This window comes from Theropithecus gelada, chromosome 18 (assembly GCF_003255815.1).
Source record: "Theropithecus gelada isolate Dixy chromosome 18, Tgel_1.0, whole genome shotgun sequence".
Classification (NCBI taxonomy): Eukaryota; Metazoa; Chordata; class Mammalia; order Primates; family Cercopithecidae; genus Theropithecus; species Theropithecus gelada.
Window position 1 is genome coordinate 15,544,698 of NC_037686.1, and position 71,023 is coordinate 15,615,720.

Genomic DNA, 71,023 nt, shown 5'->3' on the forward strand with positions numbered 1-71,023 from the left:
CGCGCTCGGTGGATGGCACCCAAAACCCCTGCATTTATCTCTTTGTGATAGTTTAAGCCCCTGCACCTGGAACTGTTTATTTTTTTTGTAACTGCATTTGTAACCAATTAGTTTTTTAACTTTTTGCCAGTTCTGCTTCTGTAAAAATTGCTTCAGCTAAAATCCCCCCTCCCCTATTTAGACCACGGTATGTAAACAGAATTAGCCCGGTCCTCGGGGCTGAGAGAATTTTGGGCGTTAGCTGCCTCTTGGTCGCTGGCTAATAGAGGACTCTTTAATTTGTCTCAAAGTGTGGCATTTCTCTATAACTCGCTTGGTTACAGCAATCACTGTGTCTAAGATAATTTAGACTTCTTTAGTTACAGGATTAAAGTTTACAAAATTATTTAGAGATTGTATAGCCAGCAAATAAAGAACTAATTATTTGTTTTCCCTAAGTAAACTGCTTATCAAACTGTATTATCCAAGCAAACACCGGATATATAGTCTCTACATCAAAGGTAAATGAACTTTTGGAAAAGATAAATACAGCTTAAATCAGATAAATAGCATAAAGCATAAATCAGATAAATAAAGAGTTAGGTTTCCTTGAAGTTACTTTCGGAAACTTGTTTCAGAGCTAAATAGTCCTTACAAAGAAAATTTTCGCCCAGTAGAATTTGCTTGAAATCAATGGTTGGTATTTACCTGAGATTTCTCTGAGCTCTTTCAGCAGAAGAGCAAATTCGATTCAGGCCTTATTATTTCCTAATCATTGCTTAACTTGTTTTCTTTTACAAATTTTGCATACCAAACGGGAACAACCAGAACACTGAGTCATGAAAATTGATATTGACGTTAGCAGTAAAAGAGCTGAAAGATATTGCCAGAGGTATTGATTTTTCCAAAACCGTATTATTCTGTTCCACAGAGACTGAGTTAAAACAAAATCAGCAGATTTTACATTGACAAACCATAGCTGTTAATGTAAGATTGAAGTAAACTTTCTATGCACATGAAAATATGTACTTGTATTATTAATTGAGATGTTTGAGACCAAAGGGGCATTATCTTTAATTAATTAATTAATTAATTAATTATTTTTTTGAGACGGAGTCTCGCTCTGTCACCAGGCTGGAGTACAATGGCACGATCTTGGCTCACTGAAACCTCCATCTCCCGGCTTCAAGCGATTCTCCTGCCTCAGCCTCCCGAGTAGCTGGGACTACAGGCGCCTGCCACCATACCCAGCTAATTTTTTTTGTATTTTTTAGGAGACGGGGTTTCACCATGTTGGCCAGGATGGTCTCGATCTCTCTTTTTTTTTTTTTTTGAGATGGAGTCTCGCTCTGTCGCCCAGGCTGAAGTGCAGTGGAGCGATCTCGGCTCACTGCAAGCTCTGCCTCCTGGGTTCACGCCATTCTCCTGCATCAGCCTCTCGAGTAGCTGGGACTACTGGGGCCCGCCATCAAGCCCAGCTAATTCTTTTGTATTTTTTTAGTAGAGACGAGGTTTCACCGTGTTAGCCAGGATGATCTCGATCTCCTAACCTCGTGATCCACCAGCCTTGGCCTCCCAAAGTGCTGAGATTACAGGCATGAGCCACCGCGCCCCACCCATTAATTTATTTTTTGATAATATATTCATAAATGCTCAATAAAAGTTTATTGAATGAAAAAAGAGGGAAGCTTGGATGAAACAATGACTTGTGGGATTTGCCCCCCACAAATCTTTTTTTAATAATAAATTTTTACGATAGCACACATGCAGAATATCAAAAGATGGCAGAAGCAATAGCATACATTTTGAAACTCCTTAAATCACCCTTAAAAAACAGAGCAAATATAAATATCTCCTGTGAATATAGGTGCAAAAATCCTCAACCAAACACTAGCAGAAGGAATTCAGCAACATGGAAAAGGAATATACAGCTTGGCCAAATGGGACTTATCCCAGGAATGCAACGTTTGTTTAACCTACAATAACCAATTAATACAATACATAATATCTAATAAAGGATAATTTATTATATTGATACCTAGACATAGATAAGGCATTTGACAAAATTCAACACCCCTTCACAATAAAAACATTCAGAAGCTAGAAATAGGAGGGAACTTCCTCAATATCATACAAGGCTTCTATAAAAAACCACATAGTAGCTAACATAGCTAATGATGAAAGAGGGTTTTCCTCCCTAAGATCAGCAGCCAGACTAGAATAACCACCTTGTCACTTCTATTCAACATTGTGTTGGAGGCTCTAGCCAGGACAACAAGGCAAGAAAAAATAAATAAATAAAAGGCATCCAGATTTCAAAAGAAGAAATAAAACTGTCTCTAATACAGAAGACAAAATTTCATGTATAGAAAACCATAAAGAATACACTAAAACACTGTTAGGACTAGTAGATGAATCCAGCAAGTTGTAGAATGCAAGATCAATATACAAAAATCGATTATATTTCTATACACTTGCAATGCACAATCTGAAAATAAAACTAAGGAATCAGTTTTATTTAAAACATCATAAAAAACAATACTTAGGAAAAATTGGCAAAATGAATGCAAAATTTATTATCTGACAACTATTAAATATTTTTGAAGGGCATTAAAGAAGATCAATTGAATTAACTAATACATAAATAAAATTAAACAGAAAAATATCCCATGCTTATGGATTGGAAGACTGGATATTATTAAGATGACAATAATCCCCAAGTTGATCTACAGATTCAATACAGTCCTAATCAGAATTGTAACTGGTTTATCTTTCTCTGCAGAAATTAACTGATCCTAAAATTCATACAGAAATTAAAGAGACCCTTTATAGCTAAAAATCTTGAAAGAGAAGAACAAAGTTAAAGGATTCACAGTTCTTAATTTCAGAGATTATTACAAAGCTACACTCAAGACAGTACGGTACTGGCAAAAGGATACACATATAGACCAATGGAATAGAATTGAAATCCCTCACATTTATGGCCAACTGATTTTTGACAAGACAATCCAATGAACAAAGAACAGCACTTTTAAACAAATGATGCTAGAAGCCGGGCACAGTGCTTCACACCTGTAATCTCAGGACTTTGGGAGGCCAAGGCAGGAGGATCACGTGAGCCTAGGAGTTTGAGACCAGCCTTGGCAACATGGTGAAACCCCGTTTCTACAAAATATAAAAATAAAAAAAGTAGCCAGGTGTGGTGGCGCACACCTCCCAGTTACTCAGGAGGCTGAGGCAAGAGAATTGCTTGAGCCTAGGAGGTCAAGGCTCTTGTGAGCCATGATTGTGTCACTGCACTCCAACCTGGATGACACAGCAAGACTCTGTCTTAAATAAATAAAAATAAATTCCCTTTTGTTTATCCCTTATAGTCAGATCATTATATATCAATTTTAAAAGATGCTATGCAGTAAAGGGAGCAAAACAAAATCTTTGTTATTAAAAATGGCAATGGGTTAGATAGGCTTAAGAACTGCTGAGTCCCAGCTGACCCTAACTGAACCATATCTGTAACATTTCATCTAGTAATCTTATGAAACTACTCAGTAGTCACTAAATATACTATGAGCTTTCCTGCCCCTATGCCTAGTCTTAGGCTATTCTTCCACCCAAACTAGTGTTACAGCTTCTCCCCAACCTTCATGACCTACTTTGGTGCCATGCAGCCTTTCCAGATCTCACTACCCCACAATGAATCCTGAAATCTTTGTGTCTATAGCTGTCATTTGGAAATAAATCATGCACTCTTTGAGACAGAAGTGTTGTATTGTAATTTAATGTTATTGTGTGACTATTGTTCTGTCTCCAAGTGCAATCTCATAGTTCTCAGTTTTTCCCAAGGGACTTTGGGGGCTCCTAGGTAGTTAATAGATAGTTGTCAATTGCCTGAAACAGCTCTTTGCAGAATAGACTTATTTCAATATTAAAAACTAAAGAGCCTTATTTCTATTCTCTTTAGAGACCAAAGAATCTGCTGGTTCATGTGTTTGGGCAGGGCAGATTCTCGAATAGTTTCATTCCTGCTGAGAACCAGTGAGTTTGGCCGGGCACAGAGGCTCACGCCTATAATCCCAGCACTTTGGGAGGCCAAGATGGGTGGACCACGAGGTCAGGAGATTGGGACCATCCTGGCTAATAAAGTGAAACCCCGTCTGTACTAAAAAAAAAATACAAAAAAAAATTAGCTGGGCGTGGTGGTGGGTGCCTGTAGTCCCAGCTACTCGGGAGGCTGAGGCAGGAGAATGGCGTGAACCTGGGAGGCAGAGCTTGCAGTGAGCCGAGATCGTGCCACCACACCCCAGCCTGGGCAACAGAGCAAGACTCCATCTCAAAAAAAAAAAAGAGAGAACCAGTGAGTTCATCAGCAGAGAAGACAGGGAGTAGGAGCTGGAGCCAAAGCCTCTAAACATTGTGCTTACTCTGCCTGACAGCAAAATCGCCATTTCCCCATTGAAGGACTCACTATTAAATCACATAGGACTAAATGCTGTTATTGGTAAACCACATTTTTCCTGTTAGCAACATTTGTAAATGTAGAATTTGTAAGTATTGTGCATGTCCTTCTATCTTCCTTTTTAAGGAGTACATAGTTGGTGGCATCAGGTATGTACCTTAACTGTCAACAAGCAACCATTAAAATTGTTAAACCACAAAACCCATGGGAACCCGTTCCTTAACAAGGGATTAATCAACTTCCCTTGTCCTTACAGCCTGCCCTCCCTATGTCCTTGCCTCATTTAAAACCTGAGTGTCTTCTGGAACTGTTCATTTCCCTCCAGGGCAGGGCAGCATTCCTTACTCTCCACATCGCAGCTCCCAAAATGTTATTCCTGGCCCCTTGGTTGTCAGGTCTCTCAAGTCTCTAAACATTCCATTATCATGACCTCTAAATTTCCTTAACAGCATCATCTACCAATCTCTTGGGTGCAATCTGCATATTGTCTGAAGACTGTGGCACTGGTACATTCTCTTCCACTCTACCTCAAGTCTGCCATCTTGCTGGGTAGTTTTAGGGTCCGCACGTATCACCCGTCCAATACACTGACATTTTTATCCTGATCCGTTAAGCTTCCCAACCTCACCTCACCACCTCTTCATTATGGCTTCCTCTGACCTCAGAATTGCCTGCATCTCCTCTACCTCTAAAATCCTTCAATAGCTCACTATCTCTGTCACTTTTTTAAAAAATTGAGGTGAAATTCACATAACATAAAATTAACATTTTAAAGTGTAAAATTCAGCATTTAGCAGATTCACAATGGTGTGCTACCACCACCTATATCACCCCTAAAGAAAACCCCATTATGCTTACCCTTGAAGCAGTCACTCCCCATTATCTCCTCCCCACTCATTCCCTAGCAACCCCCAATCTGCTTTCTGTCATTATAAATTCACCTATTCTGGATTTTTCATATAAATGAGTTCATAGAATATGTGGCCTTTATGTCTGACTTCTTTCACTCAGCATCATGTTTTTTTCAATGCTCATCCACATTGTAGCACATATCAGTACTTCAGTCCTGTATTAGCTTGCTAGCACTGCCTTAACACAATATCATAGACAGGGTGACTTACATAACAAACATCTATTTTCTCATAGTTCTGGAGGTTGGAAGTTCAAGATCAAGGTACTGGCAGGGTTGGGTTCCTCTGAGGCCTCTCTTCTTGGCCCACAGATGGTTGCCCTCTGGTTGCCTCTTCCCATGATCATCTCTGTGTGTATGAGTATGGTGCTAGGGCTTCTTCCTCTTTTTATAAGGCCACTAATCCTACTAGGTTAGGGCCCCATCCTGATGGCCTTATTTTAACATAATCACCTGTTCAAAGACCTTATCTCCAAGTATGGTTACATTCTGAGGTACTGGGAGTTAGGACTTCAAATATGAATTTTGTGGGGACACAAAATCAACCCATAACTTTTCCTTTCTATGACTGAATAATATTCCATTGCTTGTATATATCATATTTTGCCCATTTATCCACTAATGGACATTTGGTTTGTTTCTACCTTTTGGCTACCATGAATAATGGTTTTGTAAACATTCACATACAAGTATTTGGTTGTCTGTTTTCAGTTCTTTGGGGTATATACCTATGAATAGGATTTCTGGGTTATATGATAATTCTATGTTTAACTTTTCGAGGAACTGCCAAGCTGTTTTCTACAGCAGAGCACCATTTCACATTCCTACAAGCCATGTATCAGGGTTCCCATTTCTCCATATCCACACCAACTTAATTCTTTAGCTCCATGTGTCCTTTCTCCCACTGAATTTCTTTACTCCAGTGCGTCAAAATCTCCTGTCCCTAACTCCCTACATTCCTCCTAACAACCAGCTCCTTTTAAAATTATGCCCAGCTGGATGCGGTGGCTCATGCCTGTAATCCCAGAATTTTGAGAGGCTGAGGTGGGCAGATCACCTGAGGTCAGGAGTTGAAGACAAGCCTGGCCAACATAGTGAAACCTCGCCTCTACTAAAAATAAAAAAATTTGCGGGGCGTGGTGGCACGCGCCTGTAATCCCAGTTACTCAGGAGGCTGAGGCAGATGAATCACATGAACCTGGGAGGCGGAGGTTGCAGTGAGCCGAGATTGCACCATTGCACTCCAGCATGGGCGACAGAGTAAGACTGTCTCTCAAAAACAAACAAACAAACAAACAAACAACAACAAAAAATTACGTCCACAGCCATTATAAACCACATAATTCATTCTGTGTTACATCAGGCTCTCCAGCTTTCAGCTTTCTGATATAGGAATAACAATATCCACCATAATTATTTTAAGAATTGGCCAGGAGTGGTGGCTCATGCCTGTAATCCCAGCACTTTGGAAGACCAAGATAGGAGGATCACCTCAGCCCAGGAGTTCAAGACCAGCCTGAGCAACATAGCGAGACTCCATCTCTACCAAAAATTTAAAAGTCAGCCAGGCATGGTGGCATGTGCCTTTACTTCCAGCTATTCAGGAGGCTGAGGTGGGAGGATCACATAAGCCCATGAATTCCAGGTTGCAGTGAGCTGTCACTCAGCTTGGGTGACAGAGGGAGACCCTATCACGAAAACAAAGCAAAACAAAAAGTAGAACCTAATGAGCTAATGTATTTGAAATGTTTAAACACATAGTAAGCATTTAATAAATGGTAGTTATGATGATGGCTACTAAATTTTTATTTTCAGCCCCTGTTTTTTCTCATAAACTCTATACTGCCTATTGGCCACTTTCAAACAGCATCCATACAGTTTGTTCATTTGCAAATATGTATTGAGTGCCTACTATATGCCAGCCACCATGCGAGGCACTGGTTTACAATAGTGAACACAATTCCTGCTCTCCTGCGAGGGGAAAAAAAAAACAAACAGATAGGCAAATAAATGTGCATTTACAGTTTTTGATAGCTGCTGTGTTCCATAAACAACCTAATTGTGACATGAATAATACAAAATTAATTCTATCATCTTCCCCTCAAACCAGATCTCCAGACACCGCCTTCCACCCAGTCAACCAATCAAAAAACGGAAGTTATCTCAGACTTCTTGACCTCCATTGAGATGCCTGCCTCCCATCCTGCCCTGCCCCCATCTGGCACTGCCAACATCGGCACCAAAACCCAAGAATCAAATCTTGGAAATAAGAGAAATTGGATCAAAGTTGGAATAAAGAAAGAAAAGGTTTCTGAGACTTGAACTTAGACTGATAAAGGTATTAACACATTTAAAGACTGTGTCGGCCGGGCGCGGTGGCTCACGTCTGTAATCCCAGAACTTTGAGAGGCCGAGGCAGGCGGGTCACCTGAAGTCAGGAATTCGAGACCAGCCTGGCCAATGTGGCAAAACCCCGTCTCTTAAAAAAAAAAAAAAAAAAAATTAGCCAGGCGTGGTGGCAGGCACCTGTAATCCCAGCTACTTGGGAGGCTGAGGCCAGAGAATCGCTTGAACTTGGGAGTCGGAGGTTGCAGTGAGCTGAGATTGCACCTCTGCACTCCAACCTGGGCTCTGTGTAAAAAAAAAAAAAAAAAAAAAATTATTAGCTGGGTGTGGTGGCACATGCCTGTAGTCCCAGTTACTCAGGAGGCTGAGGCAGGAGAATTGCTGCTTGAACCTGGGAGGCGGATGTTGCAGTGAGCCGAGATTGTGCCACTGCACTCCAGCCTGGGTGACAGAGCAAGACTCTGTGTCAAAAACAAAACCAAAAAACTCTTGGACCTGGACCTTTCCTGCATTCTCCAACCCATTCTTTCACTTTGTCCCTGTTGAGTCCTGCATCTGACCATGCCAAACCACCTGGTCTTTTCCGAGGTACCCTGAAGACTGCTCCCCTTGTACAGAAGGTCCCACTCCACCTTACAGCCCATCTCACCAATGCCTGGTCATCTTGTGAGGCTGAGATCAAGTGTCATCTACTCTAAGGAACCCTTCCTGACATCTGGGTAGATCTGACCTCTTCCAGCCAGGCGCGGTGGCTCACGCCTGTAATCCCAGCACTTTGGGAGGCCAATGTGGGCAGATCACGAGGTCAGGAGTTCGAAACCAGTCTGTCCAACATGGTGAAACACCGTCTCTACTAAAAATACAACAATTAGCCAGGCTCAGTGGCACGCACCGATAGTCCCAGCTACTCGAAAGGTTGAGGCAGAAGAATCGCTTGAACACAGGAGGCGGAGGTTGCAGTGAGCCTAGATCACGCCACTGCACTCCAGCCTGACAACAGAGCGAGACTCCGTTTCAAAAAGAAAAGAAAAAAGTTAAAAAAAAAAAATCTGACCTCTTTCTCCTTTACATTCAAAACAAAACAAAACAAAGCAAAATTCAGATTCCTAGTTTTATTTTCGACTTCCTGTCCTTTTCTGATATATCCTCCAAATAGTCTCTCACTGGCACATTTTTGTCATACACTGCATCTCAGCTTTTCTTTCCGGTCTGCTCTTTTCCTTTTAATCTTTTTTTTTTTTTTTTTTTTTTTTTGAGACTGAGTCTTGCTGTGTTGCCCAGGTTGGAGTGCAGTGGCATGGTCTCAGCTAACTGCAACCTTCGCCTCCCCGGGTCAAGTGATTCTCCTGCCTCAGCCTTCTGAGTAGCTGGGATTACAAGTGTGTGCCACCACACCCGGCTGATTTTTATATTTTTAGTAGAGACGGGGTTTCACCATGTTGGCTAGGCTGGTCTCAAACTCTTGACCTCGGGTGATCCACCCGCCTTGGCCTCCCAAAGTGCTGGGATTACAGGTATGAGCCACCACGCCCAGGCCTCTCCTATTTTTTCCTAACCAGAATTGAGAAGTCCATTTCTATTAATAGTTACACTCTTTTTTCTTCAACTATCCTCCAATTACAATCCTTTGAACACTAAGAAGGAACACAATTTCCACACACATTCACTTATATAGGCAACATTTGCCAAGCACATGTCTGTACCCTATCATATGGCTATAGTTTGCCTTACTGCAATAGGAGTGTTTGGAGGATTCAGAACATGTTTTCACCTGGAATGGAAAGGAGGCAAAGATTGCATGCTAATGGAAATCATTAAGATCAGTAACCCAGGGCTCTCAAGTATGGACAGAGATACTGACTCGGAACTGAGATTTAGGGAAAAAGAGTTATTCAGTACCTATTTCTAGTATGTTTGAATATACAACATATAGACAGTGTATTGTTTATAGTCAAAATATAATGTACAACTAGTCCAGTTCCCAAACCGATTGTCTGGGTTCACCCCTTATTAGCTTTGCCACTTGTTATCTGTGTGACCTCAACTAAATTACTTTACCTCTCTGTGCCTCAGTTTCAATATCAGTAAAATAGAGATAATGACAGAATTTAGCTCTCAGGGTAATTTTGAGGACTAAAACGTTCATGAAAGATTTGAAGAGTGCATTGATATACTAAGTGAAATGCAATGCTTAGTTATCTTTTATCTGGTCATTTTATTAGAATCTCTCTACAAAATACAGAATCAAAACTTTCATTATGCAGTCTTATTTTTGTTCACTGTTACGTAACACATTTTACACATTTTCCGCATTCTACGCCCCACCCCCCAACAACAACCACCACAAACTCCGACCGTCCTCTCCAGGCCTTTTCCGTCTATAAACCTGCCATTTGCTGTCTCCCAAGTCATCCCAGTTTAGAACTGCTCCAGGAAATAATGAATGAACAGAGAGAGCCTAGTTTGTTTATTTACAATCCACCAGTCTAATCTAGTTTAGATCCAGCGGCAGTCTCGGGGTGCCAAGGAGATGGCAGTGCGGGGACAGGGCAGAGCCTGGGCCAAAGGAAGCCACACCCAGTTCTTGCCATGCCCTGCCCGACATAGGCAACGTGACACCAAGCGACAGCCAGCTGATCCTTGCTTCCCCGAGCCCGGCGGCCAGCGGCCGGAAGTAGCCTGCCCGGGGGCGGGGAAAGGAGCCTTAAGGAGGAGCTAGGGGCGTGTGGCCAATTGCAAGCGACTGTCCCAGCGACGAGGGCGGAAGAGGAGAGATCCAGTTCCGGACGCGGCCGCCGCCGTCGCCGCCATCTGTCACCTCCAGCTCCGGCATCAGCAGCCAGTTGTCCCTGCCCCGCCTGTCTCCTCGGCGGAGCCTGCTTCCCATCTTGCCACCTCTCTGCTCTGTTCTTGTCTCTGCCTTCATCCCCGAATGGATCTGGTAGGAGTGGCATCGCCTGAGCCCGGGCCGGCTGCGGCCTGGGGACCCAGCAAGGTAAGTGGCAGACGAGGCTGGAGTACTTGCCTTGGTCACACTGGCTGGTTCTCTCGGAAGGCTCGGAAAGGGCGGCTTCGTGGGGGACTCGGAAAGTTCTGGGGCGGGACCCCGCCGACCTTGGCAAGGGGGCACTGGCCGCGGGGGTGCCGGGGTGGGGATGGAGGGAGCGGAAAGAGGGGCGGAGGGCGGCTGGATTTCCCAAATGCCACCTTGAGTGGTTAAGGCTCTCTATTTCTTCAGCGTACTCTCTGTGTCGCCGTAGCATGTATTTGAGCAGGACTGGCTTACACACGCTGATACTGGAGGGGAAACAAGCACGATCTTGTTTTTCACGGGCCAAGTGAGTCAGCCGAATACACAGCTAGCCAGACAGAAAGTTGGTTTAGGAAGCTGTTTACTTAATTTGTCAAGTGTGGTTATCCCAGTTCGGAAATTTCTTGTTTTTGAAGTAGTGAAAGATAAAACCCAGGCGCACCCTCCTCCCTCGACGCTAATATTCATGTGCACCCCACGGATTGTAAAGTGGTTGTGAATTTCATGATCTGCCTAAGCTTTGACGTTTAAACTTTTTCATAGAATGGCAAACTAAAGACCTTTACTTCACATTTGCTTTCTGGTTTCTAGGCGGGTCCTTTTCATGATACTTTGATTATATGGATGAAAATACTTTTCTGCCACTTTATGGAGGGTTTGCTTGAGAGCCGAGTGCTTCCATTGGGATTTTTTGTTCCACAAATTAAGGTCGTGAAGGAGTCTAGCTTTTTTAGCTTCATAATTGTTCTTTACATGCTAACACAGAATATTTGTTCCCATTTAAAAGGTCACCTGTGAAACTTACTAGATCTTCAGGCTAGGTCTTAACAGGAAAAGGGTCAATAATTAGCTATTAAATAAACGAAAGTTAATTTTATAAAAGTTCTCATACAACTGTTGGAAGAATCTGAGATACTGCACTGACAAATGTGGTTACCCTCTGCATGTTATTTTGCTTATTTTTCGTTAAAGCCTTGTTTACAAGGTCAAGATTAGTAGACATAAAAGGATGAAATCAGTAGACAGACTAGTATTATAAATATATACTTTGTATGTTAAAGTCCTTCAGTTAAGCATTGGTAAAGGCTGGTAAAAATGTCAAATGAGACAAACTGTATTCAGAATACATCCTAATCTCAGAACAAATTTCACTTACGAAACTAATTCAGTAATGAAATATTTAACAGTCATATTTTTATTTAAGTGTACATTGTCAGAACTATACAATTCCATTTTCATTGTGCAACAAAAATGCGTCTGGGATTTATAGATGCTGTCTATTGGGAGGACAGTGTTTTGAAAGGCGAAACAATTAGAAACAGGCTGAAAGTACTATCATTAATCCTTTTTTACTCTAACCTTTCGGAAAAACAAAGTGACAGAAGCATACATGGAGGAGGTGAAGATTTGAGGAGGGTTTTGAAAAATGGAAGGATTCTCAAAACTTTTTAGTCAGTACTTTTTTATTTCTTTCCTTCCTTTCTTCTCCTCTCCCCTCCTCTTCCCACCTCCCTGCTCTTCTCCCCTCCCCCCTCCCCTCGCCTCTTTCATTTGAGATGGAGAGGTGCTCTATCGCCCAGGCTGGAGTACTGTGGTTTGCTCCCAGCTCACTGCAACCTGTGCCTCCCGGGTTCAAGCAATTCTTGTGACTCAAGCACAAGAACCCTCCAGGGTTCAAGCAATTCCTGAGTAGCTGGAATTACAGGCACCCACCACCACACCCAGCTAATTTTTGTATTTTTAGTAGAGACGGGATTTCACCGTATTGGCAAGGCTGATCTCAAACTCCTGACCTCAAGTGATCCACGCGCCTTGGCCTCCCAAACTGCTGGGATTACAGGCGTGAGCCACCGTGCCCAGCCTCTTCCTTTTTCTTTTCTTTTCTTTCTTTTTCTTTTTTTTTTTTTGAGACAGAGTCTTACTCTGTCACCCAGGCTGGAGTGCAGTGTTGCGATCTTGGCTCACTGCAAGCTCCGCCTCCCAAGTTCAAGCTATTCTCCTGCCTCAGCTTCCCGAGTAGCTGAGATTACAGGCACCCGCCACCATGCCTGGCTAATTTTTTGTATTTTTAGTAGAGACGGGTTTCACTGTGTTAGCCAGGATGGTCTCGATCTCCTGACCTTGTGATACGCCTGCCTCGGCCTCTTTCTTTTTTAATTGAGACAGGGTCTCACTCTGTCACCCACGCTGGAGTGCAGTGGCATAATCACAGTTCACACTGCACCTTGACCTGGCAGGCTCAAACAGTCCTCCCACCTCCGCCTCCTGATTAGCTGGGACTACAGGCCAGTGCCACCACACTTAGCTCATTTTTGTTTTTTGTTTTTTTTTGAGACAGAGTCTCGCTCTGTCACCAGACTGGAGAGCAGTGGTGCAATCTTGGCTCACTGCAACCTCCACCTCCTGGGTTCAAGCGATTCTTCTGCCTCAGCCTCCCGAGTAGCTGGGACTACAGGTGTGTGCCACCATGCCCAATTAATTTTTGTATTTTTAGTAGAGATGGGGTTTCACCATGTTGGCCAGGATGGTCTCAATCTCTTGACCTTGTGATCTTCCCGCCTTGGCCTTCCAAAGTGCTGGGATTACAGGTGTGAGCCACTGCACCCGGCCAATTTTTGTGTTTTTTTGTAGAGATCAGATTTCACCATGTTGCCTAGGCTGGTCTTGAACTCCTGGGCTCAAGCAGTACCCCACCCCCTTCCACCTGGCCTCTGAAAATGTTAGGATTACAGGTGTGAGCCACCATGCCTGGCCCGGGCTTCTTTATACTCTTAAAAATTGAGGACCCCAAATGTCTTTTGTTTACATTGATTATATCAATTGATATTTATCATATCTGAAATTAAAACTGAGAAATAGAAAAATTTTAAGTCATTTAGAAGTCATGCTAGTCTGATGGTAGTGGGTTATCAGAACTTATTAACATTAGTGTCACTAAAGTTGATATAGAACCTTTCCACTGCTAAATTTAGCTGGCTTTAAAAAAAAAGTCATATGTTAACATAAATAACATTTTTATATTTAAAGAAAACTTAGAAAAATAGATTAGAACATGTGAGAAAAGTAGAAAAAGAAAACAAACAAAAAAATAGAGTTGAGATTTTACTGTGTTGCTCAGGCTGGTCTGGAACTTGTGGCCTCAAGCAGTCTTCCCACCTTGGCCTCCCAAAGTGCTAGAATTACAGGTGTGAACCACCACACCTGGCCAAAATAAAACTATGTCTGAAAACAAAAATTAGTGAACAGTATTTTATATGTTTGCAAATCTCTAACATCTGACTTATTAGAAGACATCTGGATTCTTCTGTCTTCTTTTTTCATTCAACCTGTTGTGAGGTTGAAGTATTTGAAGAAAATCCATCCTCACAGCTAAGTAGATTGTAGCAGATATAAGTGAAGATGGGTAATAAGAGCATAGTAGAAATACTGAGAACAAACTGGGTTAATCTCTAAAAATGCATTTATATCTTAAATCTACTCTTTAGAAAATTTTAGAAAACACCAGAATACCAAGCACACATTCCATTAGCCATCAGTGATGATGTCATCACATCTGATGTAGACTCTGGAAAACCCCACACTCTTGGGGGAATGAGAGTTAAAAAGACAAATAATGTATTATTACTATTATGAAAATTTTGACATCATAGACCCTCTGAATGGGTCTTGGGGATCCTTCTCTCAGAGTACCAGGGTGCAAGTTACAAAATGCCTAACTACTATTGTGGACAAAGAATTTTAGGGGATATTCCAAGAAGGGAGGATTGGCAAACTGTAAGCAAAAGTGAGCAAGTGTGTAGCTCTGTTGATAGAGAGTTGTAAAAAAAAAAAATAAATAAATTAGCAGTACACCTCAAAACTGTGAAAGTTATCAAAAACAAGGAAAGTCTGAGAAACTCAACAGCCTAAGGGGTGCTTAAGGAGACGTGGCAACTAAATGTAATGTGGTATTCTGAATGGGATCCTGGAACAGAAAAAGAATGTTAGAGAAAAACTAAGGAAATCTGAGTAGAGTATGGACTTTAGTTAATAATAAAATGTATCAATATTGGTTCACGAATTGTGACAAATGCAGAATACTAATAAGGTGTTAATAGGATAAATAGGATAAACTACTGAGTATAGTATTTGGGAACTCTGTACTGTCTTGGCAGTTTTTTTCTGTAAAAGTAAGACTATTCTAAAACCAAAAAAATTTTTAAAAATGGATTAGTGTTGTTATGTAGTCCCAGATTATTTTTTTCAGAGACACTTGTCTTGAGTTGAAAAATTACTTACTTAAATATTCTACTTAGATTATATCTTCTAGCTGTATGATTAGAAAGGGGACCTTCCTGTAGGTTACATTTCTCTTGACTTGCTTCCAGTAGAGTACTGAATTTTTGTTACTGTGTGCCTCTTTCATGTTTGCTGGTTTTGTTTTATTTATTTAATTTTTTTGGAGACAGAGTCTCACTCTGCCGCCCAGGCTGGAGTGCAGTGGCACAATCTTGGCTCACTGCAACCTCCGCCCGTGGGCTCAGGCAATTCTCGTGCCTCAGTCTCCAGAGTAACTGAGACTACAAGTGTGCATCACCATGCCTGGCTAATTTTTTTTTTTTTTTTTTTGTATTTTAGTAGAAACGGGGTTTCACTATGTTGCCCAGGCTAGTCTCGAACTCCTGAGCTCAAGCAATCTGCCTGCCTCAGCCTCCCAAAGTGTTAGTATTACAGGCGCGAACCACTGCACCCAGCTGCCGTTTTTAATTTTACTTGATTCTTTACCCATAATTGTCTGCAGGAAACCTTTAAAAAAAAACAATGATACAAGCAGCGAAGGTCATATCTTTAGGAAGTGGAAGGAAAGAGAGATGATTCCCCACTAATGTGCAGCCCTCCAGGTGGCGGAGCATGCGGTAGTAGTGAAGAACCCCAAGGAACAGAGTTCAGTGGTGGTGGTTTTGCAAAGGAGAGGAAAACAGGGTGGGTCTTAGGGTTATTTAGCAATAGGAAAGAAGGAACCAAGAGGCTGGTGAAATGCTTGATGGATGTCCTTTGAAGAAGAATTGCTGACTGGAAAGGATTGTATGAGGCGTCCCATCAGATTGTGACACTATAGGGAGTTTGTGTTGATGAGTGCAATAGTAGGAAATGACTTTGGATAGCTAGGACGGAGCAAGATGATGGAGGGCGTTTCCCCCATCTTGTTAGCTTTTTTACAAAGAGCGGCTTACTGAAGAGTCACAGATGACAGAGGATTCCCTTACATACCACCTATGGTACCTGCTCATAGGAGGAGCCTGCAGTAAATTTTCTGAGCACTTGGGATAGCAAACTTGTGCCTGTAGGGAAAACCCAGGGGGTCTTCTCCCGACCCCAGAAGCTGTCCCTCTCACAGCCTGGAAAAAGTGTATGGAGGGCTTTTAATTGTTGGCTTGAAGAGTTTGGGTTTGATTTCAAAGTATGGGAGTGGCAGCCTATCTGAAATCTTTACTTATTTACCTCACCCAAGGGAGTTGCCTCAGTGTGAGGTGGACCACTTGAGCTGGTACAGGGTAGTATAGTCTCTAGAGTCTAGGGTCAGTAGGAGTGGACAGCGAGGATGCTTTGGTGCTGTTTGAGGTCTCTACATGTTTCCCTTTCTGATTCAGTGTATCTGTGAGTAGGTCAATCTCTGCCTCAAAATAACAAAAGTCCTGCCTGTCATTTTTGTCTCTTCTGACAGATTGTCAGCTAACACTTTAATACCTTAGCAGAATTAATTAACAGATGGCAACAGACTTGAAGCCTCTGAAGTGGGCAGGCAAAAGGGCAGGCTTTCCAAGATGGGGGAAAGGACATTAGATTAGTAGGGATGTAGAAAGACATCAGACCTCTGCAGCCAATCACTCCAGTGTTTTCTTTTGGCACATACTGCTCAGGAAATACTGGAATGCCTCTTTATATCCAAAGCTCTATGCTGGGCTCTGAGGGTGGATAAGAAGTCTCTACCGTTCAAGGCGCTCATGCTCCATTGTGGCTAATGCATGAACTCTAATACAGTGATGAGTTCTGCATTAACAGTGTTTGCATACTGCTGTGGGAACACAAAGGAAAGGGTCCAACTTTGGTAACACTGAGACAGCCTTATAGAGGAGGTGACATTTAATTGGTGTAAATAAAGAAGGAAGAAAAACCAATGGTAGAGAAAGGAATGTATGAAGGCATGCAGTGGGGAAAGTATGCCATCTTTTTTGTTTGTTTTTGAGACACGCTCGCTCTGTCGCCCAGGCTGGAGTGAAGTGGCGGGATCTCAGCTTGCTGCAACCTCTGCCTCCTGGGTTCAAGTGATTTTCCTGCCTCAGCCTGCTGAGTAACTGAAACTACGGGCACCTGCCACCATGCCTGTAGTGTAAATTAGGATAAAAAATACTAATTTTTATATTTTTAGTAGAGACGGGGTTTCTCCATGTTGACCAGACTTGTCTCGAACTCCTGACCTCAGGTGATTCGCCTGCCATGGCCTCTCAAAGTGCTGGGATTAAGGCGTGAGCCACTGCACATGGCCTAAGTATGCCATCTTTGGCATATAATTAGTGTCACTAGAGTGTAGGATAGAAGAGGGTTGAGATTGGACAGATAAATCAGGGCAAGTTGGGCATCCCTTGCTGAAGAATTTGGATTTTATTTATTTAGAGACAGGGTCTTACTCTGTCACCCAGGCTGGAGTGCAGTGGCACAATCATAGGACTCAAATGATCCTCCTCCTACTTCAGCCTCCTGAGTAGCTGGGACTGCAGGCATTTGCCACTGTGCCCGGCAGTTTTTAAATTTTTTTGTAGAGATGATATCTTGCCGTGTTGCCTAGGGTGGGGAATTTGGATTTTGTATTGCAGACAGTAGGGCAGTTTGCTTCACACATTCCAGGGTGAGGGGATAGGGAAGCTGTATAGTAAAATGCTAAGAGTGCAGCCTGGCATCGCCTTGGTTCAGAGCTTGGTACTTCCATCTATGATGTTATCTTGGGTTAAAAGAAAAGCCTTTATGTATCTCAGTTTTAAAATCCGTAAAATGGGGATGGATTGCAACTACTCAATTGTTGTGTGATTTAAGTAATCTATGTAAGTTATGTGTATTTAACCAAATTACTTAGATATAGTGAATATTCAGATATTGTCTGTTATGCAACTTAGTCATTGCCAAATGTTATTGAAAATTCTGAGTTAGACAGTCACCTACCTTTTGGAGCCTGGACTTTGAAACTGATCAGATGAAACATTTCTAGGCTAAACAGCATTGTTTCTTCTACCTAGAGGATACAGAAGGAACTCAGCAGAGTCATGAGGCCAAAAAATTAGCTATGTTCTCCAGATGATAGAAAGCTTCAAGATTCTAGACCTTAAAATCCTTACCAAGAGAGTTCTCCACTCAATTACAGAGTGAATGAAAGTCACAGCAGACCTTCAGGAAGCCCCTTCTCTCCCAAGTCTGGCCTCACAGAAGGCTGGAACGGTTCTGTGACAGTGTATGGTAGGTACGTGCTAGGTGCCAGGCGTATTTCCTCAATCTCAGGGTGAGACTAGATACAACTTGATTCTCATTCACTCAGGCATAAATATAGTTATCATTTGTCACCCTTAGGTGCTCCACCCAAATAGCCTGAGCTAAGTAAATTCCTGAATGTCACTACTGTGGAACCTGAACAAAGGTCACTTGCCCGGTTGTCTCTGAGTGTCATGCAGCAGGCCTTTAGACCAACTAGAGGGCCTACACTGGCTGAACTTGATCAAATAATTTTGTGGCTAAAACAGATATCATTTTATGCTATATTCTAAATTAGACACTCAGTAGTAGTTAAGGAATGAGTTTGGACTTTATCCTAAAAGCAATGGGAAATAATAAAAGAGATTTTGAGTAAGGAGATGGAACCCATCACATCTGCATTTTAGAACAATTACTGTATTACAGTGTGGAGAATGGAAACTCCCAAGACTGAGAGCAGAAAGATTCGTTAGGATGCTCTGAAAGTAACCCAGTGAATGGGATACCTTGGAGTAGAGTTATAGAAGAGGGATGGAAAGAGCTAGGCAAGTTCAGGAAATGCTTAGGCATCTTACTCAATATTAAAAGTCTTAATCAGTAGGCTATAAAATGTAATCATTTGCTGCTGCTAAGTAAAGCATCTTGCCCCCTCAAAAATTATGAATTTGAAATAAAACCTGCAGTTTGATTTCAAGAAGGCTGAGGCAGGAATATGTCACCGAGGAAGGTCAACTGGGTCTGACAGAATATTACTGTGTGTATTGGTATTGTTTTAAGAGCCTGTTTGTCCGCTTCTAAAGTTCAGAAATAAAATTTTGGGGCTAGGCTTGGTGACTCACACCTATAGTCCCAGCACTTTGGGAGGCTGAGGCCGGCAGATCACCTGAGGTTAGGAGTTCGAGACCAGCCTGGACAACATGGCAAAACCCTATCTCTACTAAAAATACAAAAGTTAGCTGGGCATGGTGGCTCACGCCTATAAACCTAGCTACTCAGAAGGCTGAGGCGGGAGAATCGCTTGAACCCGGGGAGGTGGAGGTTGCAGTGAGCTGAGATCATGCCACTGCACTCCAACCTGGGCAACAGAGGAAACTGTCTTCAGAAAAAAAAAAAAAGAAATAAAATAAAAAATAAAATTTTTGTTGTTTGTTCTTGCTTTTTGTGTGTGTGTGTGGCATGGGGTCTCATTCTGTTGCCCAGGCTGGAGTGCAGTGGCACTCAACCTCCCGAGTTCAAGTGATTCTCCTGCCTCAGCCTCCTGAATAGCTGGGACTACAGGCACGCACCACCACACCCCACTAATTGTTTGTCTTCTTGGTAGAGATGGGGTTTCACCATGTTGGCCAGGCTGGTCTTGAACTCCTGACCTCAGGTTATCCACCCACCTTGGCCTCCCAAAGTGCTAGGATTACAGGCGTGAACCACTGCACTTGGCCTATTCTTGTTTCTGTTTTAGTATATCCTAAGATGTTTTGAGAGGGGCTGACATAATTTGTACACTTAGATGACTCGATGCTTAAATTATAATGAGATATAACTTTCCATTAGGCTTCAAATTGTGCTAGTTGGTATAGTCTATTCCTATAGGAAAATCTACTTGAGAAATCAGATTATAAGCAGAAAGTAGCTTGGTGAGCAAGGATTGGAACAAGAGGAATTACATGAACTCATTAGCTAGTGGGGGGATGCCAGTGGGCCTGAGGCTTCCCCTCAGCTTTAAGGATATACCTACTTAGCAGGCTAAAAAGTGCTTTTGGCTGTTTTAGTTTAGATATATCCTTGACTAAATTTGACCTGGGAGATATTTTTACTTTTGAGATAATATCTGCAAATAGCTAGTTATTCATTTCTGGTTTTTAACTACATAGTTTAATTCTCAAAATATAACATTATTTGTAAAATGAGAGGTGCTTTATTTCATTATGATGAGTTGAGCTGTTCTTTTTTCTTTTTTGGTAGTGTCCATGGGCTATCCCTCAGAATACAATATCTTGTTCGTTGGCTGATGTAATGAGTGAACAGTTGGCCAAAGAATTGCAGTTAGAAGAAGAAGCTGCCGTTTTTCCTGAAGTTGCGTAAGTAAAATTCATAAAGTACTTTATCTAGCAACTTATAGCAGAGTTTTAGGATTTGATGAGTAATTGTCATGACAAGTGGTTTGGAAAAAGCAGGGCAGAAGAAAGCACCATGTTGAGAGTCCACTGATATTTGAATTTTGGTCCTGATTTTGCATTGGTTTTCATTATTATCTTGGACAAACCACTGTTTCTGTGAGTTTTAGTTACATCATGTTAATGCCGCAGTTGAACTAGATGAGGTACAGTTTTGATCAAGTGTTTTGAGTTTATCTTTTCATGAATATTTACCTGTTCTTTCATTATGGATGAATGAAACATCCAGACTTTTTTTTTTTTGGAGATGGAGTTTCGCTCTTGTTGCCCAGGCTGGAGTGCAATGGCACAATCTCGGCTCACCATAACCTCCGTCTCCCGGGTTCAAGTGATTCTCCTGCCTCTCGAGTAACTGGGATTACAGGCATGTGCCACCATGCCTGGCTAATTTTGTATTTTTAGTAGAGACGGAGTTTCTCCACGTTGGTCAGGCTGGTCTCGAACTCCCAACCTCAGGTGATCCACCAGCCTCAGCCTCCCAAACTGCTGGGATTACAGGCATGAGCCACTGCGCCCGGCCTCAGACTTTCATTCAGAACAAATGAATTCTAGGTCTCAGTTTGGATTTTATTATAGAATCTTTAGCTTTCTCTCCTAGCTCTCTTAACCCTAGTTGGTACTCCCACAGGTGCATGCCATTGGTCTTAAGGCTAGCTGTGCAGGAGAAGGTGAATGGTTTGATAGAGTTCTTTGAATTTTAACATGGAAAAGGCATCTCTTACTCTGACAATTGGCAACCTCTGTTTACTTAAGCACATTATATTAGTTTATATTGCCTTATTTTGAATAGTGTTGCTGAAGGACCATTTATTACTGGAGAAAACATTGATACGTCCAGTGACCTTATGCTGGCTCAGATGCTACAGATGGAATATGACAGAGAATATGATGCACAGCTTAGGCGTGAAGAAAAAAAATTCAATGGAGATAGCAAAGGTACTATAACCTTATTGTGACAACTCCATTGAGTGGTAGAAAACACTCATAATGTGCTCCTAAGTAAATCTTCAACTATTTTTGCTTTTTAAGTTTCCATTTCCTTTGAAAATTATCGAAAAGTGCATCCTTATGAAGACAGCGATAGCTCTGAAGATGAAGTTGACTGGCAGGATACTCGTGATGATCCCTACAGACCAGGTACCAAAACTTTTACTTTCTGGGGCAGCAGAATAGAGGTATAGGAAGACTAATCTTTTCAATTAACTCCTACTTTTATATTTTTCTTTGTATCTCATTTGGCAATTTACTCTTAGATTCAAATGTCTTTTCAGACAACGTTGAATGCAGCAATGTAGTCTTTGCTATTTTTATATACCTGGCTTGTTTCAATTGCCTTTAGCAAAACCGGTTCCCACTCCTAAAAAGGGCTTTATTGGAAAAGGAAAAGATATCACCACCAAACATGATGAAGTAGTATGTGGGAGAAAGAACACAGCAAGAATGGAAAATGTAAGTTACAGAAAGTATCTATCTCTGAATTTAGAGTTTTGCTTGAATACCTTTTAAAATATAATATCTTATATTTCTAAAAATATCTTTCTAAAGATGTTTTTAGATAACACTATAGCAATATCATGAAAACTGAGACATTAATGAAAATATAAAGTACCTCAGAATAAAATTCCATAACAGTATTGAAAAACTATTTTGACTCACATTGATTCTAAAATTAATAAATAGTTATTATGAAAATAACATTTATTCTTCATCATATTTGTATAAAATAGCATCCCTACCCAAAAAACAGATAATGGTGGTGATTGGGGAATACGAATGGGAGGGAGAAATACTTTTCACCGTATACTCTTTTGTGCATTTTGAATTTATTATCTTGTGCCTGAACTACCTGTGTAAAATCAGAAGTAAAGTGTAATTTTAAAAAATAGCATTCTAGGCCGGGCATGGAGGCTCACGCCTGTAAGCCCAGCACTTTGGGATGCCGAGGTGGGCAGATCACCTAAGGTCGGGAGTTCGAGACCAGCCTGACCAACATGGAAAAACTCCGTCTCTACTAAAAATAGAAAATTAGCCGGGTGTGGTGGCACATACCTGTAATCCTAGTTACTCGGGAGGCTGAGGCAGGAGAATTGCTTGAACCCGGGAGGCAGAGGTTGCAGTGAGCCGAGATCATGCCACTTCACTCCAGCCTGGGCAACAAGAGTGAAACTCCATCTCAAAAAAAAAAAAAAAAAAAAAAAAGGCATTCTAAATCCTTCATAAATATTGTAGTTAATATAATACATTAAACATTGAGATTTTCAAGCACAAATGCTTGTTAAGTAAACATATTCAATTATATCATTTCTAGAAATATTCCAGATCTGATTGTAGAAGAGTTCTGTCCAATAGAACTTTCTGTGGTAATGGAAATGTTCTATATGTGTGCTGTTCAATATGGTAGCCACGTTTGCTGTGGAGCACTTGAAATTTGGGTGCCATAATACAGGAACTGAATTTTTAATTTAATGTTAATTAACTTAAATATCCAAGTGTGGCTAGTGGTTACCTAACTGAATTGCACAGTTCTAGAGCATAATTGTCATGGTGTGATCATAGTCTGCTGTAACAACCCACTCTCCACAAATAATTACAAAATTGTATTTCTTTGGTAAGATTTGGTGTAGCCTTCACAATTCAATATTGTGTCCTTTGGCTAAAAGCAAAGTACAACGCACATGCTGAAAGACCTTAGTTTTGGATGTGATGAGATGTTTTCTATGCCTGGAATAAATGCCTTCCTTTGGGTTGTAATTTCTTAAATAGTATTGCTCCTCTTTCTGTGAGTTATTTAATTTTTTTCTCTGTAGTAGCTATGAGTTCTGGTTTTCTAGTGTGATCATCTATTGAGTAAGACATTAAAGATTAATCTTCTCGTTTGGTTGTTTTTTTTTTTTTTTTTTTTTTAACTGTCCCTATTTTAAAATATTTAGATGCTAATTCTTCTTTTTGGCAGTTTGCACCTGAGTTTCAGGTGGGAGATGGAATTGGAATGGATTTAAAACTATCAAACCATGTTTTCAATGCTTTAAAACAACATGCCTACTCAGAAGAACGTCGAAGTGCCCGCCTGCATGAGAAGAAGGAACATTCTACAGCAGTAAGGATTTATAGAGTTTTTTTTCTTTTTTACTGGAAAGATTCATATTAGAAAACTTTGGGTGAATAAAGAAACCTTCATGTTTGATATTTTTTCATGAGATTGGCTTTTCAAATCAAAGATGTAAATAGATCTAGCCACTGTGATGCCCCCCTGTAATCCCAGTACTTTGGGACAGGAGGATTACTTGAGCCTAGGAGTGCAAGAACAGCCCGGGCAACATAATGACCCCCAGCTCTGCAAAAATAATTAGCTGGACATCGTGGTACATGCCTGTGGTCCCATCTACCCCGGGGGGCTGAGGTGGGAGGATTGGTTGAGCCCAAGAAGTTGAGGCTGCAGTGAACCATGATTGCGCCACTGTACTGCAGCCTGGGTGACAGATTGAGACCCTGCCTTAAAAAAAAAAAAAAAAAAAAGAGAGAGAGAGAGATGTAAATAAGCCAGGTGGGGTGGCTCCCAGCACCTTGGGAGGTCAAGGTGGAAGGATCGCTTGAGCCCAGGAGTTCGAGACCAGCCTGGGCAACATAGGGAGACCCTGGGAGACGATGTCTCAGCAAAAAGTTTTTAAAAATTAAACGGACATGTTGGTGTGCATCTTTAGTCGCAGTTGCTCAGGAGGCTGAGGTGAGAGCATCACTTGAGCCCAAGAATTCGAGGCTGTAGTGAGCCATAATCATGTCACTGCATTCCATCCTGGACAACAGAGTGAGACCCTGTTTTTCTCTCTCTCTCTAAAAAAAAAGATATTAGGCCAGGTGTGGTGGCTCAAGCCTATAATCCCAGCACTTCGGGAGGCCAAGGCGGGCGGATCATGAGGTCAGGAGTTTGAGACCAGCCTGGCCAACATGGTGAAACCCCATCTCTAGTAAAAATGCAAAAATTAGCCATGTGTGGTGGCGGGCGCCTGTAATCCCAGCTACTCGGGAGGCTGAGGCGGGAGAATCACTTGAAAGCGGGAGGCGGAGGTTGCAGTGATCAGAGATGGTGCCATTGCACTCTAGCCTGGGTGACAAAAGCAAGACTCCGTCTCAAAGGAAAAGAAAAAGTTATTAGAAGTGGCTCAGAAAATATTTTGTGATTAGCAGTCATTTTCACTTACAGTGCTTTATCTCTTGCAGGAAAAAGCAGTTGATCCTAAGACACGTTTACTTATGTATAAAATGGTCAACTCTGGAATGTTGGAGACAATCACTGGCTGTATTAGTACAGGAAAGGAATCTGTTGTCTTTCATGCATATGGAGGGAGGTAAATGAGCAAAATATGATACCATCATGTGAAAACTTAGTCTCTTCTCCCCAAGATTAATGGATTTACACAGAATCAAAGATAATGCTGCATGGCAAGCAGCGTAATTTTTAAAGTGTTACTGTAGAAAGTCCAGGCAGTATAGGAATGTATAAAAAACACAGTCATCCTAATACCACCACCCAGAGATAATCATTTATAATTTTGGGTAGACTCCTCCAGTTTTTTTCAGTGCGTATATTATTTTCTTTTTTTGAGATGGAGTTTCACTGTTGTTGCCCAGGCTGGAGTGCAGTGGCGTGATCTCGGCTCACTGCAATCTCTGCCTCCTGGGTTCAAGTGATTCTCCTGTCCCAGACTCCAGAGTAGCTGGGATTACGGGCGCATGCCGCCACGCCCGGCTAATTTTTGTATTTTCAGTAGAGACAGAGTTTCGCCATGTTGGCCAGGCTGGCCTCGAACTCCTGACCTCAGGTGATCCACCCGTCTCAGCCTCCCAAAATGCTGGGATTATAGGCGTGAGCCGCTGCTTCCGGCCTTCCTCATCTTTATCAATGTTTAGTACTGTCAAATCTAATGCTTTTTGTCAGTGTGAAAGATGAAAAGTAGTATCTTGGTATTTTGGTGTGCATTTATTTAATTATGATTAAGTTGTACATTTTTTTCAAGTGCTTTATTGGCCATTTGTATTTCTTTTTCTTGTCTTCTCTCTTGTTTATCCTTTGTCCATTTTCTGTTATACTTAATATACTCTTTTTTTTTTTTTTGAGATGGAGTTTTTCTCTTGTTGCCCAGGGTGGAGTACAATGGCACAATCTTGGCTCACTGCAATCTCTGCCTCCTGGGTTCAAGCGATTCTCCTGTCTCAGCCTCCCAAGTAGCTGGGATTACAGGCACGCACCACCACGCCTGGCTAATTTGTGTGTTTTTAGTAGAGACGGGGTTTCACCATGTTGGCCAGGCTGGTCTCAAACTCCTGACATCAGGTGATCCACCCGTCTTGGCCTCCCAAAGTGCCAAGATTACAGGCATGAGCCCCTGTGCCTGGCCTGTTATACTTAATATACTCTAATAAAATAAGTGATAAGTCTTTCTGGTGGAATTGGTATCATAGTCTGTACTTTAACATTTCTAAGTTAGCAAAACTAGAGAACATTCAGTTTTCTACAGCTAAAAGTAAATGCTTTTAAAAGTTTGTTAGTTTTCTGTGGTACATAACAAATTGCCACAGACTTAGCAGCCTAAAACAGCATCCATTTATTGTCTCATAGTTTGTGTTGACAGAATCCAGGCACGGCTTAACTAGGTTCTGTGTTCAGGGTTTCACAAGCCTGCAGTCTAGGTGTTGGCCAGGCTGTGTTCCTTTCTGGAGCTTGGTGTCCTCTTCCCTTGGCCACCTTTCAGTTCCTTGCAGCTGTAGGACTGAGGTCCCACTTTCTTGTTGGTTGTCAGCAGTGGGCTGCTCTCAACTCCTCGAGGCCCCTGCAGCCATGGGGCCATCTCACAGGCCCCTTCACACACTAGCTCACAGCTTCAAAGCCAGCAGGAAAATCTCTCCAGTCTGCTAAGACTGAGACTTAGTGGGATGTTATCATGGGAATGACTAGACCATCACCTTTGCCACATGACCTAACCAGGGACTGGTTATCCCACACATGCTGAAGGGAAGGAGATATTATACGGGGTGTGCACACCAAGGGGGCTGCGAGTTTTTGGAGTCATCTTAGAATTCTGCTTTTCACACAGCTCTGGTTGATTGGTTTCTTTCCTTCCTTCCTTCCGTCCGTCCGTCTGTCCGTCCGTCCATCCGTCCTTCTTTTTTTTTTTTTTGAAATGGAGTCTTGCTCTGTCACCCAGGCTGGAGCGCAGTGGCACAATCTTGGCTCACAGCAACCTCTACCTCCCGGGTTCAAGTGATTCTCCTGCTTCAGCCTCCCCGGTAGCTGGGATTACAGGTGCACACCACCATGCCAGGCTAATTTTTGTATTTTTAAGTGGAGATGGGGTTTCACTGTGTTGAGCAGGCTGGTGTCAAATACCTGACCTTGTGATCCACCCACCTCAGCCTCCCAAAGTGTTAGGATTACAGGCGTGAGCCACTGTGCCTGGGTCAAAGCTCTGGTTTCTGTCACTCTCAGGTTGGTCAGGCAATCAACAATTATTCAAGCAGTAATTTGTCCTAGATTACTCAGGGAATAAAATATAAGACATATTTTTTACTCTCAAAGAGCTTAAGCTTTAGCTAAAAAGAGAACATTACAGTAAGAACCATTATGGTCAATGAAAGATAATTACATAATAGAGTACCCAGTTATGCAAATGAGACCTTATATGGGATAGGAATAGCGAATAGAACAAGATCATCTTCAGGCACATTCAGGGAAGATATCATAATGAAGTTGGATCTCAATCTGGATTTTAAAAATAGGTTAACAAAAAAAAATCCATTGGGAGGCTGAGGCAGGCGGATCATGAGGAAAAGTTAGCTGGGCATGGTGGCGGGTGTCTGTACTCCCAGCTACTCGGGAGGCTGAGGCAGGAGAATGGTGTGAACCTGGGAGTGGAGCTTGCAGTGAGCCGAGATCACGCCACTGCACTCCAGCCTGGGTGACAGAGCGAGACTTCGTCTCAAAAACAAAAAACAACAACAAAAAATTCCAATGTTGAGGATAAAGGGTAGTTGCAGAATATATATACAGTATATCATCTATTTAAATTTTTTAAATCATACAGAAAATTACAGAGATGTTTATAGATGCTTGTGGATACTTATATATTATCTTTTAAAAGAGACTAGAAATACAGCATTTATGATAGTTGTTGCCTCTGGTGAGTTAAGATGGGGAATGGTAATCAGAGGGCACTTCAGTGATGTTTAATTCTTTAAGAAAAAGGGTAAGGGTGGGAGGGTTGAAGTTTAGGTACTGAGAGGATTAGGAAGATATGTGCTTAGACGTAGTAGGAAGTAAAGTGGTGTAAGCAAATTGGAAATTGGTAAGGAGGACCTTAAAAGCTAGGTAGACGGATGTGTCATTTGCTAAGAAACAGGATCTTTTTGTAGTAGGACAATGACAAGGCAAATCTTATAAATTGGACTCGATCCTAGAGACCTTCCAAGTAAGGGATCTCTTGTATGGCATTTTTGCTAGGGCCTTACCTACTGTGTGGTTAAACTAGTCCAATGAAAGGAGCTTCTTATCTCAAAATCTAGCGTATTCTGTCATAATGTCTTTTAAGTTATTAGAGATTTCTTCTCTGAATAGAGTCTGTAATCTGTCTCCCTGAAAATTGTGTCATCTGTTTACCAAATAGTTGAGCAACTGTCATGTACTCTTCCAGGTACTAGGGATACGGCAATGAATGGTACAAGGAAGGTCCCTGGTCTAATGGAATGTGCTTCCCCCGTCCTCAACCCCTCTCCATGACAATAATAAACAGAAAATATCAGATATGCGCTATGTGGATAGTTAAAATAGGATGATGTCGTAGTGACAGGCTGACTAGCTTTATTAGTAGGACAGGGAACGCTTCTCCAGTGAAGTGACATGTGAGTGACACATCTAGGATACATCAAAGATCAGGTGGATGCGCATTCTGGACTAGAGAATAGCTAGTGCTAATGCCTTAGGACAGGTACAAAGTTAGTATCTTTGAGGGAGCATAAGAAACCCAGTCTCGCTGGAGCATAGGATGTGAATGGGAGAGGGGGCTAGAGGAGTAAGCAGGGGCTGGACCAGGTAGGATTTTGTAGGCCAGGGTAAGGAATCTGCTCTTTAACTGCTCTGGGAACCAAAGTTATGAGTTGATTCTTATTTTCAAAAGATTGCTGTGTGGAAAATGAATTATAGGAGGAGAAGAGAAGAAGCAGTAAGGTCGGTTAAAAACACTGTAGTAGTTGAAGTGAGAAATGGTGAAGGGTTGGACTAAGGAGGGCAGTAGTGGAAGTGAAGAGTAGGAGAGTGTTGGCGTGTGTTTTGGAGGTAGAGTGAACAGCACATGCTGTTGGATTGGATATGGGTGTGGGAGGACAGATTCTGGGCTAGAGCAGCTGATGGTGGTGCCATTTGATGAGGTGAGAGCCTGGGGAAGGGTAGGGTGAGGACTCAGCATGAGTTTTGTTTTGGGCATGTTAAATTTGAGATGCCTGTTAGACTTCTAAGTGATGTCATGTAGGAGTTGGATAAATGGGCCTGAAGTTCTAGGGAAAGTCAGGACTGGGATAGAAATGTGGGAGTTATTGGCCAGGCACGGCGGCTCACGCCTGTAATCTCAGCACTTTCAGAGGCTGAGTTGGGTGGATCATCTGGAGTTTGAGACCAGCCTGGCCAACATGGCGAAACCCCATCTCTACTAAAAATACAAAAATTAGCCGGGCGTGGTGGCGCGTGCCTGTAATCCCAGCTACTCAGGAGGCTGAGGCAGGAGAATAGCTTGAACCTGGGAGACGGAGGTTGCAGTGAGCCAGGATCGTACCACTGTACTCCAGCCTGGGTGACAGAGTGAGACTCTGTCTCAAAAAAAAAAAAAAAAAAAAAAGAAATGTAGGAGTTATCTATATAGAGATGATATTTAGAGCCATGGGGCTAAGTGAAATTGCCCGGGAAGAGAAGGGAGGTTTCTTAGAACCAGGTGAAGGACTTTAACCTTTTGAGACTAAATGGAAGAGGAGTCAGCCGGGAGAATATGGTACAGAAGGAGGTTTGATTCAGATTCTGTCCTTTGGAAATACAGTTCCTTTCTGTCCCAGATTAACATCCTATCAGATATTTAAAGGTAAATATTAATATTGTTTCTCCTTCCATCCACCTTTTCACTCCCACTGCCACCATCATGACTGAAGCTCACTATTGGGGGACTATTGCAGTAGCATCCTGAGTCGCCTCACACCTCTAGCCTGTCCCTGTGCCCTCTCATGCTGATAGTATTGTCCACTAGATCATCATGAAGGACGCATTTGAGAGTGCCATACACAGAAACCCTCGCATTTCCCCATCACCTCTAGGAATTTGTCCAGGCTCTTCACAGATGTGCCTCTGTCCTGTCCTTTAGCTCCAATTTATTTTCATTATCTCTCCAGCCAAGTCTTAACTCTAGTGTTTGTTGTTCCTCAGATATGTCCTGTGGTTTCCTGCCTCTGCTTTTGTTTATGCTGTTCAGATCCTACCCATTGTCCTGTTTCTGTTTCAGATGGCACTTGTGCCATGAAGTCTTGCCTGATCTTTCCAACGAAAAGAGGCCTTTCCTATTCATGTGCTGCTTTTACTCTCTGCTGCCACTTCTCGCAGACTTGTGGGGCAGGAACCATTTCATTCACCTTTATGTCTGCTAAGAGTGAAAGAGTGATTTTTTAAAAAGCTGTTTTATTTGTTGCTTTTATTGAATTTTGCTCCTGAACCATATTGGGAAGACTGTAGCCTATTTTCAAGTGCATATGTCTTCATTGTATTTCAAGCTTGATTCCATAGTCATTAAGTGAAGAACATTATGTGATAGATGGTTGAAAACTGGTTGACAATTTATTTGAAAGTATATTTTATTTAAAAAATCAAACCAAAACCTAAGGCTTTATTAAGATCCAAAACCTAAAGGCTTAAAAAACAAGACTTGACGCTGAGAGAGGGCAGATCTAATTTAGTGTTATAGAATCTTTGTTTTGAAATTGTTGTACTTGTGAGCCGGCAACTTGTACTGACTTGATTTTTTTTCTTCCACTTAGCATGGAGGATGAAAAGGAAGATAGTAAAGTTATACCTACAGAATGTGCCATCAAGGTATTTAAAACAACCCTTAATGAGTTTAAGAATCGTGACAAATATATTAAAGATGATTTCAGGTTTAAAGATCGCTTCAGTAAACTAAATCCACGTAAGATCATCCGCATGTGGGCAGAAAAAGAAATGCACAATCTTGCAAGGTAAAGAAAATATTGTGCTAGATGTAATCTTGGGTAAATATCTTTTTGCGTTAGGATAAAAAAATCCATGCTTTCTTTTAAATTCATTTATAGAAATAATGAAAGGCCAGGTGTACAACCTCGATTCATACTTTTAGGATGAAAAAGCCATTTTCTTTTTTCTTTCCTCAATGAAACTTGAGGGAAATCTGGTCTTTTTCTGCCTTAGACACTTTATCATATATCTAAATACCATTTTTAAATTGCTTTTATCAAGAAGTAAAACTTCCAGCATCCAATTAGGCTTAGCATAAAAAAATGGTTTCTTTTTTGTTTCAGAAAATGTTTGTTACATTTAATTTGTTAATTTTGTGGGAGTAAGTTCTTACCAATCAAATTACATTTTGTTTAAGTTTTTATACTTGTATCTGAATTTTCTAAGCAATTTATTTTCTATCAAGGAATTTGTTTTATCAACCAAGAAATTCAGTAATAATCCTTCTCATTAAAAACCTTTCCATTACCTTAATCTATTAAAAGCTTAATTTTAGTTTGTTATTTTCTAAAGATATTTGCTTTCAAAAGTAATTATTCATATATCTCAGTTACAAAATTCTTCTACTGAGAGTTCCCCACCAAAATAAGCCGGGCATGGTGTGCACGTGTACTTCCAGCTACTTGGGAGGCTGAGATGGGAGGATTGCTTGAACCTAGGAGTTCAAAACCAACCCGGAAACATTAGACTCCCGAGACCTTGTCTCAAAAAAAAAAAAATTGTTTTCAATTAATTAATTCCAGGTAGAATAATTTTCTAGAAGGTCTTGCTGTCCTCCAGTCTCTTTTCTGTACTCCTGAAATTCCTGCCTTTCTTAAAAAACAGTGTTCCATAGTGGAGCTTGCTTGTCTCTGCAGCCTCAGCCCACATTGCCGTTCCTCCTACTCACAGATCTATGTTGATTGATATACATTCCCCAAACGGACTATGCTCTTGAACACCTCCCTGCATTCCCTTGCACTGTCTTCATCTGGCTAATTCCTGTTCCCTACCTCTTCTTCTAATAAGCCATCCTTGGTGCTGTGTGCTCCTGTATAGCTCCTACCCATACCTCTGCCAGTGTGTACGTCACGCTGCATTGTAATTGTCTCTTTACTTGTCTGTCATTTCCATCAGTCCCTGAGCTCCCTACGAGTAGAGGCGGTGTTTTATTGTCTTTGTATTCCCACGTCACCAGGGTAGAACGTAGTGCCAGCTCATTGTAGGCCCTTATTAATATTTATTGAATAAATGACATTTTTTTCTCCTTCTGATCTGTATATTCTGAATCATTTCTTTCTGTATAGAATGCAGACAGCTGGAATTCCTTGTCCAACAGTTGTACTACTGAAGAAACACATTTTAGTTATGTCTTTTATTGGCCATGATCAAGTTCCAGCCCCTAAATTAAAAGAAGTAAAGCTCAATAGTGAAGAAATGAAAGAAGCCTACTATCAAACTCTTCATGTAAGTTGTGCTTTTAAAAGCATTCACACACTGCCTTTAAAACATATTTCCTCTAGACTTTAAAAAAATGTCCTTAAAGAAGCCAGGCATGGTGGCTGACACTTGTAATCTAGAACCTTGGGAGGCTGAGGCAGGAGGATCACTTGAGCCCAGGAGTTTGAGACTAGCCTGGGCAACATGGTGAAACCCTGTCTCTACTAAAAATACAAAAAAATTAGCTGGGCATGTGCCTGTAATCCCAGCTGCTCAGGAGGCTGAGGCAGGGGAATTGCTTGAACCAGGGAGGTGGAGGTTGCAGTGAACCGAGATTGCGCCACTGCACTCCAGCCTGGGTGACAGAGCAAGACTCTGTCTTAAAAAAAAAAAAAAAATTAAAAATTAGCTGGGCATGGTGGCACACACCTGTAGTCTAGCTACTCGGGAGTCTAAGGTGGGAGGATCACTTGTGCCCAGGAACTTAAGGCAGCAGTGAGCTATGATTGTGCCACTGCACTCCAGCCTGGGCAAGAGATAGAGCAAGACCCTATCTCTTAAAAAACAAACAAACAAAAAAACCCAAGTTCCTTACACAGTGCTATTTGAAGGTGCTATAATAAAGACAAGTTGAAGCTTGTGAAAGAATGTTAACACGGAAGAGTTGTTTTTCTATCAATATGTGTGTGTCTTAAATAGTTTTAGAAAACTTACAGACTTAACCAGGGAAGTCTTCATTGCCAGGATTAGTGACATATTACATGAAGCTGTTTTTCACAAAACTTCATTAAATAAAATTTGCTGTTACTACATTTAGCAGATAAAGTGCCTCATTAGTTTGTGTGCTTTATTGAATGTTATAGTTTTTTGGGGCTTTTTTTTTTCCCAAATAAGAGATGGGGTCTCACTATGTTGCCCAGGCTGGTCTTGAACTCCTGGGCTCAAATGATCCTCTTGCCTCAGCATCCCAAAGTGCTGGGATTACTGGTGTGAGCCACCACACCCAGCCATTGAACGTTACAACTTTAACAGTGAAGGAAAGGAAGCAGGTTTGGTCTCATCATAAGAGAGTGATGATGAAAACTGAAAATAGTAGGGAGTGCAGGTGTTAAGTTGGAAGGCACATGTCGGGAATTTCAAGGAAACTACGTGCTTTGAAATAGCAACTGAATTCAATCTGAGGGCCTTTCTAGGTTGAGAAAATGCTCCTAATACTGCCATTATCCCTCTGTAGTTTTAATTGAACACTGGAGAAACTTAATGTGCTACTTGATGCAATCTCTGCATGAAGCTGTCATGTAGTGCAGCCATTGATCTAAATATGGAAATGTTAGTCCAAATTAATTTTTAAAGATACAGCTAGAAAGGTGATCCACCTTTCTCTGCTTCCAAAGGAAAACATTGAAAGGAAAATCAAGTATGTTTTTCTGGCGTCTTTGGGAGGTGGGGTGCCTAGGGAAGAGATTAAATAGTGATGAAACTTTCCTATTTAATTCTATTAAGGCTGGCAAACAAATACATTAATGTTGATTTCTACTATAAGACTTTAGGGGGGCCGGGCGCGGTGGCTCACGCCTGTAATCCCAGCACTTTGGGAGTCCGAGGCGAGTGGACCACGAGGTCAGGAGATTGAGACCATCCTGGCTAACACAGTGAAACCCCGTCTCTACTAAGAAAATACAATAAATTAGCCGGGCGAGGTGGCGGGTGCCTATAGTCCCAGCTACTCAGGAGGCTGAGGCAGGAGAATGACGTGAACCCAGGACCGGAGTGAGCTGAGATCGCACCACTGCATTCCAACCTGGGCAACAGAGCGAGACTCCATCTCAAAAAAAAAAAAAAAAAAGACTTGGGGGGGGTGTCATCATCAATAATATACTATATAATCCCACTTAATTTATTCATTTCCTAACGTGTGCCTTCCCTCTTCACAGTTGATGCGGCAGTTATATCATGAATGTAGGCTTGTCCATGCTGACCTCAGTGAGTATAACATGCTGTGGCATGCTGGAAAGGTGAGGAGAACCTTTTGTTGACATTCAGATTTAATTACTTTAAGTAAAATTTCAAATGTAAATACATCAGTCTGTGTTCTGTATTGAAATAGGTCTGGTTGATCGATGTCAGTCAGTCAGTAGAACCTACCCATCCTCATGGCCTGGAGTTCTTGTTCCGGGACTGCAGGAATGTCTCGCAGGTAGACGTGTAAACCAATATACCTTTTTTGTTGGATGTAACAGCTGTAGGTATTTTTCTCACTCCTAAGTAAGAGGACCATATTCTTAGAAATTGAAGGAAGGGATACTGGCTGCTTTCAGGACAAGGATATAAAGATCAATTTGTCATATTTCATTTTGCAAGAATTTGATTCCATGTTTCATAGTTGGGTAAAATGTTCAAGGGGTGCCAGGTGCGGTGGCTCACGCCTGTAATCCCAGCACTTTGGGAGACCGAGGTGGGTGGATCACTTGATGTCAGAGGTTCAAGACCAGCCTGGCCAACATGGTGAAACCCCATCTCTACTAAAAATACAAAATTAGCCGGGTGTGGTGGCAGGTGCCTGTAATCCCAGCTACTCAGGAGGCTGAGGCAGGAGACTCACTTGAACCTGGGAGGCAGAGGTTGCAGTGAGCCAAGAACGTGCCACTGTACTCCACCCAGCCTGGGCAACAGAGCGAGGCTCCATCTCAAAAAAAAAAAAAAATGTTCAAGGGAATGAGTGTTTTGGCTTCTATAAGCAGTTGAGTAGACATTTAATGTGTGCATAGTGCTTAAACAGAAGCTGGCATATGGTGTGCCTGCATGCTTGCTGCCATTATTACCATTAAAAGAGAGACAGTCTCCATTGTGGGACAGTGTCTGATCACTGTCACTGTGAAGCAGGGAAAAAAGATTAGGTGACTGGGCATGGTGGTTCATGCCTATAATCTCAAAACTTTGGGAAGCCAGGGAGGGAGGATTGCTTGAGCCCAGGAGTTTGAGACCAGCCCGGGCAATATAGTGAGACTCCTATCTCTCCAAAAAAATTTAAGAAGTAGCTGGGTGTGGTGGAACATGTCTGTAGTCCTAGCTGCTTTAACTGGGAGGCTGTTTTACTAGGGAGGCTGAGGCAAGAGGATTGTTTGAGTCCAGAAGTTCAAGATTAGAGTGAGCTGCGATTGTGCCACTACACTCCAGCCTGGGTGACAGTGCTAGGCCCTGTCTCTTAAAAAAACAAAACATATATATACATAAGGTAAAATTCAGTAAGCACAGGGTTGGGTCATACTTATTTGGCATTTCTAAGGGAAATGAATTGTTGGCAGTAGATTCAGATAGGAATGATCTTTCTAAAGGATAGAGTAACTTCATATTGGACATAACCTCTGAGTCTGCTTGAAAATTTTAATTTCTGGGGTTTAGTGAAAGTATTTCCTTTACATATTCAAAGCAATGCCAAGTGGTTTTATATATAGCACTCATTTTTATAGCTATAGGAGGTGCAGTGGGATGAGCTAAATCCAGAAGGCAGAATGGATGTGTGAGAGGATGAAAAGCAACTAGATCCTGAGCATAGTCCAGCTTGGAAGTAGGAAGATCGATGGTTGAGAAATGAGGGAAGGAATGTAGTGGTGTCTTTTTATAAATGTGCAGCTCCCTGTTCTTAGTTTATTGAGAACCTTGCTAATACTTCTTACTGACTTTCTTGTATTTCCTTTCTAGTTTTTCCAGAAAGGAGGAGTCAAGGAAGCCCTTAGTGAGCGAGAACTCTTCAATGCTGTTTCAGGTTTAAACATCTCAGCAGATAATGAAGCTGATTTTTTAGCTGAGGTATGTGATAAAAAGCTGTTTTTCACCTTACTGCTCATACAGAACTGCATAGAGGAGATAACTAAAACCCAGAGCTAGTTTTATCCTCCCTTTCCCCCAAAAACAAAATTAATTTGAGATTTTTCTTTTCTTTTTTTTTTTTTTTTTGAAACGGAGTCTCGCTCTGTCGCCCAGGCTGGAGTGCAGTGGCCGGATCCCAGCTCACTGCAAGCTCCGCCTCCCGGGTTCACGCCATTCTCCGGCCTCAGCCTCCCAAGTAGCTGGAGTCCCAGCGCCCGCCACCTCGCCTGGCTAGTTTTTTGTATTTCTTAATAGAGACGGGGTTTCACCCTGTTAGCCAGGATGGTCTCGATCTCCTGACCTTGTGATCCGCCCGTCTCGGCCTCCCAAAGTGCTGGGATTACAGGCTTGAGCCACCGCGCCCGGCCTTTTCTTTTCTTTAGATGTTTTTGGTTTTTTATTTTTCATTTCTTTTTTTTTTTTGATATGGAGTCTTGGTTTGTCACTCAGGCTGGAATGCAATGGCTTGATCTCAGCTCACTGCAACTGCTGCCTCTTGGGTTCAAGCGATTCTCCTGCCTCAGCCTCCCAAGTAGCTGGGATTACAGGTGTGTGCCACCATGGTTGGCTAATTTTTGTATTTTTGGTAGAGACGGGGTTTCGCCATGTTGGCCAGGCTGGTCTTGAACTCCTGGCCTCAAGTGATCTGCCCTCCTTGGCCTCCCAAAGTGCTGAGATTACAAGCATGAGCCACTGTGCTCAGCCTGTTTTTTTCTATGATTGAAATTCAGAATACACACACAGCAAAACATTTCTTCACAGAGGGCACCATTTGGTTAAGATGGGCAAGCTGCACATTTTCAGTAGACTCCTATTTCCCCTATTTAATGAATTGAAGTTGATGAACACTCTGAGTGATACAAAAAGCAGTAACATGTGGTCCCTGCCCTTTACTAAACATAGAAAGTTAGAAGTGCCCATCTTTGGAAATACCCCGTTATTATAATATCAGATCTAGAGAACCATGAAAAAGCTTCCTCCAGAGAAAATCTCTTAAAATTGAACAAAATCTAAAAGGTGAAATAACAGTTAATTATTCCCAACATTATACCAAAGCAGAGAGTGATTACTGAGTGTTCCAGAACTCCCCAGGATGACTTGAGTTTGGGTAAGCTGTGCCTAGCCTAAGGCTAGAGAGAAATAACAGAAAGAGTAAATTCAGCTTCCAGCACAATACAGTTGCTCAGTAAGTAAATGATACTGTTGTTTGATGAATGATAGAATTCTCTTTTTTGTGTTTCTGGAATGTTTTATAGAATACATTTCAAAACATAGATGATTCCAATTGCTAGCTGGATAAAGTTAGTAAATATTGACCCTTGTAATCAAGTTAAAAAAAAATACATGTATGTATGACTATCTGTGTACACTTGGACACATGCACGCGGGCGCGCGCGCACACACACACACATAGTAATTTCAACTCAAAGGCAGAATCATTAGGAATAACCTAGTTTGTAAGAGAGTAAAAGTTACTGGCTCAGCCAGGCATGGCGGCTCACTCCTGTTATTCCTGTAATCCCAGCACTTTGGGAGGCCAAGGAGGGAGGATCTCTTGAGCCCAGGAGTTTGAGACCAGCCTGAGCAACATAAACTCCATTAAAAAATAAAAAAATTGGCTGGTCACGGTGGCTCACGCCTGTAATCCTAGCACTCTGAGAGGCCAAGGCGGGTGGAACACCTGAGGTCAGGAGTTCAAGACAAGCCTGGACAACATAGTGAAACCCCATCTTTACTAAAAATACAAAAATTAGCTGGGTGTGGTGGCACATGTGTCCCAGCTACTAGGGAGGCTAAGGCAGGAGAATTGCTTGAACCCAGGAGGTGGAGGTTGCAGTGAGCCGAGATTGCACCATTGCACTCCAGCCTGGGCAACAGAGTGAGACTCCATTTCAAAAAAAGAAAAAAATTACTAGCATAATCTAAAATATGGTTTCTGTGAAAAGTAGGATTTTGACAAATGGATTCAATGTATTATTTTTGTAGATAGAAGCTTTGGAGAAAATGAATGAAGATCACGTTCAGAAGAATGGAAGGAAAGCTGCTTCTTTTTTGAAAGATGATGGAGACCCACCAGTGCTATATGATGAATAGCACTGATACCCACTGCTTCAGTGTTAACACAGCAGTGAGTGTCAGCTGCCAATAGCAAATGAAGTTGTGGGCGACTCGAAATACCAGAACACGGGGAGTGGGCAATGGTGCTTCTCTGCTTCCCCCCTTGTAACCCATGTGCCAGATGTGTGGAATCTTTAGCTCAGCATTGAGAGAATAAAATGTCACTACCTCTCATCTTATGAACAGGATAATATAATTCTTTAACAGCTATAGGTTATCTGGCTGAAGTAGACCTAATTTTACATGACTTGTGGTGTAAAATGTCTTGATGATAATTTTTAAAACTTAGGCAACATTTCCAAATATGGGAGGAAAGGACAGATGTGTTTACAAGGGAGGGTTTCATTACAACGTATTTGCTTTATTCACCTCCCTGTTTTGTGTTGCATCTTTCCTTGAATATCCTACTGGCCCAGAGTTAGCCTTTCTCAATTATGTTTCCAGACTGTGGCCGTGATTCTAAAGGAAAATGTGTGCTCTTTAATGGGTAGAACAAATGGAAATTTGGTTTCAGAATGGCTGACAGAAATAGACATAAGCCATGTAATTTTTGTTGATATATCATGAAAATGAACAGAATTCTTTTTCCATACTTATGTCTAAGAAAAGGCATCATAGGTTTCTGAAAGAGATAAATATATAACAGCTTTTTAACTATCCAGTCAACTTTCAGCTTTTCTACATTTAGGTAAAATGGTTAGGATATAACTCATAGTGTGGCTAATCTACATTTATCAATAAAATGTAAATTATCTGAGAGGACAGAATATAAGATTGAACCATGTTTGACATATTTTAATTTAGTTAATGAAGCAAAATTCCATTTACATTTCACTAAAACTGTGTACTTGATTGATTTTCAGAGAAATATCACAAATTAGAAATAATAAATCAAAGGATGAAAGGTATATATAAAACAATTTGGGGGCCAGGCGTGGTTCAAGCAATTCAAACAGGAAAATCGCTTGAACCTGGGAGGTGGAGATTGCAGTGAGCTGAGATCATGCCACTGCACTCCAGCCTGGGCGACAGAGTGAGACTCTGTCTCCAGGAAAAAAAAAAACCAAACCCAATTTAGATACCAAATTAATCAACTAATTTGAGCTCTCTGGCCTTACTCTTAGTAGTTTTTAGTACGTGCTGGACACCACTTTGAAAAAGCAATCACTGTGCTAGAAAAGTATATTGGCTTTGTTAGGTTTGAAGTTCATTAACTTCAACGTAATCATTCCTCCTATTACTGAAGTCAGATTGGAACCACTAAAGATCCAAACCTTCTGTCTGGTAATAGAAAGTAAAAATCTAGACATCATTTACATTTCAGAAAGCTGTTTTTAACATTATTTAAAAATGCCAAATATGTTCTTTCTAGAAAAATATTTATTTTTGTTTTTGTTGGATAGCTTTTAATTGCATTTCAGAGAAGTGTGATTTTGGGTAGATGCTAATTACATTTTTGAAAGATTTACTGTTCCAAAATAAAGATTTAGATGACTGGTGATACTGGCTTTACAGAAATTTCAGAGAACTAATTTTTAAAACATTTAAAACTTTTTTTGTTTTGTTTTCTGACATATTCTGACAAAGAGCAGCAAACCACTGCTGTGTGGCATTCTTGGAGTGTGCTGTGAATGTGCTTTTTAAGAAATTAAAAAGAGATCATTTTAAAATTGGTTCTTTGTGTGGTATCTTCCTGTTCCTTATATTAACTTATGTCCTGGTACCAAGTTGCCATTTCTGTATAAAGTTAAGTGATACTGTTTTAAGTAGATTATTCCCCCTCAACCTCTCATTGTTAGATTTCAATCTCAAATGGCCTACTTCACATTACAAATAGGTTTTCACCCCCACCCCCCTTGTAGATTACAGAGTAGATTTTTTCCCATAGTAGAAAAAGAAAGTGAAAAATACTGGTTTGCTAAGTAAATAAAAAATCAAATACAGGCTGGGTGTGGTGGCTCACACCTGTAATCCCAATACTTTGGGATGCTGAGGCAGGATGATCACTTGAACCTAGGAGTTTGAGATCTGCCTGAGCAGCAGAGCAGACCTCATCTCTACAGAACATTAGGTGGGTGGCACGCATCTCTGGTCCCAGCTACTGGGGAAGCTGAGGCAGGAGGATTCTTTGAGCTCAGGAGATCCAGCCTGCAGTGAGCTATGATCACACGACTACACTCCAGCCTGGGTGACAGATAAAGACTTGGTCTCAAAATAAATAAATTAATAAAATGAAAATATATAAAATACGGAAATAGGGATATTTTATCTCACATTAAGTTATCAAAATAAGGATGACTAGATAACTTTTATTTCAATACGATAATTACCAATTTCCTTTTCATAAAAATTAGTTTTTCTTGCTTACAAAAGTAAGTCATTTATTTGAATGTAAATATTGTAGGAATTTAGAAATGTTCAAGTGAAAGTCCCTCGGCCAGGTGCAGTGGCTCAGGCCTGTAATCCCAGCACTTTGGGAGGCTGAGGTGGGCAGCTCACCTGAGGTCAGGAGTTTGAGACCAGCCGGCCAACATGGTGAATCCGTGTCTCTACTAAAAATACAAAAATTAGCTGGGCGTGATGGCACATGCCTGTAATCCCAGCTACTTAGGAGGCTGAGGCAGGAGAATCACTTGAGCCCAGGAGGCAGAGGTTGCAGGGAGCTGAGATGGTGCCGCTGCACTCCAGCCTGGGCAACAGAGCGAGACTCTGTCTCAAAAAAAAAAGTAAAAGTCCTTCATATTCCAGAGACCATTGTTTATAGTGTGGCATGCATCCCTGCAACTTTTCCCCTCAGCGTATGGTATTTTCTTTTTTAAAAAACCTTTGAACAAAAAGCAAGATGAAGTGAGGCAGCTGATGGGGAAATGCTGAGCATGGGAGACTCTAAGGAAGATGAAGACAATAGGCCCTAAGATGTGTTAGGAGTACCTTTCTTACTGCTCACTGGGGCTCTGGGCATCAGAAGAGATTGTTTTCTGCACCTTTTGAAATTGCAAGAACTATAGGGACAGAGAAAAGCTCATCTGATTATATTTTCAAACCTTGACCCTTAGGTTTTGGAAGACAATATTTTTCTATTTTTGTCAGGATTACATAAAAATAAGTTACCAAAGTGTGTTTTATACTTGGAGACATCAGTTTACTAATATGAAAGCCTCTTGTTTTTATTGTTTTCCAATTTGTTTCCAGTATAAAAACAATATAAGGTTGCATTTGGAACAGCGTTCCTTTTACCGTCCTAAGCTTTCCAGCTTTCTCCCAGACTTGGCTAGCTTTTTGAGGAGTTAAGATCAAATTCGGTAGATAAGAAAGTGGCAGATGGAGGAGTGGGGAATGTGGGGTATTCTTTACAGAATACATGAGTGAGCTACTACAGATAGCTCTATAAACTTGAGGGAAAAAATGTCTGCGCCACAGGTCTCGGCAGCTTGGGTGGTGGGAGGAGGAGCAGCAGCTGGTGAGCCCAGCTTCCAGAAGGCTCTGGTTTCGCCACTGCCCATAGGCACCCGGCAGGCCCCCTCCCCACCACCAACATGCCCAAGACAAAGGTCAGCTCAGCCAGGGGGGCCGTGAAGGAAAAGCCCAGGAGGAGATTGGCACAGTTGTCCGCTAACCCTGCTCCTGCAAAAGTAGAAACGAAGCCAAAAAAGAAAAAAAAAAAAAGGCAGCAGGAAAGAACAAACCTTCAGACCTAAAAGTGCACACAAAAGGGAAAGGGGGAGCAAAGGGAAAACAGGCTGAAGCTTGAGTCCCTGCCCACCTCCATTCCTATCTGGTCTAGAACGTTTAACTGGCAATGTTTTTTTGACTCAGTCTCTTGGCCATAGGTGCCCCACCAGGGGACATGACAGATGCAGGGCCTGTAGCACGCCACCCTGGCCTCAATATGGGCCAGAATGAAAGCTTGGCCATCAACACTGCCTCTGGGATACGTTGACGAAAAAAAGAGAAAAAAAACAAAAACAAATAGAAGCCCCCATCAGAATGGATCTCCCTCTTGGCCAAAGGGAATCGAAACAACAGCAGCAGCCGCAACAGCCTGAAAACCTGGTTCAGGCCGTGACAGGAAGCTGGGAGTCAGCCACGCCTCACCACACCCTCCCTCGCACAACTGACCAAGCGAAAGGGCTTCATACCTTTGGAAAGGAACACCTTTTGGCTGATTCCGTAGGGAATGCGTTAAGGCTGCTCTTTCTGTTACCTGGTTTTACCACTTTTAGGCCCATTAATGGGGATCTTATTGTTAGTATTTGACCCATTGGGCCGGGCGCGGTGGCTCATGCCTGTAATCCCAGCACTTTGGGAGGCCAAGGCGGGCAGATCATGAGGTCAAGAGATTGAGACCATCCTGGCCAACATGGTGAAACCCTGTCTCCGCTAAAAATACAAAAATTGACTGGGGGTGGTGGTGCACGCCTGTAGTCCCAGGTACTCAGGAGGCTGAGGCAGGAGAATTGCTTGAGCCTGAGAGGCGGAGGTTGCGGTGAGCCGACATCACGCCCCTGAACTCCAGCCTGGTGACACAGCAAGACTCTGTCTCAAAAAATAAATACAATAACAATAATAAAAATATTTGGCCCACACATATTCAACTTCCTTATAAAGTTTATATCTTCTAGGTTATAGCAGCTCCATGTAAAGATGATGGTGATGCAAGGATTCCAGCCAATTCCTGTCTCAGCTTGGGACTCTCCTGCTAATGCACCCTGGGGACCCTTAGACCAGGCAGCCAGAGATTTCCAATCTTTTGGTAGGCAGGGCCAGCACCCTGAAATCAGCAAGAAAACACAGAAGACTGACCTCCTCCCTCATCAACCCTTAAGAATAAGGGATGGAAATCTCCAAAGGAGAAATGAGATAGGAAGATCACTGGGTGCTCGCAGGAGGATGGAAGAATCCAAACAAGAGCTAAAACAGAGCTAGGCAAAGAAACGGGGGGATAACAGAAAACCCAAAATAAGGAGGAGAAGGCTGGGTTTGGTGGCTCACGACTGTAATCCCAGCACTGGGGGAGGCTGAGGAGGGCAGATCACCTGAGGTCAGGAGTTTGAGACCAGCCTGTGCAATATGGTGAAACCCCTTCTCTACCAAAAATACACACACAAAAATAGCTGGGCAGGGTGGCATACGCTTGTAGTCCAGCTACTCGGGAGGATCATTTGAACCCAGGAGACAGACGTTGCAGTGAGCCGAGATCACACCACTGCACCCCAGCCTGGGCAACACAGACAGGGTGACATGTCCATGACTCTTCAGGGCAACCCAAATCAGGGAGAAAGGGGGTGGTACCTGGGGGTACAGGACAGAGGGGGGTCCCTGAAATACCCCCTCTTCCAGAATACCTAATGATTATTTCACTCCCTAATGAAAGAAACACCCATACAATTAGAAACCCAAACTCCCTGTGTGACACTTATTCTAACAAGCATGCCTGCACTTCTCTCTTCAGTGCATACTGCCACTTTGCAATAAAAGCTTTTTGCCTTTCCCTGCATTCTGACTTGACCCTGAATTCTTTCTCGAAAAGGTGTCAAGAACCTGGAAACCAACTGGGGCGGGGGTCTCACCAGCATCTGGAGACCCTCTGGAATCTTCTGGCAACAGTAGGGGAAAAAAAGCAGAAATTACCCACAGTACAAGGCAATCACCATATACATTACTCCTGACACTTGTTATATACATATGTACATGCAAATATAGAGAGAACCATGCATTCAGGTCTGACATCGTGGCTCACGCCTGTAATCCCAGCACTTTGGGAGGCCAAGGTGTGTGGATCGCCTGAGGTCAAAAGTTCAAGCCCAGCCTGGCCAACATGGTGAAACCCCGTCTCTACTAAAAATACAAAAATTAGCCGGGCGTGGTGGCAGGCACCTGTAATCCCAGCTACTCGGGAGGCTGAGGCAGGAGAATCACTTGAACCCAGGGACCGGAGGTTGCAGTGAGCCGAGATCATGCCACTGCACTCCAGCCTGGGCCACAGAGTGAAATTCCGTCAAAAAAAAAAAAAGAAGAAGAAGAAAGAAAGAGAGAGAGAGAAAGAAAGGAAGGAAGGAAGGAAGGAAGGAAGGAAGGAAGGAAGGAAGGAAGGAAGGAAGGAAGGAAGGAAGGAAGGAAGGAAAAGAAAGAAGAAAGAAAAAGAAAGAGAAAAAGAAAGAAGAAAGGAAAAAAAGAGAAAGAAAGAAAGAAAAGGGCCGGGCACGGTGGCTCAAGCCTGTAATCCCAGCACTTTGGGAGGCCGAGATGGGTGGATCACGAGGTCAGGAGATCGAGACCATCCTGGCCGACACGGTGAAACCCCGTCTCTACTAAAAAATACAGAAAACTAGCCGGGCGAGGTGGCGGGCGCCTGTAGTCCCAGCTACTCGGGAGGCTGAGGCAGGAGAATGGCGTGAACCCGGGAGGCGGAGCTTGCAGTGAGCTGAGATCCGGCCACTGCACTCCAGCCTGGGCGGCAGAGCGAGACTCCGTCTCAAAAAAAAAAAAAAAAAAAAAAAAAAAAGAAAGAAAAGAAAGAAAAGGGAGGGAGGGAGGAAGGAAGGAAGGAAGGAAGGAAGATAAAATACTTCTGAAATGAAAAAGCAGGTTCCAAACCAGTGATACATAGTCAAGATTTGCCAGCAAATACATACTTTAGAAATAGCTCCTCTTCGTAAATATTATTCATCCTCATTTTTAAACAAAAAGGACTTTAGAAAGTTTAAAGACAAAGACAAAGACTTTGTTAAAGACAAAGTAAAAGTCACCTGAAAAAATGCCAAGCAGTGAGAACCACTATACAAATTTTACTACATATGCCTTCAGACATCTGTCATAGAGTCTAACAAAGACTCTAAAACAAAAATTCAAGCAAACAAAACTCAGCAAAACAGAAAAGCAGAACTTAAAATAAAAATGAGAATAAAAATAAACAGAAAAGCCTATGTGTTGTTTTAGGTTTTAGAAAGTGTCAGACGCACATTTTAAGCTGCTATAAAAGGAAAACAAGCATGTCAAGTGCTTATCTTAAATACCCGGAGATATATTGAGCTTTTGGTGGCTCCGGAAACACTGGTTCATAGTAAACTAAGAAAGGAGAAGAAAAACAAACTAATGAACTCAGTGCTGATTCAGTAACCCCAGCGGTGGGCAGGGCAGCCAAGGGATTAATAACCAGAACATGTAAGAAGCTCAAACAACTTCAACAGGAAAAAAATCCAGTAATCTGATTTTAAAAATGGGCAAAAGATTTGAACAGACATTTCTCAAAAGAAGACATACAAATAGCAAACAGGCATATGAAAACATGCTAAACATCACTGATCATTAGAGAGATGTAAATCAAAATGACAATGAGATATCATCTCACCTCAGTTAAAATGACTTATACCCAAAAGACAGGCTGGCAAGGAGATGGAGAAAAGGGAACCTTTTTTTTTTTGAGATGGAGTTTCGCTTTTGTAGCCCAGGCTGGAGTGCAATGGCGGGATCTGGGCTCACCGCAACCTCCATCTCTTGGGTTCAAGGGATTCTCCTGCCTCAGCCTCTTGAGCAGCTGGGATTACAGGCATGTGCCACCATGCCCAGCTAATATTGTATTTTTAGTAGAGATGGGGTTTCTCCACGTTGGTCTGGCTGGTCTTGATCTCCTGACCTCAGGTGAGCCACCTGCGTCGGCCTCCCAAAGTGCTGGGATTACAGGCGTGAGCCGCCGCGCCCGGCGGAAAAGGGAACGCTTGTATGCTGTTGGTATGAATGCAAATTAGTACAACCATTATGGAGAACAGTTTGAAGATTCCTCAAAAAAATTAAAAAAAGAGGGCTATACCTGTAATCCCAGCACTTTGGGAGACTGAGGTAGGAAGACTGCTTGAGCCCAGGAGTTCGAGACCAGCCTGGACAACATAGTGAGACCCCTCTCCATCTCTCTCTATTTTTTTTTAAGTTAAAAACGGACGCGGTGGCTCAAGCCTGTAATCCCAGCACTTTGGGAGGCCGAGACGGGCAGATCACGAGGTCAGGAGATCGAGACCATCCTGGCTAACACGGTGAAACCCCGTCTCTACTAAAAAATACAAAAAACTAGCCGGGCGAGGTGGTGGGCGCCTGTAGTCCCAGCTACTCGGGAGGCTGAGGCAGGAGAATGGCGTAAACCCGGGAGGCGGAGCTTGCAGTGAGCTGAGATCCGGTCACTGCACTCCAGCCTGGGCGACAGAGCGAGACTCCGTCTCAAAAAAAAAAAAAAAAAAAAAAAACAAAAAAAACCAGGAAAAATTGAAAAAAGAGCTACCATATGATGCAGCAATCCCACTACCAGGTATATACCCCAAAGTACCCAAAAGAAAGGAAATCAGTATATTGAAGAGGTATCTGCACTCCTATGTTTGTTGTAGCACTGTTGACAACAGCCAAAATTTGGAAACAACCTAAGTGTCCATCAGCAGATGAATGGATAGAGAAAATGTGGTGCATAGGCCAGGCGCGGTGGCTCACGCCTATAATCCAAGCACTTTGGGAGGCCGAGGTGGGCAGATCACTTGAGACCATGAGATTGAGACTATCCTGGCCAACATGGTGGAACCCTGTCTCTACTAAAAATACAAAAATTAGCTGGGCGACAGAGCTAGACTCTGTCTCAAAAAAATACGGTGCATATACACAATGGAGTGCTATTCGGCCATAAAAAGAATGAGATCTGGCCAGAAATGGTGGCTCACGCTGTTTTCTACTCCTAGATGGGATGGCAGAACTGATTGGGCCAGATTACCGGTCTGGATGGTGTCAGCTGATCCATCCAGTGTAGGGTCTACAAAATATCTCATGCACTGATCTGAGGTGTTACAATAGTGATGTTATCCCCAGAAGCAATTTGGGGAGGTTCAGACTCTTGGAGCTAGAGGCTGCATGATCCCTAAACCATAATTTCTAATCTTGTAGCTAACTTGTTAGTCCTGCAAAGGCAGACTGGCCCTCAGGCAAGAAGGGAGTCTTTTTGGGAAAGCGCTATTATTAATTTTGTTTCAGAGCCAAACTATGAACTGAATTCCTTCCCAAATGCCCAGGAATGAACAAGGACAGCTGAAAGGTTAGAAGCAAGATGGAGTCGGTTAGGTCTGATCTCTTTCACTGTTATAATTTCCTCAGTTATAATTTTTGCAAAGGCAGTTTCAAAGACACAGCAGAAACATCTATTACACAAACAACAGAAATGAGGAAGAAAGTATCTGACTCAGTAGCAAAGGAAATCCACAGAAAGAATGTTCTGAGACCGGAAGCAATGATCAGGCCAGGTAGGGATATGATAGAAAGAAAATTCTCATTTATTTCAAATTCTGGCCAGTCCTTTTGGTGATTTCCATAGTGATACTAGGCACTTTAAAATGTGAGTTCTGGTAACACACGGAACCTCATAGTAGAAATGTCTGTTGTCCATTTACAAAAGACTATTTGCAGAGTTTTGATGTTTATCAATGAAAAGGGTTTTTTGTTTTTTTGTTTTTTTAATTTATGAAGAATAGGGAATCCTATATGGGCATGGGGCAAATAATCGAACTGTTTTAATGTAGAAGAAAATTTGCAACAGAAAGAGATAGCTCATGGAAGCATAAAGACTTTATTCTGGACCCTCTAGATTCTGTGGGGCCAGCAGTGGCTTCAAGACGCCCCAGCATCTCCTGCGCCCACACCCCCTGTCAAGATCACTGTGGTCAGGGCCTCTTGCCCATGGCCAGTGTATTAATCTGCTTGGGCTGCCACAACAAAATACCACAGACTGGGGGTGAAAATATTATTTTCTCACCGTTTTGGAGGCTTGGAAGTCCTAGATCAAGGTGCCAACCGCGTTGCTTCCTCTGAGGCAGCTCTTCTTGGCCTGTAGGTGGCGCCTTCTTGCTGTGTCTTCACATGGGTGGCCCCTCAGGCTGTGTGTCTAGGTCGTCATCTTCTCTTATAAAGACAACAGTCATACTGGATTAAGGTCCATCGTTTTACCTGAACGGTCTATTTAAAGGCCTTGTCTCCAAATACAGATGCATTTTGAAGTACTAAAGGTTAGTACCTCAACATCTAAATTCTGGGGGGACACACTTCAGCCCCTATCCTGCGGGCAGACCTCAGTGCTGCCTGCAGACCCAAGGCGAACTGCACAACAATTTAGGACAAAAACATCTGCCGGAGTCAACCGCACCGAATTCTCCGAGAAGGACGAGATGCCCGGTGTCACAAAAAGACCATGGTCTTTTCTAAGTGTGATGCATGCACACACAGGCACACACAGGCGCGCGCACACACACACACACACACACACTGGATGGCTGCTCTCTCTTTGGCAAACGTTCCTGTGGTGTCATGTTCGAAATATGCACTTCTGTGGAGTAGCTTTGGGTTTTCTTAGAAGTCTCTTTCTCTAAATTTCTACCTAAGCTGATGGCCTGTCCCTGCTTGGGCATGAAGGGTAGGAGTGGGGATGGGTCAAGACTGACTCCTGTTCACCGTGAAGTAGAGGAAGGCAGTGATAGCCAGACAGGGACGTGTGTTTTAGGGAAGTCCTCTGTGTTTTCAGTTCTGTTTCTGTTTTGTTTTTATGATGGGAGAAATGAGCGAATATAAAGGCTGCTTCTAGGAACAGGATTTGAGGAGAGGTTGCTTATATGAGAGAAACAGGGGATGGTCAATACTGTAGGCTTTTTTGAGAAGGTGAAAGATGGAATTCATTTTTTAAAATTTTTTACTTTTTTTTTTTTTGAGACAGAGTCTTGCTCTGTTGCCCAGGTTGGAGCGCAGTGGTGTGATCTCTGCTCATTGCAGCTTCTGCCTCCTGTTTATATAAACAGGCCAAACCCTGTATTTATTTATTTATTTATTTTTAATTTAATTTTGAGATGGAGTTTTGCTCTTGTTCCTCTTGTTGGCCAGGCTGGAGTGCAATGGCACGATCCTGGCTCACTGCAACCTCCACCTCCTGGGTTCAAGCGATTCTCCTGCCTCAGCCTCCTGAGCAGCTGGGATTACAGGCACTTGCCACCACTCCCAGCTAATATTTTTGTGTTTTTAGTAGAGACAGGGTTTCACCATGTTGGCCAGGCTGGTCTCGAACTCTTGACCTCAGGTGATCCACCTGCCTCGGCTTCCCAAAGTGCTAGGATTATAGGTGTGAGCCACTGCACCCGGCTGAAAGATGGAATTCAAAGAAGTGCTGGTAAGTCACTGTGGTATTTACGAAAATAGAAAAATAAAGAGGGTTTGGGCTAGGCGCGGTGGCTCACGCCTGTAATCTCAGCACTTTGGGAAGCTGAGGCGGGTGGATCACTTGAGGTCGGGAGTTCGAGACCAACCTGACCAACATGGAGAAACCCTGTCTCTACTGAAAATACAAAATTAGCCGGGCGTGGTGGTGCATGCCTGGAATCCCAGCTACTCGGGAGGCTGAGGCAGGAGAATCACTTGAACCCGGGATGTGGAGGTTGCAGTGAGCCAAGATCGTACCATTGCACTCCAGCCTGGGCAACAAGAGGAACAAGAGCAAAACTCCATCTCAAAAGGAAATAAATAAATAATAAATAAATAAATAAACAGGGTTTGGCCTTGGGTAAGATGGACCGTTTTCTAGAGGGGCAGCCATGGTGGGCTGCGCAACTGGTATGAAACCCAGTTTCCATCTGAAGGCCTCGATGTTCATGGAAATAGGGGCGAGACAGTCTGAAGAGTGTGGAGAAGGCCTGAAAATGTCCTTGCAGAGAACAGGAGAGATAATGACGGGGATAGCTAGGCAGGGCTGAAGACCCATTTGAATTTCCAGCAGTGCCCTCTGTCCTGTTGTGTGGCCCTCCAGTAGTAGGTACTGGGAAAGCAGGTGGCTGAGTTCATCCAGGGTGGAGGCTCTGCCAGATAAGTGTGACAAGAACAGCGCAGCAAGGATGTTAAAGGCAATGGCAAAAACTGGCCAAAAAAAAAAAAAAAAGCAAAAAACTGGAATGCAGAGAAATGAAACCAAAGCCGATGAGGAGGGAAGGGAAGAGAGGAGAGGGCAGATAGACTGGGGTAGAGAGGACAGAACAACGACAGGGCGTCCTGGTGATGTTGAGGAAAAGTCACAGGAAACAGCTAAACAAGCCAGCTGCACGGATGGCACAGTGTGGCTGGAGAGCAGGGTTCTGGAGTTACTGGGTTTTCCATGTGTGGCATGGGCCTGGGTGGGGGAGGCTGAGTGGAGGAGTCTTACATTTCCAGTCTTGTCACTTCTCTGATGAGTTTCAGACCAATATATCCATCTGCCTAGATGTCATTTCTCCTTGGATTCACATGCTCCAAACCGAACTCTTGGACTCAGACATCAAAACCACTCAAAAATGGCTCTCTGAGAAATAGAACTACCATATGATCCAGTAATCCAACTTTTGGGTATAGACCCAAAAGAATTCAAAACAGAATATTGAACATATATTTGCATAGCTTTATTTACAACAGCCAAAGGTGGAAACAACTCACATGCCCATCAACAGATGAATGGATAAACAAAATGTACTGTATACATAAAATGGAATATTATTCAGCTTTAATGAAGGACGGAAATCCTGACACATGCTACTTGGATGAACCTTGAGGATATTTTGCTAAGCAAAAGAAGCCAGACACTAATGGACAAATACTATAAAATCCACTTATATGAGATACTTAGATTAGTCAAATTTAGGGACAGAAATCAGATTTGCAAGATAAAAAATTTCTGGAAATGTATTTCACAATAATGTGAATATGCCTGACACTAACTGAACACTTCAAAAAGGATTAACATGGGGCTGGATGCGGTGGCTCATGCCTGTAATCTCATCACTTTGGGAGGCCAAGGTAGGCAGATCACCTGAGGTTAGGAGTTGGAGACTGGCCTGGCCAACATGGTGAAACCTGGTCTCTGCTAAAAATACACACAAAAAAATTAGCTGGGCATGGTGGCAGGTGCCTGTAATCCCAGCTACTTGGGAGGCTGAGGCAGGAGAATTGCTTGAACCTGGGAGGTGGCGGTTGCGGTGAACCGAGACAGGGCCATTGCACTCCAGCCTGGGCAACAAGAACGAAACTCCATCTCAAAATAAAATAAAATAAAATAAAAAATAATAAAAAAAGGGTTAACATGGGGGCTGAGCACTGTCAGTGGGAGAATCACTTGAGGCCAGGAGTTTAAGACCAGCCTGGGCAACAGAGAACTCTGTCTCTACAAAACATAATAATAAAAAAAACGAGCCAAGTGTGGTGGCATGCACCTGCGGTCCCAGCTACTTGGAAGGCTGAGATGGGAGATTGAGGGTGCAGTGAGCCGTGATCGCACCACTCCACTCCAACCTGGGCAGAGAGAGACTCTGCCTCTGAAACAAAAAAAAGGGGCTAACATGGTAAATTTCATGTTTCTTATCAAGTAAAATTAGGTTTCCCTGTTACTAGGAAGGAGTAAGGATGTGCTATCCCAAAATATGTCCAAAAATTGGTATATTATTTTGAGCTAAAAACACTGGAGAAATTGTAGTTTCAGAAAAGGCTAGATGGCCTGTCATTTCCTACAGGGAACAAGCAGTAAAGATTCCTCTGGGAGTGGTACCCTCTCTGTACCCGGGCCAGAAAATAGCCCTTATCACCAGAGACTGGGAGTTGGGGCTGCAATGGACCTGAATAAATGAACTTCCCAAGTAGTACTTATCTTCCACTAGTTTTACACCCCCCAAGATTTTTCCTAGTGACTCCCTTAGAAATGTATCGCTCCTAACCAGATGCCTTTTGTGCTTTCTTCTCAAATGCATCATTCTTTGTCTAAAAAGTATAAAAGCATCTTGCTTTGGCCACTTCTTCAGACCTCACTCTCTTTTCAAGGTCCCCATGAAAAACTTATAAAGTGTGTATGCTTTTCTCTTGTCAATTCGGTTTCTGGCTCCAGCGGAAGAGCCCGCAGAAGCGCTGAGGCGGTTGGAGACGGTCTCTGGCGCCCCTGCACCTGCTCAGCGAGCCTTCAGCCCCTTCTTCCTGACGAAGCTCCCAGAGGCTGGAACTCTGGCGCAGGAAGCGCTTGGGAAATCCTCCCGAAAGCAAGGAGGAGCCTTTCCTAGACCGGGAACGGTCCTACGCCAGGGGACAGGCCGGGGCAGGGGCGACCGAGCCGCGCGCAGCAACCTGCAGCAGGGTAGGGTTGGCGGCCCCGCCGCCCTCGGTTCGCTGGGAACCACACGGGCTTCCGGGTCATGCCGCCGCATTCCTCCCGCCCTCGGGGAGAGGGGAGGAGCCTCCAGCACCGGGTGGGGCGTGGTTACGGCCGGTGGGCCCCACCGCGGCCAGACGCTGCCCGTTTAAGCGCAGAGGACCGCGGGTCACGTGGTGGGCGGGGTGGGGGCGTGGCACCAGGAAGCGGCGTCCGCGCCGGGCCCAGAGCAGCAGTCGCAGCCGCAGCCACCACCACAGTTCGGGCCGGGCTCCACCGCGAGCCCCGCTCCACGCTGGCTGCCGCCCTCGGGGCCCCCACCGCGGTCGCGGCGCCCACCATGGGCGAGGAGGACTACTACCTGGAGCTGTGCGAGCGGCCGGTGCAGTTCGAGAAGGCGAACCCTGTCAACTGCGTCTTCTTCGATGAGGCCAACAAGCAGGTCCGGCGGCCCGCGCCTTCCTCCCCCGCGCGGCCCTGCCGGGGTCGTGGGCGCACCAAGGCCGGTCTCGCGCGACCAGGCCCGAGCGTCCCCTCCTGTCCGGTCCTGTCCTGTCCCAGCGCGGGAGGCGGCGCACGCTCCTTCCCTGTTGGGTGGGCTCAGCCGCGGCCAGGTGTCCTCGCAGGTGACCCCGGGGCTGACCCCCGAACCAGCTGCGCGGACGCAGTGGCCTCGTGGCCAGTGTCTCAACTGTTGGCTCGCCCGTCTTTTCTAGGCTTCTTTTGTTGTCTTTGTCATTAGTTACACTCTCAGTCAAGGTTTTAGACGTCGAAATTTTTATCTTCCTTGAAATTTTGTAAAGGGGGAAAAGGCTACTTCAAGCGCATCAGCGGTGCTGATGCGCGAACCGGCCTTAGAACTTGGAGCCTCGGGGACCCGACCCAGTGTGGCACAGTGGGCCACACTTGGAGTGGCATCCTTTTCGCTCTCTGCTCTTGGTTTTTAAAATTCACATGAGCAGCCAAACATCTGTACCTTGATACGTGTTACTTTAGTTGAACCCAGGGTAGTGTATAACAGAAATAATCGCTTGCGGGTCGGCTTATGAGTTTAGATCCTTTCAGAGTTCAGGCTATTAACCTTGCTGCTTTTGCCTCTCAGGTTTTTGCTGTTCGATCTGGTGGAGCTACTGGTGTGGTAGTTAAAGGCCCAGATGATAGGAATCCCATCTCATTTAGGTAACGTCAAAGACACTTTAAGATCATTTTATCATGTAAACAGAATGGCGTTTTTCTAATTCAAAAGGTTTTTTATAATTTAGTCATTTGGCCTGCCCTAAGAGGCCTGAAGTGTGTGTGCGCACATGGAATCCCTGTCTGTAGGGAGGGTCTTAGTGGCACTTACTAGCACCTCTTGTCAGAGTGGAATATCTGGAGCATTTCATTTGGGAGCCAAATACTTCAAAAGTGGGCACCCACTTCCTGGCACTGGAAATTAACAAGTCAGCGTGAAGATGTGCCCATTTCCGGTTTGTTGACAGAGGAGGGCCTTCGTTTCTTTAGCCCAGGTATTTCCAGAGTAGCAGGTGAAGGAGATTCATTGTTTCTCATGTAGTAATATAAGAAAATCATGACTGCTACTTAAGGTGACTGCATGGTCACAGTTTGCACTGTTGAACAGCCCCTTTCACTTTCAGAAGTGGCTCGATTTGGATGATAAGCTATCTGGCCACGGTAACGCTGGTGCTTACAGAAGGTGAAAGTTTAATGTAGGCCCTCAGTTCAGTAGTGACTTAATTTTACTGTTGGCCTGTGTTAATGAGAAACTGCCTTTTTTTTTTTTTTTTTTTTTTTTTGAGAGAGGGCGCCTCCTCCTGTGCCCAGCTGGAGTGCATTGGTGAGATCTTGGTTGACTGCAACCTCTGCCTCCCAGGTTCAGGCGATTCTCCTGCTTCAGCCTCCCAAGTAGCTGGGATTACAGGCGCCCGCCACCACGCCTGGCTAATTTTTTTGTATTTTTAGTAGAGATGGGGTTTCACCACGTTGGCCAGGCTGGTTTCAAACTCCTGACCTCAAGCGATCCACCTTGGCCTCCCACAGTGCTAGGATTACAGGCATGAGCTACTGCACCTGGCCTAAGCAAAGTTTTTTAAAGTATGGATGGGGTTTTAAAGTGTGGATGGGGTTTGAGCATGGTGTTTTGGGGAACTCCAGGTCTGTGTAACTGAAGGTTACACAGGGTGTGTCTACAGGGAAGGGATGGTGGTGGTGTGGCCACTGGCAGGGGTCAGCTTGAAACTTACGTATTCTCCTATGGAGTTAGAGCTTTATCTTATTGACATGTCAGGTGGCGTGTGGCATGATCGTGTCAGTGTTTGGAAAGATCATGCTGTTCACAGCACGAGGCTGGCTTAGTTGGGAGCCTGTCAGAGTTAGGGATACCATGGAGAGTAGCAGTCAGCCGAGCCAGGTGTGGTGAAGAGCGGAGCTCTGGCGATGTAGAGTGGCACTGCATAGGCAGTCAAGGGATACTTAGGAAGATGGGTCTCTGGTAAGACTCGGGGGTTGGTTGGGTGTGGAAAACAAGAGTGAGCCCATGATAATCTAGATTGAGGACTCTGAGAAGTTTTTGGAGGTAAGGTACTGAATTTAACTTAAAAAGAGTTTTTAGACTGGGCACGGTGGCTCACATCTGTAATGCCAGCACTTTGGGAGGCCAAGGTGGGTGGATCACTTGAGATCAGGAGTTCGAGACCAGCCTGGCCAACATGGTGACACCCCATCTCTACCAAAAATACAAAAATTAGCCGGGTGTGGTGGTGCGAACCTGAAATCCCAGCTATTCAGGACGCTGAGGCAGGAGAATCACGTGAACCTGAGAGGCAGAGGTTGCAGTGAGCCGAGATCGTGCCACTGCATTGTAGCCTGGGCGACAGAGCAAGACTCCATTGCAAAAAAAAAAAAAAAAAAAAAAATTTAAAAGCAGCTTTATTGAGACATAGTTGGCACACAATAAACTGTACACACTTAATATTATACAATATGTGAGTTTTGACATGTATATACCCATGAAACCATCACCACAGTCAAGGCAATGAACATACTCAGACCCTGAAAAGTTTCCTTGAGCCCCTCTGTAATCCATCCCTTGAGTTTGCTTTTTTAAAATGAATTTTTAATTTAAAAAAGTATGTATTTGAATAGAGGCAGGTCTTGAACTCCTGTGATCCTCCTCCATCCTCTCACAGTGCTGGGATTACAGGTGTAGGCCACTGTGCCCAGCTGAGTTCACTTTTTAACTTCTGTCTGAGGCGGTCATGAGACACTTTAGTGGAGCCATCTGGTGCATCGCAGGTTTGCATAATGAATGCGCTGTGAGATGCACAAGTAAATAGTTCTTTCCAGAAGCTTTGCTGTGAGAGAGAAACAGCAGTCATGGAGAAGGCTCCTGTGCGGGTCTATAGTTATTTATGTTGCGAACAATTCTCAGGTGATATGTGTGTGTGATCTCAATTCTTTAATCACTTGTTTTCCCAGCAAGTTGTTTCCAGTTGGATTTGGTAGTTTGAAAGAGGTCCTACCGATGGCTTCCGAAACATAACTTTAATTTTAGACTAGAATTTGCTGCCTCCTGAATATAGGTTGTGTCTTTTGCCTTTTCAATAAATGATAGTAGCTAGAATTAGATTATTTAACTACTAACACATTCTTTCTTCTTAAAGAATGGATGACAAAGGAGAAGTGAAGTGCATTAAGTTTTCCTTAGAAAATAAGATATTGGCTGTTCAGAGGACATCAAAGACTGTGGTAAGACTTATCTTTAAAATATAGCATTAAAGGGCATTAGAAATGCATTTGGAAGAGAAGGAATTGCAAATTTTCAGTGTTAAAGGAAACTTACTATCTTACTGTTGTGAAAGGTGTAGTTATGTTGCATTGTATTAGAGCCTTCAAAAACGAAAAAGACATTCGAGTGGGTTAAAAAAAAAAATGACCTTAGTTTGATTTTTAAATTACATTAAACATTTTTTTTGAGCCAGTCTTCCTTTGTTGCCCAGGCTGGAGTGCCGTGATGTGATCTCGGCTCACTGCAGCCTCGATCTCTCAGGCTCAAGTGATTCTCCCACCTCAGCCTCCCTTAAAAATTGTTAAAAAGTAATTTGGAACTTTGTGTGTCTTTTGTATTGCTTGATAGCTAGCAGCATAGACTGTGTGAGGTATATTTTTGGCTACTTTGTGAATTAGCCTTCTCATCTCTCATTTCTGAGTGCTAGATCTGATAGGAGCAGATATTCCAAGTCGAAACAGCCTGCAAGCCCTTTAGCCCTTGTAAATGTTCGCCATTGCTGTTTGTAGAGTAGAGGGAAGGCTGTTCCAAACAGGCAGGATCCTCTCGTGGTTTCTTCCATCAGTTTTAAGTGTTAAAGTCTTGGGGAAGCCTCTTAGTAAGTGCAGCAACACATTTCTCTGACATCAGCTGCTTGAGGAATGCATTTGGAAAGGAGTTACTAAACTGTAACTGAATATTTGTATTAACTTAAAAAAAACACTGAATCGTAAGCCTGCTGCTGTTGAGACAGATGATCTGAATTGGTCTTTTTATCTTTCCTATGTTTGGGTTGTCTTCAGTTATTTTCTGGTCACTTTTTAAGTTAATATTTATCTTTTTCTTGTAGTATGCCAACATAGGTTGGCAGTATGCTGCCTAATCCAAATTTGTGTGTATGTGTGTGTTTTTCCTTTCAGGATTTTTGTAATTTTATCCCTGATAATTCCCAGCTGGAATACACACAGGAGTGCAAGGTATGACCCCAGGCCCTTTCTCAGCGGCTGGCATCAGTGGTGTTGAGCTGGGTGATGTTGTGGAGAGCGGGGGGCATCGGGGCCACAGGGAGCCCAGACTTGAAGTCAGACCGTCCCTCATGTTGATTCCAAAACTGGAGTCAGGCGGGGTGTTTGCTTTGTGACATTGAACAGTTTTCTGAGTTTGAAAGCTTGTTCCTTTGGAGCGGGGAGGGTTCAATGGATGACGCGTGGTGAACACCCAGTGGTGCCAGCCCTTGGGGGCTGTCGTGTCTCTTGCCCTTTTTCTCCTCACTGGGCTGACAGCACATCTGGGTCTGGGCCCTGGGATCCCTCACAGCCACATGGAGCGGAGGTTTCTGGTGAGGAGTTTCTTTTTCTCTTTCCTGAAGTTTCCTTTCCTCAATTTGTTGTCTTTGTCTTGTCCTTTCTTTCTTGCTTCCCCCAGGTGTTGATTCTAATCCACATTAATGAGATTTGCTGGGTGTCGTAAACTAGGCTAGAGGGAGCTGAGCTAAAAGTGGCAGTGTGGCACCCTGGGCGCTGACAGAGGCTGCTAGTGGTTGGGGTAGGGCTTTCTACATCTTTGTGGCTGTTTTGCTCAGTGGAGTTCAGGGTGGACTATTCAATGAGGAGAGGTGCGTCCCCACCACTGTCCCCCTGCCCTGCGGTGGCCCCGTATGAGGAGGCCCTCAGCCCAGCCCTGCTCAGCCCTATCTGCCCTCGAGCGAGTAGGGCGTGTGTCTCAGGGTCCTCAGCCCACTTTGGTCAACACTCGCTAAAGACCCTTAGGCCTTTGTACATTTGTAATAACAGTCTTTGTAACATGGGTGACTAAGAATGTCGGCAGTACGGTGATTCCTGCAGGTAGAAGCTGCTGTCTATGAGCTCTGGTTGGTTGCCTTTCTACAAAACACACACTTCCCCTGTTCTGTTTAGTAGAAGGAATTAGGATTCAGGTTCTTGAATGAAGAGTTACGGGCAAAAATCAGGGAACATAGTATTTCAAATAAAATTTGTTTTGTTAATTAGTAAACTTTCCGAGGAACTTTCATTAAAGAATGACAAACTGCAGAGATTGTTAAGCTTTTGAACAGTTATATATATTTTTTCTTATTAATTAAAAATGTTTTTAAAAAATTTTTCTTAGACTAAGAATGCCAACATTCTAGGATTCTGCTGGACTAGTTCTACTGAAATTGTCTTCATAACAGATCAAGGAATCGAATTTTACCAGGTATTATGTTTATCATTTATGTTTGTTGGTAAAAGTTCAGTGATAGCATTCTGGCAGCCTTTTGAATTCAGTACTGAAGAGAATTTTTTTTTTTTTTTTTTTAGCATTTTTTAGAGATGGAATCTTGCTCTGTTGCCCAGGCTGCAGTGCAGTGGCATCATCGTGGCTCACTGTAATCTCAAACTCCTGGGCTCAAGCAATCCTCCTGCCTCAGCCTCCTGAGTAGGTAGGACTACATGCATGTACCATCATGCCTGGCTAATTTTTATTTTTATTATTTTATTTTATTTTATTTATTTATTTTTTTGAAATGGAGTTTTGCTCTTACTGCCCAGGCTGGAGTGCGATGGCATGATCTCAGCTCACCACAACCTCCACCTCCCAGGTTCAAGTGATTCTCCTGCCTCAGCCTCGTGAGTAGCTGCGATTACAGGCGTGCGCCACCATGCCTGGCTAATTTTGTATTTTTAGTAGAGACGGGGTTTCACCATGTTGAGGCTGGTCTCGAACTCCTGACCTCAGGTGATCTGCCCGCCTCGGCCTCCCAGAGTGCTGCGATTACAGGCGTGAGCCACTGCGCCCGGCCCTGGCTAATTTTTAAATTTTTTTGTGGAGATGAAGTCTCGCTATGTTACCCAGGCTGGTGTCAAGCTCCTAACCTCGACTCCTGCCTTGGCCTCCCAAAGTGCCAGGATTTCAGGCATGAGCTGCAGCACTCAGCTTTAGTTTCTCGCTGGGGATTTTATTCTTTTTTTTTTTCTAATTGTAAGTAATACCTAAAAAAAAAAAAAGGGGGGGGGGGGGGGGGGGGGGGCTTGGTGGCTCATGCCTGTAATTCCAGCTGTTTGGAAGGCCAAGGTGGGCGGATGGCTTGAGTCCAGGAGTGTGAGACCAGCCAGGCCAACATGATGAAATCCCATCTCTATAAAAAATACAAAATGTTAGTCAGGTGTGGTGGGGTGCACCTGTAGTCCCAGCTACTTGGGAGGCTGAAATGGGAGGACTGCTTGAGCCCAGGAGGCAGGAGGTTGCAGTGAGCCAAGATCACACCACTGTACTCCAGCCTGGATGATAGTGAGACCCCATCTCAAACAAACAAACAAAAAAACTTCATTAAAAAGTGGGCAAAGGTCAGGCGCAGTGGCTCACACCTGTAATCCCAGCACTTTGGGAGGCTGAGGCGTGCAGATCACCTGAGGTCAGGAGTTCGAGGCCAGCGTGGCAAACATGACAAAACCCCATCTCTATGAAAAATACAAAAATTAGCCAGGTGTGGTGGCAGGTACCTGTAATCCCAGCTGCTAGGGAGGCTGAGGCCAGAGAATTGCTTGAACCTGGGAAGCGGAGGTTGCAGTGAGCTGAGATGGTGCCACTGCACTCCAGCCTGGGCAACAGAGCAAGACTCCATCTCAAAAAAAAGTGGGCAAAGGACATGAGCAGACACTTTTTAAAAGAAGACATACATGCGAGCAACAAACATAAAAAAGCTCAACATCACTGATCATTAGAGAAATGCAAATCAAAACCACAATGAGATACTATCTCACACTAGTCAGCATAGCTATTATAAAAAAGTCAAAGAATAACAGATGTTGGCAAGGTTGTGGAGAAAAGGGAACCCTTATGCACTGTTGCTGGGAGTGTAAATTAGTTCAACCTTTGTGGAAAACAGTATGGCGATTCCTCAAAGAGCTAAAAGCAGAACTACCGTTTGACCTAGCAGCCCCATTACTGGGTGTATATGCAGAGGAATGTAAATTATTCTACCGTAAAGGCACATGCACGTGAATGTTCACTGAAGCACTGTTCACAGTAGCAAACACATAGAATCAACCTAAATGCCCATCAGTGACAGATTGGATAAAGAAAATGTGGTACATATATACCATGGAATACTGTGCAGCCATAAAAATGAACAAGATCATGTCTTTTGTGGGAACATGGGTGGAGATGGAGGCCATCATCCTTAGCAAATTAACACAGGAACAGAAAACCAAAACCACATGTTCTCACTTCTAAGTGGGAGCTAAATGATAAGTTATGAATGCAAAGAAGGAAACAACAAACACGGGGGTCTACTTGAGCAGGGGAGGGTGGGAGGAGGGAGAGGAGCAGAAAAGATAACTATTGGGGACTGGACTTAATACCTGGGTGATGACATAATCTGTACCACAAACCCTTGTGACATGAGTTTACCTGTGTAACAAACCTTCACGTCTATTCCCGAACCTAAAACTTAAAACAACATTCAAACATTGCAAGATACATAATATGGAAAGCAAATGTTCCCTATAATCCCAATAAATAATTATTATGAACAGTTTGGTGCATATTCCTCCATTTTTAAAAATAAATACATACAAACTTCTTTTTAACAAAAAGGGGAATGTTGTATATAAACTTTTGCAGCTAGTTTTTTTTTTTTTTTTTCCTTTCCAAAGTGTATCTTGGACATCATTCTGTATTTTATTCTGACTGGGTAGTATTCCACTGTATGGATGGACTGCAGCTTAACCAATTTTTTGTTGTTGGACATTGGCTGGTTTTCCATTTTTTTGTGATTACAAATAACCCTACAGTAACGTTCTTGTACACACTTCTTTATGTTAGAGGGAGAGTTGCAGTATAGGTATGAATATCTGAAAAGCTGAATCGGTATCACCAAATTTCTTTTAGACATGTGCATTTTCACTAGCAATATGGGAACTTCTGCTTTTCATACCTTTAGGAGAACTGGATATTATCAGTCCATAGACATTTGTCAACCTGAGAGGCAGACTTTTCTTTTTTCTTTTTTTTTTGAGACAGTCTCACTCTGTCGCCCAGGCTGGAATGCAGTGGCACTATCTCGGCTCCTCCACCTCTTGGGTTCAAGCAATTCTCCTGTCTCAGCCTCCCAAGTAGCTGGGTCTACAGGTGCCCACCACCACGCCTGGCTAATTTTTGTATTTTTAGTAGGGGTGGGGTTTCACCACGTTGGCCAGGCTGTTCTTGAACCCTTGGCCTTAAATAATCCACCTATCTCGGCCCCCTAAAGTGCTGGGATTACAGGCGTGAGCCACCACGCCTGGCTGAAAGACATTTTAATTTGCATTTTACATTACTAGGGAAGTAAGCATCTTTTCATTTGTATATTGTCCATTTGTATTTTGCTAACTGCCTCTTAAAGTTTTTTTATTTTGTGATAATTATTTTGAGACAGGATCTCTGTCACCCAGGCTGGAGTACAGTGGCACAATCACGGCTCACTGCAGCCTTGACCTCCTAGCCTCACGTAGTCCTCCCACCTCAGCTTCCCAAGTAGCTGGAACTACAGGTGTGTGCCAGCACGCGCAACTAATTTTTTTTCCTTTTTTTTTTTTTTTTTTTTTTGTAGAGATGAGGTCTTGCCATGTTGCCTAGACTGGTCTTGAACTCCTAGGCTCAAGCCATTCTCCTGCCTTGGCGTCCCAGGTGCTGGGATTTATGGGCACGAGCCACTGTGTGTGGCCAAAATTTTTTTTACTGTGGTAAAAAATATATAACATTTATCATCTTAACTGTTTTTAAGTGTTCAGTAGTGTTAAGTATATTCATTCACATTGTTTGTTATGAAATAGCTGCAGAACTTTTTTCATCTTGTGAAACAAAACTGTATCCAGTAAACAACTCCCCTTTATCCCTTCCTTGCAGCCCCAACAATCTCTATTTTACTTTCTGTTTCTATGAATTTGACTCCTTTTTTTTTGAGATGGAGTCTCGCTCTGTCGCCCAGGCTGGAATGCAGTGGCGTGATCTCAGCTCACTGCAACCTCTGCCTCCTGGGTTCAGGTGATTCTCCCGTCTCAGCCTCCCTAGTAGCTGTGATTACAGGTGTGTGCCACCACGCCTGGCTAATTTTTGTATTTTTGGTAGAGATGGGATTTCACCCTGTTGGCCAAGCTGGTCTTGAACTCCTGACTTCAGGTGATCCACTCACCTCAGCCTTCCAAAGTGCTGGGATTACAGGCATGAGCCACTGTGTCCGGCCGAATTTGATTACCTTTTATGCTTCATGTAAGTGAAATTATACAGTATTTGTCCCTTTGTGACTGGCTTATTTCATCTACCATAATGTCCTAAAGGTTCCCCCATGCCATAGCATGTGATAGGGTTTCCTTTTTAAGACTGAGAGTATCGCATTGACTGTATACACCACATTTTGCTTATCCGTTCATCTGTTGAGGGACATTTGGGTTGTGTCCACCTCTTGGCCATTGTGAATAGTGCTGCTGTCAGTACAGGTATGCAGATACCTCTTCAAGATCCTGTTTTCAGGTCTTTTAGATTTATACCCAGAGTGAGATTGCTGGAGCAGATGGTAGTTCTGTTTCTTAATGTTGTAGGGAACTGCTATACTGTTTTCCGTAGCAGTTACACCATTTTGCAATCCCTCCAAGTGTACAAGGGTCCCAATTTCTCCATATCCTCACCAACGCTTGCTGTTTTTTTTTCTTTTTTTTTTTATAAGAGCCATCTTAATTGTGGTTTTGATTTGTGCTCTTTGTTGATTAGTGATGTTGAGCACGTGTGTGTGTTGGCCACTTTGTGTATCATCTTTGGAGAAATGACTAATTCGGGTCATTGTGCCTATTTTAAAAATCAAATTATTATTATTTGTTGAATTATAGTTCTTTATATATTCTGATAGTAACACCTTCTTAGAGATACAATTTGCAACTATTTTCTCCGAATCCGGAGGTCACCTTTCCACTCTGTGGATCGTGTCCTTTGATGTACTTGCCTGTTTCTTTTCATCTTTTCCAGCTTCCTGACCTATTGAGCATGCTTCTGAGATCTCTAAGTGGAACTAATTCAGAGGGTGTTAAGAGTTCTTTCAGGTTTTGATTTTATTGACCTAATGAAAGCAATATAATTTAGAATGTATAGATAGAGAAAATACACCTGTGCGTTAATGCCATGGTGTAAGGCCATCATCGAAATCTTAGTAATGACTGGCTGGGCGCAGTGGCTCATGCCTATAATCCTAGCACTTTGGGAGGCCAAGATGGGCGATCACCTGAGGTCAGGAGTTCGAGACCAGCCTGGCCACCATAGTAAAGCCCCGTCTCTATTAAGCCCCATTTCTACTAAGCGTTGTCTCTACTGTCTCAAAATAAAAATACAAAAATTAGCTGGGTGTGGTGGCGGGCGCCTGTAATCCCAGCTACTTGGGAGGCTGAGGCAGGAGAATCCCTTGAACCTGGGAGGCAGAGGTTGCAGTGAGCCGAGACTTTGCCATTGCACTCCAGCCTGGGCAGCAAGAACTAAACTCCATCCCCGCCCCCCCCCCCAAAAAATTGTAATGACCAATAAGAGAACTTTAAACAAACTTTAGACAAATTCCATACACACAGAAATAGAATTTTGTACATGTGATTGCATGGGAAGGGTGGCTTGCTTTATGGAGGAGTTCCCTATGGTAATCATTTAAAAGTCTTTCTGTTCTCTGCAGTGGGAAAGTATACCTTAAGGTTACCTAGATGACTTCAGGTCTTCAAGAAAAAAGTTAAAAAGAAAGAAGACTCTAGCGCATCCTAGTTATTATAGTTATTAAGAAGCTTCTGTACTCCAGCCTGGGCGACAGAGCGAGACTCCGTCTCAAAAACAAACAAACAAAAAAAAAACACAGAAGCTTCTGGCTCCTGCCTCTGGCTTGCACAGCAGTTCTTCAGTGCAGTGTACCATGAGCATTTATGTCTTGGGGGCTCTATACAGTGTTCCGTAATAGCAGAATATTTACGGTACATTTAAAATGTGCCTGGATTATAAAGTACCGCATTTGTATGCAGTCTTATGAACACATCTGCTAGAAGAAGGGAGCTCCTCCCAGGCCCAGTGTAGACTGGAGTCGAGATGGAGGCCAAGTAGAAGGCAGATCTGCCATGGCCTGGGAGGTGGCCGAGTTAATACATGGGGCCCTGGAGGTGTCAGTTTCTTTTGGTCATTTCCTGGATGAGGAGAATTTTGTTGTAAATTGCTCTTAGGTGTATCCATGTGCTCCACATGCCCAAGCATGTAAAGCACCAAGCACAGGGCTGGTGAAGTAGCAGCTGTAATAAGTACAAGTAAGAATGTTCATTTCACTTAGTGGGTTTCTTCTGCTTTTTATTCTCAGAGTGCACTGTAAGAACCTTCTGACAGTTTGCTGTTATTGATTTATTTATTTATTGAGACTGAGTCTTGCTCTGTCATTCACGCTGGAGTGTGATGGTGCAATCTTGACTCATTGCAACCTCCGCCTCCCAGGTTCATTCAAGCAATTCTTGTGCCTCCGCCTCCCAAGTAGCTGGGATTACAGGCATGTGCCACCACGTCCGGCTGATTTTTGTATTTTTAGTAGAGACGGGGTTTCACCATTTTGTCCAGGCTGGTTTAGAACTCCTGACCTCAGGTGATCTGCCCACCTCGGCCTCCCAAAGTGCTGGGATTAGTTTGCTGTTTTTTAAATGAAAATCCTGGTTCTTAAACTCTGCTTCAGGTATTACCAGAGAAACGGAGCCTGAAACTCTTGAAGAGCCACAATCTCAATGTGAATTGGTACATGTACTGCCCCGAGAGCGCCGTGATCTTGCTGTCTACCACGGTCCTGGAGAATGTCCTGCAGCCTTTTCACTTTAGGGTAAAAGGAAGCCTCCCCTGAAAAAACCACATTTCCCCAGTTGTCCCCTGTTGCTGTAGCATCCTCATGTGTCAGGCACGTTAGGGACAGGTTCCTCCAGCTGTAATGTCACGCTCTGACCACTAGAGGGCACTCTGTACCCGTCAGCTCATGGAGCCATTCATTTTATGCTGGGCAGATAGGCCGTGAGGGGACACGGGGGACGGTGGAAAGGATCCAAAGTCTATGTTTATCCTTGTTGGTTTTACGTAGGGAATGGTGAAACATCAAAAGGGTTTAATAAGTTTTTCCTAAAACTTTTTTCCCCCTAAACAGGCTGGCACTATGTCAAAGCTGCCCAAGTTTGAGATTGAATTACCAGCTGCACCTAAGTCAACTAAACCCAGCCTTTCCGAAAGAGACATCGCAATGGCTACCGTGTATGTCTGTGTCAGAGAGAACTCCATCCTGCGATTGCTTTCAGTAATATAAATAATAGAAGGAGTGTGGTACAAGCACCACATGGTGCCCTGACCCCTAGAACACATAAGGAGGACTCCCCTTGTCCTGGGTATTCAGTGTCTAGATCCTCTGAACATAGAAAACCTGCAGTGTTTTTGGCATTCTTTTTTGATTTTTATCAGCTTTGTGATGCTAAGGAATTCCTTTACCTTTCTAGCCTGATAAAACAAGAACTTTGAATCAATTTATTTCTTAGTGTTTTTGTTTTATAATTTCTTCTTTTTTTTTTCAAGACAGAATCTTGTTCTGTCACCTAGGCTGGAGTGCAGTGGTGCAATGTCGGCTCACTGCAGCCTCCGCCTCCCAGGCTCAAGTGATTCTTCTGCTTCAGCCTCCCAAGTAGCTGGGATTACAAGTATATGTCACCTCGCCTGGCTAATCTTTGTATTTTTGGTAGAGACAGGGTTTCACCATGTTGACCGGGCTGGTCTTGAACTCCTGACCTCAAGTGATCCACCTGCCTTGGCCTCCCAAAGTGCTGGGATTACAGGTGTGAGCCACTGTGCCTGGCCAATTTTTTTTTTTTTTAAAAAGCTAAGTTAATAATCGTTCTAAATAAGAAAATACATTAAGATTTTTATGTAACAAACATGGAACTCAATTACTTATATATGGAGGTATATTTTCTTTTTCTGTTTTTTTTTTTATTTTTTTTTCTTTTTATTTTTTTTTTTTGAGACAGAGTCTCGCTCTGTCTCCCAGGCTGGAGTGCAGTGGCCGGATCTCAGCTCACTGCAAGCTCCGCCTCCCGGGTCTACGCCATTCTCCTGCCTCAGCCTCCCTAGTAGCTGGGACTACAGGCGCCCGCCACCTCACCCGGCTAGTTTTTTTTTTGTATTTTTTTAGTAGAGGCGGGGTTTCACCGTATTAGCCAGGTTGGTCTCGATCTCCTGACCTTGTGATCCGCCCGTCTCGGCCTCCCAAAGTGCTGGGATTACAAGCTTGAGCCACCGCGCCCGGCCTCTGTTTTTTTTTTTAAGATGGAGTCTTGCTCTGTTGTCAGGCTGGAGTGCAGTGGTATGATCTTGGCTCACTGCAACCTCTGCCTCCCAGATTCAAGCAATTCTCCTGCCTCAGCCTCCCGAGTAGCTGAGACTACAGCCACGTGCCACCATGCCCAACTAATTTTTGTATTTTTAGTAGAGACAGGGTTTCACCATGTTAGCCAGGATGGTCTCAGTCTCTTGACCTGGTGATCTGCCTGCCTCAGCCTCCCAAAGTGTTGGGATTACAGGCGTGAGCCACTGCGCCCGGCAGTACGAAGGTATATTTTCATTTGAAAAAGTAGATATCTCAGTTTTTAAATTTGTAATGAAAATTTTAAACACACAGTAGAGATTAATAAAAACCCTAAACTTTCAAACTTTTTGGTAGTATAATGTTCTTTATTTCTTCTTCCTTTTTTTTTTTTTTTTTTTTGGTACTCTTCTGTGGCTTTCCTGTTTATTTTTAAATTTCTTTTGGAGAGTCTCACTCTATTGCCCAGGCTGGAGTGCAGTGTTATGATCTCGGCTCACTGCAGCCTCCGCCTCCTAGGTTCAAGTGATTGTCCTGCCACAGTCTCCCGAGTACCTGGGACTACAGGTGCATGCCACCACATCTGGATAATTTTTATATTTTCTGAAGAGATGGAGTTTCACCATGTTGCCCAGGCTGGCCTTGAACTCCTGGGCTCAGGTGATCCTCCCGCCTCGGCCTCCCAAAGTGCTGGGTTTATAGGCATGAGCCACCGTGCCCAACCAGCATTCCTGTCTGGACAATAGATAAAGCGAGAGCAGTCCTGGCTGAAGTGGAGGTGGGGACCTGTTCCCTCCCACCTTGGTCTCCTTGTCCCTGGGCAGGCCCAGCACAGAGTTTACCACTGGACTAGAATATGCATTCAGGAACTGTTCACAGCAACACTTATTAGATGGCACTTAAATAGAAGAGGCTGAGCATGGTGGCGCACGCCTGTAATACCAGTGACTGGGGAGGCCAAGGCAGGAGGAGTGCCTTGAGGCCAGGAGTTCAAGACCAGCCTGGGCAACATAGTGAGACCCTGTTTCTACAAAAATATTTAAAAATTAGCCAGGCACGGTGGCATGTGCATATAGTCCTAGCTACTGGGGAGGCTGAGGTGAGGGAAGATCACCGAAGCCTAGGAGTTGGAGGTTGCAGTGAACTGTGGTTGCACGTGACAGAGGGAGACCCTGTCTCTGAAAAATGAAAAAAAAAAGTGATTATATTTTTCTGTTATTAAGGAATATACATTCATTATACAAAACTTGGAAAACAGAAAGAGAAAATGAACTTATTAGCATATCACTCAAGTATAACTATTAACATGTGTTTCTTTCTAATCATTTTAGACTCTATGCTTAGGTTTGGGGTTTTCTTTTAAAAGATTATGATCAAGCTGTATTTAGTGTGTGTTCTCTTTTCCACTTAACTTTATAATAGGCTTTGAGTAACTGCATGTTTCTTTGTAAGCATTTTTGTTGGCAGCAAAATATTCCATTAAGTGAATATCTCATAATTTACTTAACTGTGATGCCATTTAGAGCAAAGGAATTTTGAATGGCCAGATGTGATTTTTGTCTCTTTGTTCCCTAATTAGATACGGGCAGCTGTATGTTCTCTTCTTGAGGCATCATTCTCGGACCTCCAACAGCACAGGAGCGGAGGTGGTCCTCTATCATCTGCCACGGTAGATTTCATGCTTTCTTTCCCCTCTCTCTGTGATTTTAAAATGTGAGTTGCAGCTTGTTGATCTATTTTTTGCTTTCTATCCGACAGAGAAGGTGCCTGTAAAAAGATGCACATATTGAAGTTAAATAGGACAGGAAAGTTTGCCCTGAACGTGGTGGACAACCTGGTAGTCGTGCATCATCAGGACACAGAGGTACAAGCTGTCTGCGTTTCTACCAAAGTTAAGGTTGCTTAAAAGCCTTGTGAAAATTGGCGGCTGGGTGCAGTGGATCACGCCTGTAATCCCAGCACTTTGGGAGGCCAAGGCGGACAGACTGGTTGAGCCCAGGAGCTTGAGACCAGCCTGGGTAACATGGCAAAACTCCACCTATATAAAAAATAAAAAACTTAGCCGGGTGTGGTAGCGCATGCCTATAGTCCCAGCTACTTGTGGGGCTAAGGCTGGAGGATGGCGTGAGCCTGGGAGGTCGGGGCTTCAGTGAGTTGAGATTGTGCCCCTGCACCCAGCCTGGGTGATGGAGCAAGATCCTGTCTCCGGGAAAAAAAAAAAAAAAAAAAGAAAAGAAAATTGGCAAAATGTCTGAGTAAGATTAGAAAGTGCATTTTTATTTTTTATGCTAAGAGTTTTCATCTTCCAGATGGAAATGGGTTAAGTAGTTTAGAAAAAAGTGATTGTGTCAGTTGATTAAAGATAATTGAAAACTGTTTCAGAAAGTAACACTTGAGATTTGACCTTGGAAGGAGGTGGGAATCCGCTCCATTCCACGAGTACATGAACTCTCTATTGCAATTGTGAGCATGGATGATAGTGCTAGGGGATAATGGTTTTGAGGCCGTGTGGACCAGGACAACTAGAATGGGTCCTGTGGGCTGGGCCTCTGGTATAAAGAAGCCACTTCCCTCCTCTACCCTCCCAGAGGGTGGTGACGCTAACTCTCTGACACGTGAAGATGTTTCCAGTGGAAATGACAGAGATCTGCTTAGGTCACTTTGAGCTTGTCAAAGGTAGCATGTCATAAATGCAGGAAATACTTGTGAGAGGAGATAAAGATATTAAAAGAGAGTTGTAATGTTAATGACAAATTCTTCAAGTAAGAACTAGCCTATAGGGAGGAGATGCAAACACAGGCTTTTAAACTGATCTAAACAGCAAGATGGGATGGAATGAAAGGGACTGGGCAAACTGTGATTCATTTTGGCCTCAGTCTTGTTTTCTCCCCCACGTAGACGTCGGTAATATTTGATATCAAGTTACGGGGAGAGTTTGATGGCTCCGTTACCTTCCACCACCCGGTGCTTCCCGCGCGATCGATCCAGCCCTATCAGATCCCCATCGCAGGTAATGGGTTCCGTAGAAGAGTCTGTGCTGCTGTTTTACCACGTGGCTGTGTTCTCACCATGATCTTTGGGAGTCACATTAAAAGTGGAGTGAGGAGTAAACAGAGATTCCCAGATCTGTCTGATTTTGCCAGGGGCCATTTTTTCCAGTTTTGTTGTTTTAAGAGGGAGTCTGACTCAGTCGCCCAGGCTGGTATGTAGTGGTGTGATCCTGGCTCACTACAACCTCCACCCCCTGGGTTCAAGTGATTCTCCTGCCTCAGCCTCCCAAGTAGCTGGGATTACAGGTATGCGCCACTGTGCCCAGCTAATTTTTATATTTTTTTAAATTTATTTTTTTGACCGAGCCTCAATCTATTGCCCAGGCTGGAGTGCAGTGGCTTGATCTTGGCTCACTGCAACCTCTGCCTCTCACAAGATTCAAGGTTGTGAAGTATTCAAGCAATTGAACCAAGTATTCAGTTGCTTAAATACTTGTGAGAGGAGATAAGGTTCAAGTGATTCTCCTGCCTCAGCCTCCCAAGTAGCTGGGATTACAGGCATGCGCCACCACGCCCAGCTAATTTTTTTGTATTTTTAGTAGAGATAGGGTTTCACCATGTTGGCCAGGCTGGTCTTGAACTTCTGGTCTCAAGTGATCTGCCCGCCTTGGCCTCTCAAAGTGCCGGGATTACAGGCATGAACCACCACGCCTGGCCCAAATTTTTAAATTTTTGATAGAGATGGGGTTTCACCATGTTGGCTAGACTAGTCTTGAACTCCTGACCTCAGATGATCCGCCTGCCTCAGTCTCCCAAAGTGCTAGGATTACAAGTGTGAGCCACCGTGACCAGCCTGTTCTAGTTTTTTAAAAAATGCAACTACTACTGATCATATAAGCTAAAATTATGTTGTGAAAAAAGCATTTTCTAAGATAGATGAATCTCCCTTGGGAGGAAATAATTTATCTTAGCTGTAGAATGGATAGTTTTGATTACTCATTGTTGGTGAAAGATGTTTTAATACTGAATACGTCCATAACGTTTTCTGTTTGAGCTCTGTAACGCTGAAATTAACTTTGGCTGTATGCTTGTTACTTTAGCCTGGGATCACTTTTCTCCTCCTCACATTCCGTGTGACAGTGATGATGAATATTGCATTCTTTGGGACTGACAGTCACAGTAAGTGCTTTGGCTGTGGCTCTTAGGCTTACCCAAATCAGTCCTCCTCCTGCCTGGAGAGGTGGGGTTGGGAAGTCAGAAGAGTGGAGGCCAGGAATTCAGGAAAAGGGAAAGTCATTTATTTGCTTCATTTTGCCTTTTCCCAGTGTAATTGATTTTCACACAGAACTGAAAGAATATTCAACACTCTCTCTCTCTCTTTTTTTTTTTTCCTTAAATAGAACTTTATTTTCTCACAGTTCTGGTGGCTAGAAGTTCAAGATGTCTGCGGGTTTGCTTTCTTCTGGGGCCTCCCTGCTTGCAGGCCTCCTTGCAGATGGCCGCCTTCTCACTGCGTTCCCACAGGGTCTGTCTGCTGTGCCTGTCCCTCCCAGCAGCAGTCTCTCCCGGCTCTCTTCTGAAGGAGACTGGAGTGCAGAGTTGGCTAGTCTGAGGTTTCAGTGTACAAGACGTAGTCA

At 43.2% G+C, this 71,023-nt stretch overlaps 2 protein-coding genes across 6 annotated transcripts in view; both read left to right on the top strand.

Annotated features, from left to right (window-relative positions):
• The first annotated feature begins 10,021 nt into the window (after nt 1-10,021).
• RIOK3 (RIO kinase 3) lies at nt 10,022-38,277 on the top strand. Of its 3 annotated transcripts, none has more exons than XM_025365193.1 (13): nt 10,022-10,686; nt 20,182-20,297; nt 21,184-21,329; nt 21,423-21,530; nt 21,733-21,842; nt 23,347-23,490; nt 24,612-24,739; nt 30,456-30,653; nt 31,974-32,133; nt 34,041-34,121; nt 34,214-34,303; nt 35,809-35,916; nt 37,963-38,277. In XM_025365193.1, the coding sequence occupies exons 1-13, from the start codon at nt 10,624-10,626 to the stop codon at nt 38,068-38,070; spliced, it is 1,560 nt and encodes a 519-aa protein (XP_025220978.1). In that variant the 5' UTR covers nt 10,022-10,623; the 3' UTR covers nt 38,071-38,277. The 3 variants fall into 3 exon arrangements, with proteins under 3 accessions (XP_025220978.1, XP_025220980.1, XP_025220979.1); XM_025365195.1 differs by having other exon boundaries at nt 10,028-10,686; nt 21,232-21,329; XM_025365194.1 differs by having other exon boundaries at nt 10,028-10,686; nt 35,818-35,916; nt 37,963-38,273.
• Nucleotides 38,278-52,449: 14,172 nt separating this feature from the next.
• RMC1 (regulator of MON1-CCZ1) overlaps nt 52,450-71,023 on the top strand; it is a 29,050-nt gene continuing 10,476 nt past the window's right edge. For 2 of the 3 annotated variants that reach the window (XM_025364999.1, XM_025365000.1), the window contains exons 1-8: nt 52,484-52,700; nt 53,361-53,437; nt 55,921-56,005; nt 64,738-64,878; nt 65,194-65,297; nt 67,976-68,065; nt 68,155-68,260; nt 69,295-69,406. In XM_025364999.1, coding sequence (XP_025220784.1) covers nt 52,599-52,700; nt 53,361-53,437; nt 55,921-56,005; nt 64,738-64,878; nt 65,194-65,297; nt 67,976-68,065; nt 68,155-68,260; nt 69,295-69,406 — 817 coding nt within the window. In that variant the 5' untranslated portion in view covers nt 52,484-52,598. Of the gene's footprint in view, nt 52,701-53,360; nt 53,438-55,920; nt 56,006-56,944; nt 57,002-58,151; nt 58,239-64,737; nt 64,879-65,193; nt 65,298-67,975; nt 68,066-68,154; nt 68,261-69,294; nt 69,407-71,023 lie in introns of all 3 variants that reach the window. The other variant, XM_025364998.1, reaches the window with a different exon arrangement.

Excerpts from the sequence above, each read along its gene's own strand:
- RIOK3 (XM_025365193.1), top strand. The coding sequence starts at position 10,624 with ATGGATCTGGTAGGAGTGGCATCGCCTGAGCCCGGGCCGGCTGCGGCC. Across the intron at positions 20,298-21,183 it reads GCCGTTTTTCCTGAAGTTGC|TGTTGCTGAAGGACCATTTA; the intron begins GTAAGTAAAATT and ends TATTTTGAATAG. Across the intron at positions 35,917-37,962 it reads AAGCTGATTTTTTAGCTGAG|ATAGAAGCTTTGGAGAAAAT; the intron begins GTATGTGATAAA and ends TTATTTTTGTAG.